The sequence below is a fragment of the Tympanuchus pallidicinctus genome, unplaced genomic scaffold (genome assembly GCF_026119805.1).
Source record: "Tympanuchus pallidicinctus isolate F22 unplaced genomic scaffold, pur_lepc_1.0 scaffold22, whole genome shotgun sequence".
NCBI classification, from domain to species: Eukaryota; Metazoa; Chordata; class Aves; order Galliformes; family Phasianidae; genus Tympanuchus; species Tympanuchus pallidicinctus.
The window spans coordinates 6734052-6806140 of NW_026294739.1; the positions used below are offsets into that span (position 1 = coordinate 6734052).

Sequence of the window (72089 nt, forward strand, 5' to 3'; positions counted from 1 at the left end):
TTTTTCAACTAAGAGGAAGACCCTCAACTCATATGCCTTGTGTACAAATTTATAGTAAAAGGTCTTTCTCATCTCAAACAGTTTAGTATCCAAATAAGCAACATGAGAAAGGGAAGGAAGTTGTCTCCAGCACACGTGGGACAGGCCAAAATACACAGATACAGTCTATCTACGTGTGAAATGATGACGGAGTGAACAACTTAGCCTAATCAAAGTTACAGGTCAGGGATTTATGAAAATGAACCCAAATTGTTTATTGTTTGTAAGACATTCAGTGTGCAATTTTCTTAACGTCTCCAAAGCAAAGATTAACCCCAACAAACTATAGATAACTAATGTGTCAATCTTTTTCCTAAGCAAAGGTGTGTAATGCCATATGAGATGTTTGGTTACCAAGGACATCTGCAAGATTGTGGCCGATTCAGTGCAGCACCTGCAGAAAATCTACAGACATTGGAATCTCAGCAGCAGGGCAGATGCAGTGGCCTGCAGCATCTCAGATTGCTTAGATGTCTACGATGATACCGTAAGTGAAAAACATGTATTGGTCATCTGCATTTTCTATGCTGTCTCTATAATCAGAATAATGAGATACTGATCTTCAGTAGGACAAACAGCTCTCTGGAGATGCCACTCTTTCTCCACTGACTTTGTAGAGAACCTTGGCCAACTGTGCCCCTGAAGAAGGTTCGGCATTTAGGCATTGTGTTATTTTTTTCCACATGGTTTTTGTTGTCTTTTAGAAAATGTATCCTATCTAGCCTTAGGCAAAAGGCTCAGTGTTTTTCATTGCTATTTTGTTTTGATTTTTTTTTTCTCCATAATCTTGTATTTATTCCTTAATTTAATTATTTAATTATTTATTTTAATGGTTTAAAAAAAAAAAGCTAGGTGTACATGAAAAACAAAACAACTGAATAAATAAACGGATGAACAAAAAACACCGCCAAAAAACCCTACAGCATTACTTGCATCTTCATCAGAGAGCAAACCACACTTAGGAAAAATGTTATTCTCAGCAACTAAGTACCAGATTTAGCTTTGAGTACCCAGGCTTCAAAACAGCAAACCACTTCCACAACTATTCAATCATTTGTGAAGCATGTCTGAAAGCATTTACAGCTGAAATAACTATAATAAAATTATTCTAATATGTGCTGAATAAAAGGTAGATATGTATTTCTTTTAGAGGACACAGGCAAAATAATTATTCCAATAAGAAAAATCCAGGACTTCTAAGCTTGTTTCTACTCCTGTAGACACATGTTATTCAAGGACATTTATACATCCAAGCTGTGAAGAAGACAGCTCCAGACTTGTCTAACCTATGCACCCATCTCTAACTGAAGAACTGAATATTACACACACTGACAGGTCCACACATGCATCTATTCTAGAACAGAAGAAAATTACAGGATTTTTTTTGTTTGTTTTTTTTAACCTTCACACAAATCTCTTCAAGATTTCTTGAAGTCTTTATCTTTCTTGCTCACTTACTGGCTATGTTTCATCAGTACACAAGAAAGACTAATTTGTAACATTTCTCTTGGATTGACTTTCTGTTGATTAATTGTGGTATGTATTCATTACAGAAATGTGGCATTATATGTTGCATATTTTGACTTCCATTGTGTTTTAGATTGCTGTCTGTTAGCATACATGTAACCATGCTAACTAACTGTTTGCATATTTATGAAAACACAGGGGAAATCTTAACAGAATAACATCAAGTCAGAGTGGAAAATTCTTATCTTACTCATCCTTCTTCCCTTTCCAGAACTCTTGGGTTTTTAAATTCAAGACAAAAATATCTAGCATGTATTTCTACATCTTCTAATGTATTGTAGGACTTCTAGCATATGCAACAACACAGCCCATAGAAGAACATTATCTAAAAAAATGAGTACAACATATAATAAAAAGAATGTATTTTACAAATATGCCTGTGCTATTGGTTTAGCATTTCTTCTGCAAGACATATTTTTCAAATAGTTCAAGTTTTCCTATCCAGACACTCATAGGCAGTGCTTTTACATTATATTCTTACATGATATATATGTATGTGTTAATAAGAATCTGGGAACAAAAAGCTGTATTTACTTGCATGAATATAACTTGTGACTGGATTCAGAAGGAATGTCACAGTCCAATAAAGTCTTTTCACTGTGCATTCTTCTTACCAAAGAGAGCTCTATTTTTGAACATGGGTGAGATGGCCAAAGACTGGGATTATTATCTGCTAATAACTTCTGTCTAAATTGACAATTACTACAGATGAGTTACTACAAACCTGGTTCATCTGAGATGAAATGCATATTCTTTGCAATGACATGGTCTAAAAGAAAAGGTTTAAAATCTTTGAATGTTTCAGTCCTATAAAAAGCATTTCTATCAGGCAATATTCACTTTAAGAAAATCTATGGCTTTTAATTCTTAAAAAAATACATTTTTTTCTCTAACAGAGTCACAGAATCGCAAGGTTGGAAATGACCTACAACGCATACATACAGCCCCTTTTCAGCTTTTTCGGAGTGATGCCATGTTAATCTAGTGAAGGTCAGTCTGAGAAAACTCAACTAACAAAGAAAGTGCTCTTAGGAATCACATCACGTCATGTCAGGCTCACAGATAAATGGGCATTAGCTATAGATAGAGATACTTACCAGTTCATCAAATTCCTTCATATGTCTGGTATTTTATCTTGGATTATGTACTATTGGGTTCAATTTATTATTTTGTAAGTTATTAGTTTGTAATTGCTTTCATATATTTGTACAATAAATACAGAAGGAGTGAGTGTAATCTGAAGCACAACTGAATTTTCTCTCCCTCTGCTACAATATAGATAATCATGATTTATTACGATAGGCAGTAATTTGCCTGCAATGAATCATATTTTATCAAGAAGTAAAATATGAATTTTTATCTCTGAAGAATTCTCTGTGCTTTTTTTTTCCTTCTTTGTGTTTCATTTGTAACTTTTCTTTATGGCTTGGGAGTGTCATGACTCAGAAACGCACTAGAGCACAGGTATGCTGACAGATTTGCTTTCTGTCATTTCATTTAAATGAAATCAATTTTCTATACCTTTAGATGATACATTCCCGAGATGTACCTTTCCATTTTTAAATATCTTCTGGTTTTCCTTCAGTTGTGAAGTAATTTGTTCCACCACACTACAAAAATATATACTATGTATCAAAACTTAAAAAAAAAGTAGAAGATTATTTTAGAAATTGTTACAATTTTTTTTTTTTTAATTCAAGAAAGTGTCATAAACTGCTTACTGTGCGTACACAGACAAAATAGATAACTCTATTCTAAATATATGAATGAATGAATAATTTTTTATGTATCTTATGCTACTAAGGATGAATTTGATCAACTAAATATTAGTTAAATTGATGATGTTTCCATATGAATTTCTAGACTAGATGAGGAATCAGTCTTACATCTTATATTCTGAAGCTAAATAACTTCTTTTTTTTTCCCCTATATATTTGACTACTCTAGCTCAAATTTTGGACTGTATGTTTTAAAGACAATGTGAGATTTAATAGCTAATGGAAGAGTGGACAGATTTACATATCCTTTCTTCTCTAACTCCTTCCAATCTTTAGGGAATGTTTGTCACACCACCATTCAGAGTATTTGGAAAGTAGCCTGACTCACATTTTGGCATGATTATGAGGAGACCTGCATCATATGGCTGTCTCCCATTTTGTTTCTTCAAAATACTTTTGTGTATTCATTTCATCTTGGCAGGTAGGACTGTTTTATGGTGCTGCAGACTGTTTTACTTGATAAGAAGCACTAAAATAGTAGAAGTTTCACAGAAATAGTGAAAAATATAAAAGCTGGGATAAAGAGATCCAATGATATTTGGAACGAGTTTTCACCTCAAACAGTAAGTGAATGTTCCTTGAGTTGTTTGAGGAAGAAACAAGGGATGTTATTTCTTTCTGGGCTGGTCTAAAAGAGGACAGCTATAATCGTTCACATACACACGTTCTTACCGGTTTGCTAAAGTGAAAAAGACAATATATAGCACCACAGAATCACCAAGGTTGGAAAAGACCTCCAAGATCATCTAGGGCAACCATTCACCTACCATGTACCTTATATGTTAGTTTATGTACTGGGAATTGAATGAAAAAATAGTGAACGCTTCAGTATACAACATGTAAGCTAGTCTGGGAAAAGCATTTCAGCTGGAAGGCTAAACAGTATTGAAATAAATAGCCTGAAAAGTTTGTGAGACCAACATCTCATTAAGAAAAGGGTAGGCAGACATGTCAGACATTTGTAGGACTGATCTTGACTTTAGTTTAGAGCTGAACTAGATAAACTCTCTGATTCTTTTCTAGACTTGTAGTCTAAGATTTGAAATTGAGCTCACAGGTAAAATATAACAGAAGGACTCTGAATTTCCTTCTTAAGTGCCACTATATGAAGGACCAGAAGTTCACAGGATTTCCTAAATTAGGTAAATTTATTCTAATATTCTAATTTCAGTGAAGTCCTGATCCTTACCGACAGAGAGAATGCTGGAATTCATTCTCCTTCAAAAACAAAGAAAGAACAACAAGGGAATGGGAAGGATTTTCATTCATGACTGACTGAGAGACTGGGAAAGGTAATCAGGATTTTTTCATTCATTCCTTTAAAAGATGGTGGTTTTTGTGATTATTCCTCAGTTCTGTGTGCACACATTACAGAAAAATCTCATAGGCTTTTGCAGATAGATATCTAAACATACTGCAAGATAAGTTCCTGTTTCAGCTGTCCAGTTCAAACTCTGGATCAGAGCCAGAATTACTGCATTAAATTCAACTTTCAGAATCATATTTAGCTGGAATGGATTTGACTTCAGAGAAGCTATACAGGAACAAGTGAGTATGCACAACTTATTAGCAGACAGAAATAGATAAACTCAGTTGATGTGGACTATTTATAGAAAATAATGTTACATTAGCAGCTTGTCTGAGAGCAGATATTTACTGTTTTCCATTTCATATTCACTTAAGTACACAAGGAAAGCAGTCCAAGCTCTCTTTGGTAATGGCAGGGAGTAGTAGAAAGTGTCTCACCTAATAGCAGAAAGTTTGATGGTCACATAACTAACCCTTACTTCTTGGCCTTTGGAAGGAAAATGTAACATACTGTAATAAGTTACTGTTTCTAAAAGGACAGGTGTGCATTGGGCACTGCAGAAACTGCAAATACAAATGAAAAAACAATAATAATCTGAATCTTTGAATCTTGAAGCCTTTACAGTTTAAGGAGACTGCAAAGATTTAAGTGTGTACCTCAATGGCACATGTATTGATCACTGTCACATTCCTCCCTTGACTGCAGCAGGTTTAGTACTACATGAACTTTTGAGACGGACAAATAAAAGATAAATAACAAGAGCGTAACATTTCAAACCAAACAAATCTAAATTAAATTCGCATTTTTTTTATATGAGTCCTGTACATTTCTGGCTGTTACTTCTGAGCAAATTCCAATACCTTTTTAGTGATGACAGAAGCTGTGAGCCTGCTACAGCAACCTGGGACACTCTGTATACTTGCTTCCATTTTTTTGCCTTGTTGCAATTGTTCAGAGAACACACCACAGACTGACATCTGAGGATATGTTTTTCTCATAGAATACACCAGGGCTGGCTAGCTGAGAAGAGAAAGCTTTAAAGGGAAGGCAGGTTGACTTCAATGGAAGTGCTCCATGACTAAGGTGAAGATTTGACCCAGAAAGGTCTGCATGTTTCTGAACAAACTGAATTATCTTTTGCGCTTCTCAAAGATGGATTGCTTAAAAAAAAGTGTAAAAGTTTATCTCCCAGATCACATTTTTGAAAGAAATTATTTTCTGCTATTCTCCATTTAAAAAAAAAAAAAAAAAAAAGCCCTCCTATTTTACTTCTGCACTGCATGGAAATTTTAAACTCTAAGCTTTTCTTGTAAAGCAGTGAATTACTTCTGACAGTTCTTTATTGTTTCGATTGTTATTAATTCCACATTTACCTCTTTTCATGCATCTCTTGATTCCCTTCTCTTGCACAGTCAAAACATGTACTTTCTAAGCAGCTGCTTAGCATATATGGCCTTATACTTGTGTTATGGGCATTTGTAAGGAAAATAAATACCACAATATAAATGAGGGTACAAACTGTGCTTGATCATGAATAGTCAAGTCCTGTTGCTTCTCTAAAAGCTAAATTGTCTCCATTCTGGCTCAGTAATACTTTTATCTATAAAAATAATATTTTCATCATTCTGAAATATTTTTTAATCTACTGAATTTATTGCACTTTGTTCAGGATTATTTGATCAATACAGTTTAATTAAGTTAGTACTTAAAATATTTTTCATATCTGCTGACATATTTTTAAGTATTTGGGCATATTTCAGAATACTTAATCTATTTCTGCTGATTTCAACTGTTCACCATATTTAAATGATTTTTGTTCCACATCCTACACGTCTTTTCTTTGAAAATTTTATAGAAGAACAAGTCCAAATTTCCATCTATCTAACGCTGATTTCTACTGCCTACAAACTGCTGATATTATAATATTATGTTTTAGCTTGTTTTAATGTATTGATTAAATTCAATATTGTAAAGTTAAATAGTTAACAGTATCCAAATAGAAGAATATTCTGTACAGATGTCATTTTTTCATGCTGCATTTATTTTTCAGTTCAGCATATTCCTCCTAATCCTGAAACACATCCTATAACTGCTTAAAGGTGACCAGTTAGAAAAAGAAACAGAGAGAGATGCATTATAAAAAGTGAGCTAATAACATTAAAATGTGGGAAATCATTTTCAAAAAGTCTGAATCTAGACTTGTGCTTTATAAATCACAACCTAGAAGAGGCTGGGGATTCAGCCAGATCTCATTAATTGCACAGGAATAGAACCATAAAGACTGAAATTTATGTAAAACCAGTTCAGCGGCCTACTCTTTTATGGGAACTATTTGGAATCAATCTGTATCTGCAACTCTTCTGTGGGAAATGAGTAGAAGAGCTACAGCAGGTGCTCTAAAGTAATAAGGGATTTCCTATGAAACTCAGTGGACTGATGACTCACCAGTTTAATTATGGCCTACTCTTCTGTTATAAAAGCAGAACAATTATTTTTAAAAGGCTCTTGTTGAGTAAATGAGTTTGAACAGAAAATCTTTCATAGGGAAAAAAAAGGTACCCATATTTTATTTTAAGGAGTTGAAGATTTATAGAGAATGTCTGCAGACTGCCGTACTGATTAGTGTTGTCTGAGTGCTCCTGAGTAACTAGAGAGATTTAAAGTAGCTGTTTTTATGCAGTCTGCCTTTTCCTTTTTGAATTTCTGATATATTTTCTCTCTGTTCAGCTGTTTGCCTTATTCCTAAATTTCATATATCCCAGTGAGACAATGCCGTAGTTCAGTTGGACACTGATTCAGTTGCAGCATTCATTGCTATTGCTGTCACTAAAATTACTATTTCCTCCTCTTACAACACAGCTCACTTTCAGCAGGTTGCACGTCCGGAAAGTAAGGCAGGCTTTACAAAATGGTGAACTACCTCCTGTTGCCATCAATGAGAATTTTATTGTTTACTAGGATGACCAAAATCTTTCGCCCAAGAAAATGCAAAATAAGATCTTACATAACTACATCTCTGCTATAAACAATACACACCTCAGATCTGATGAGAGGATAATTGATCTCCTTGGTTTTGAATTCCACTACGTTGGGCTGCAAGAAATAGCAGCTATTCCTCAGAATCCACCCGGAGCAATGGAGTCTGCATCAGTCCTGCAAACGTATCTTCCTCCTATGACCCTGCTGCAATAAGCTCTGCAGAGAATAGAAAAGATGTCTGTTAAAATGTTTCTCTTTTCCTTTTTCCAGCTGCAATTATCTGCAGTGACTGCACTAGAAGGACACCTGAGAGTGAGTTCTTTTCCTGGAATTAGAAAGCAGGGGTGAATGTGACGAAGACTCAGGCCTTGATATTAAGGAAGTCATTTATATAAAATGCAGCATGCCATCCCAACAACTGATAAAAACTCAGAGAGTCATGACAGCTGAAACAGAAACATCTGCCTCTTTACAACACTCATTGCAAAGTAGTAGTTTCCAGTGAAAATTCCTGTGACAAAAGTGAAGGGGCTGTCTGCTATTCAGGGTATGGCAGATGGCAGTGGGTCATGTAGCGTAGCTCCCTGATGCTGTTCATTTTCTAAGCTGGTTGGTTTCATTTGACAGTTCTACTCAGAAATCATTAACCTGATTTGCCCGTGTCTGTCATGTCTCTAGCATAATGCATCTTCACGATATAAGGTAAACTGGGTACCTGGAGGGTAAAGGAAATAAAAAAGACTCATAGCCTATATAAATCAAAAGAAAAAGGAGAAAAGGAAGCCACTTAGAAGAGCAGGTGTCATTGATTGACTGTAATTTTAAAGGGTCTTTCTTATGATGGACAAATTTCTGAAGTGTTCATTAACTAATGGAATTATGGTGGCTGACTGCTGATGTCTCCACAGAACATCAGGTTAAAAAGCACAGATAAATAATGGGTTTTCCTTTATCACAGATCGGTGTCCTCACTGTCTGGAGCTTGTGTGAGATGCTGGAAAGGATCAAAGGGCTTTCATTACTGAAATTCATGTTTATGTTTGTCTGTTCCTCAATAATAGTATGCATATGCACAAAGGAATAGGAAGGGGAAAAGAAAGGAAGATGGAAATGTTGCCAGCAGAGAAGAAAATTCTTCAGAAATGCTTCATAATAAATGCATTTCCTACTGCAAAACACCAAATGAAACTGAACTCAGGGGGTTAAACAATAGAGGCATAGCACCTGGGCTTTCATATATTCAATTATCCAGAAAACAAAATCAATTTTGTTTTTGTTAATAGCACTGAAATATGCATTACACTATTTTAATTAAAGCAGTCTATTACGCTTGCCATTCAGTTCATTCCTGCATATTCCCCTAGGGCAGTAGTCATGTACTGTGATAAAACATAATGAAAATAATTTATAAAAGAAACAATACAATAAATCAATCTGATGCCTAATGAACCTTCATTACAAGCATGGATGCAATATTTTCTTATAATATGTAGTGCTTTCTCCTTAAATTATTGGAAGAATGCCTCAAAGCACTTAAAAAAATAGCACCTTTCTTCATCTCAGCATGCATTCAAAGCATCATATCTTAAAATTTCAGCAGATCTTGGCAAAACAAACAGCAATCCCTTTCATTTACACTACCTTTCTGTTTTTTTCTCTTATCTTTAGTTAGATTCATCTGCCTCATAGTGACACCTGTAGAGACCACAGGGATTTCACTCATTTGCATACTTTAGCAGTCAGCTCTTTATTGTCTGTATTCCAGTAGGCCTAAATTTTATAGGTGAGATAATTTTATGTCTGGGGACGTGAGCTATTCAAACATCAAATATAAAACAAGCTGTTCCCTGAAGATCTCACAGTGCCAGCAGGCAAACAGAAAGCTAAAAGGTGAGAGAGAGGGGCCATTAACATTTTCATACCAGACAAATGAAGAAGGGCAGTGAGCAGAGGTGATGTATTCTAAAGGATTCTGGATGCTACCTCTGAAAGACCAGAAATCTACTGGAAGAACAGATTTCATCAATGACTATGCAGAATGTCCATGGCCCAGCCCAGTCCTTCCATCCTCTATATGTTCACCATGTCATGAGAATCTTCTACATATGCTGCTGCAAGGTTAATTTCTACCTCATCTTGCTCTCTTGTACAGGGTAGCCATAATTCTGGCAGCTGTGAATAAATAGTTACTCAATGGGAATTCTCAGTGCCACAACTGAGCCTTTAATAGACCTGAAGTTCCTGTGTAGGAATTCAGAAATAAAAACTATTGCTCTGGTTATTTATTATTTTTTCAGGAAAAATTGGATGTAAAGAAAAATAATGGTTCAAGATAAATAGTATCAATTACTTAAACACTGTTGGAGAGCAGTGCCAGAGCTATTAGCTTCTATGCGCTTGTCTCCTCTTGCACCAAACCACAAAGCTGCTCTAGAGTACCGCAGGACAAGCTGCTGAAGCAGTTTGCAGAGACACTCCAACACATTCCAGGCAGGCACCCAGAGGAGCAGTGCTAGCCAGCTGCCGAAATGGCCTGGCAGGAGTTCATTCCAGAGGCGTCTGCTGGTTGGGAGCATACCCACTCACAGGAAGCTGCTTTGAACCCTAACACCCAGTTCATACTGGGGTACAAATTCAACAGGAACAAGAATCATTGTCAGCAACAGCTAACAGCCACTACTCCATACCATCTTGTGTATGTGAGGAATAGTGTCTCCTGGCTGGCCAAGGTACTGTTGCTAGTCCTGTAATTGCTGTTGGATTAGAGTGATGAGGTGCTGGAACAGGCTGTCCAGGGAAGTTGTGGATGCCCCATCCCTAAAGGGTTCAAGACCAGATTGGATGGGGCCCTGGGCAGCCCAGTCTAGTATTAAATGTGGAGGTTGGTGACCCTGCATATGGCAGGGGGGTTCATGATCCTTGATGTCCCTTCCAACCCCGGCCATTCTGTGATTCTGTGTTGCAGGTAGCTGTTACAGGCTTGTCCTCTAATCTGGGAGAGAGGGTATAAAGTCCTTGGAAGCATGCTAATATGTGCAGTATTAAACTTGTCTAAAGAAGCCACAGATCCCGAGGTTACTACCAGCAGCCTTAGGTTGACAAAAAAGACAAGCTGACTGTTCTGTGGTTCTATAAATACTTTATCACAAATTTTTATTCCTTTTGCCTATAAAACAAAAAACATTTTGCTGAAATAGGTAAGCAAACTTAAAATGGTCAGAAAAAGCTCACGCAGACAAGCAGGTAACATAAATTCTTTGCATTTTCTCTTGGTATTCATAGTTTCTGCCATATGTGACTTTTTTTCTAGCTGAAAAATCATTTTACTTGTCAGAAATGGTGTTCATGTATGAAAAACTACCCTAGATGGAAAAAAGTGATTTTGAGTGTTACTGTTGCCATTGTTTGCTCCTCTAGCCCACAGTTTTCTGACTGCTACACTGGTTTCAGTAGAAAAAGTAATGATTTTGCTCCATTTTGAATGGCATTAGCACAAAAGAAAAAGAAAGCCAATGATTCCATTCAGATTTTAGATTCCTTTGTTTCAATAGATCTTATCTTTCTAAGTAAAATAAGTGGAAAGCATTAGCTGTCACTTGTTTTCCCTTTTAATAATCAGTAGCTTATTTTAGGTAGATAGAACAGAAATGGATAAGGATATAAAATCTCAAGTATCACAGTAAAAGCTACTGTTATTTGCCCCCAGAACTGTCCTTCCTGAGGGACTTGTTACCACACAATTATTGACTGAAAGTTTTGCTCACCTTTCTTTCATCTTTCTTTCCATTCTTTGTCAACAAGAAACTAACAGATAGACTGTTGGATTCAAGTAGAATTACTATCTGTTGTATTCATATGCCTCACTGTATATTAATTACATGTAAAAATGTTGATGATTATTAACAGATATTTATTTTCTTGCAGAAAAGAACTTGCTACTCATTGCAACTATTCCATCCAGTTCCATCATTTCACATAGACAGAAGCCTGAGAAAAACTTAGGGAATAAGCTATACTGTAAAGTAAATTAATTAAAATATAATTAAAAGTGATAAAGTTACAGCATATGCCAACATCCATCAAATCTTGATTGGACATGAGTGAACTGGAATTTATTACGTGGTCAAATTTGAACAATTTTCAACAAAAAGAAAGAAGAAGCTTCTGCCTGACGAATACACATCAACTACTTTTGATCCAAATACTGAATCTTTCTTAGGAGTCTACAGTCCATATGTAGAGATTCTTTCCTAAAGTCTTTGCTTGGTTATGTGAAAATAAAATATCTTAGGGTTTTTTAACATGCAATGAAAATTAAAGAAGTGTGGCAGATAGATATACTACAAAGATGAATTTTCACTCTCTGAAGTACAGCAAATTAACAAATAACTGAAGTAGCTTTGGCTATTAACAAAACATTTAGGCAATCTCTAAATGTAGGCACTACCATATATGCTTATTTCTGTATACATCAAATTCTGTTCTCTGTTATAAATCACAGCCAATACCTGTCTACAAAATGAAAGAATTTTGGCCTAGTACCTCTTTGGGGTATCTCATTCTGTTAAATAACTTACTTCTGAGAAACTTAGCTAGATATTCACTGTTCAGTAACTCATGATTGCCTTTTTAATTAAAAGCTTGAACCTTACTTTATACTCATTAATCATATTAGATTGGAGTGTTGATATAGTGGGCATAGTTCACCTCTCAGTCACATTAATAGAAATTTTATTGAAATGCATAGTAAGTTGCTTGAGGATTTAGAAATTCTTCTTTTAGCTGCTCTATTTCCACATAGCCTAGCCTAATTCTGTACCTGATCACATTGCATGAGCAAAGCCAGGCTAACACAAAATGAAGCAGTGGGACATGAGACTCACTTGTACGCTCTGAGAATCTCTTTGCTTCATGACTGATGTCAAATGAGCTCCTTAGCTTCATCAGACAAGATTTGAACTCTGTCATGTACACAAAGCATACAAAGCTGAGGTGCAACTCAAGCCTTAATCCACACCTACTCATCCACCAATCTGAGTTATTTACACTGTGTTCTTCTACTTCATATGCCCAATAGCCTGACTATACAGATATGTGCTGTTTACTTTTAATAAGCATGGCTCCTTCAGTGAGTGTCCATTTTCCCACAAAAATCAGTATCAAAAGATGATTTCAGTGTTTCAGCTGAAACACTGGGTCTGACAAGTCTGGCTTTTATAAGAAATACAAGCCTGAGCCTCTGCTGGTATAAATCAACACAAGTCCCCACTGGAGCTAGGCTAATCTACACAAGAACAGGATCGAACTTTATGTATTATTTTCTTTCTCTTCTGTCTTGCTGGCAAGAACCCAACAGCAAAGCTTTTTGTGCATTTGTTTCACTTTGTGTAAGGTCAGCTAAGGTTTTATGTAAAACAGATGGGCAAACTTAAAAATGATTTTTCACATTGCATCGAAAACCAGTAAAAAAGCAAAAGGGGGAAAATTACTCTTTTTGTTCTTTCAAAGGTTGTTGCAATGACCTTTATTTTACCCAGTGTCTCAATTTTAAAAAAGGAAAACAAACCCCTGTTTTTATTACAGTGGAAATGTTTTCTCTGCTGTTCATGGAGGTCTTAAAGAGAATCAGCAAGAGGACGAAAATTCCCAGTGGTTCATTGGCAGTTTTAAAATGGGAGCATGATGCCCAAGTTACAAAATAAGGACTATATTCAAATATTCTTTAATTTAGGCTGCTGCATTTTTGTTCTCACAAGTCTGTAATTTTGTGGGAACTAATCCTGTGGAACTGAAACTGTATACATAAGTTAGAAGGCATTATTGCACAACAATTTTAACCAGCCTGTCCTCTTTAAAAAAAAAAAACAAAAAACACAAATTGGATTTCATGCTTTAGAACGTTTCATTCTAGGACACACAAACCAGAAGTTTACAAGGATTCTGTGGCTGTTTTGATTGCTGAAGCAGAGTGGATTTTCCAATGGATCAGGTTCTTCTCACTTATTAGGACTGGCATATTTAGAAATTTCCATTTATTCAAATGCCTGTAGGCTGCAGTATGCCATCCATACTGTCTGCTGTGGATACTGGGGATATCCTTAAGCCAAAAAGAAAAGCCAAGGAGAAGCTAGTTTGTGCTATCTGCAGCCACAGCCGTGTGCTCATCCCTTGAGCCTCAGCTCCAGAGGCTACATTCAACCAAGATGTGAACCAGGGGGAGACTATTTTAAAGAAGATCCAGAAAACAGGGAGGGTCAGTATACAAATTCCCTAAGGCGAGAACTGATCAGCAAATGATCTACAGACAAGCAGGAGATTGGCAATAAAGTAGAAAGAGATGACTAGAAATGGAAGAACAGTCTTCAAGTACGTAGAAAGATGCTGTAAAGAGGAAGTTTATAACTTGTTCTGTATATTAATGAATCAAAATAAAAATTAGGAGAATTCACATTAGGACAAAAAAAATGGAGTGATAAGGACTCACCAAGACAGGTGGGGCTAGTGATCTTCTCACACTGCCATCATCTCTTTAATGACAATTTTGACAAACATCTGGTAGAAGTGACACAGGCAGCGCTGATTCTGTCTTGAACATGCAGAATAGACAAAGCTGACCTCACAAGGTCTTTCCAGTTTTGTAACTATGGCTGCATGCATCCATGTGCATAACATCCAGATCATGAGTATGGTAGCAAAAATGTACATCTGTTTGAAGAGACGTTTATGACTTCATTGAAGTTTTGAGAGGACTAAAATGCTATGAGGAAGCCTGTCCAGGGCATTGACTTAATATGTATACATTGACCAAAATAAACTTTTGGTTATGCATATATATGCATTTCTATTAGTTAATTTCTAAAGCTTATAAAAACAGCTATAACAGTGTACAAGGGCTGCTCTGAAAGTAATGCCCTCCTATTTTATTATGTTGGCCTGCACTATCAGAGGTGAATGCTGGTGGGATGGCAGTAGAGGTCGAACCTTCCCACCAATATCCCATTACATCTTGTTGCCATGTGGCAGATGGCAGCAGAGGAGCAGTCTGACAAAATGGCATCTGACATGGAAGTGCGTATGGACCAAAGGAGTGGAATTTAATTCCTCCATGAGTTAAAAATGGCACCCACTGATATTCACTGATTCGCTTAAAGTTTCTGGAGACCAAACAGTAGATGTGAGCACAGTGAGGTGGGTGGTGTGTTTCAGCAATGACACCATCATGGCAGCTGTAGAGTAGTGGGTCACCTCCACTGGTGTGGAGATTTTTAGAAGCATGCAGGCTCTCATTCACTGCTGGTGAAAATGCATAGCTAATGGTGCTGACTCTATTGAGAAGTAGTGATTTGTCGCTGAGAATTTTCTCTATCACATAGTGTTATTGTCCTCTTTGTGCCTGTTGTAGTTTCCATGGAAATAAATAGGAGGCATTACTTTCTGAGCAACTCACCTTAAATTGTATTAATATTTAGTTACACAATATTTTAAATATTGGAAAGTAATGAATGCATTTTCAAAAAAAATGACTACATGACTGTTTGCAAGCCAGCAACTCATATTTCATCTAGTTTTGTGCTGGCTAAATATCATTTAACCAGTTTAGGCTTTCCTGTCTAAGAGTAGCTGTGTATTTATGTGTTCTCTTAGGCTAATGTATCAATTAACCATGTATTTATTTGCAGTCTAGTGCTGGGAAAAAAAAAAAAAGACAAGAAGAAAAAAAAAGCTAAGAGTGAAGTTGAGACAAATTGATGGCATTAGTAAGCGTTTAATTCATTGAACTCTACAGGAAGAGACAATTCTCAGAATGAAGGAGCTGAAGCTGACTATGTAACCTAAAACTGACTGAATTAAAGTTACTTGGGGGGAAAAAAGGGAAAATGACCTATCGTAGGTTCATGTACAATTGAGCTTTAGAGGCCTTTTCAGAACAGAAATGTGACAATCCTTTAAAACTGGAAAAAAATAATCAAGACAATTTTCAATTTTTGTTTACCTTCAAACATTTGAGAAGACAAAAAGTCTTAAAACAGTCGAAAATGCTTGGGGTATTTAAAAATTAAAATACTTTGATGTACACGGACAAATTGAATCCAGGATGCATCTGCAAGAGCAATAGAAGTAATAAAGCTGCTGACTGCTAGCAACTGCTATATGTTTAGTCTAGGAGCTTAAAAATGGTTGTGGAAACTAAAGCAAGAATGATTTTTATTGCAGATGGCTGTGATGGTTTAAGAGTGAAGTCGGCATTGTGACTTGCATTTAAAACTGAATATTTGGCAACTTCATTATATTACTGAAATAAAGATAGCAACCTTAACCACAAATAACTTGAACTGATGTATTAGTACCTCACAGTGGAATTAGAATGAGGGTTTTTTTAATTTTCTTTTCATTTTTTAAATGAAGCATTGCATCCTGAACTTACTGTCGCTCACTACATCCTACTCCTGCATTTATTTGAAGATAGCACCTACAGACTAGATTACAAATACCTGCTACTTAAGTAGTCCTTAGAACTTCAGGACTCAGGAGAATGCTCTTTTTTTCTGTGATCAGGAAGAATGCAGGAAGAGGATATTAATGAATAACCAGAATTGTTTCCCTAGGAACTTTAAGCAACTTTAATAAATTAATGGTAATTTAATTGCTAACTTTGACTTATTGCTTGCCAGCTTAGTATGTCATCGTCTAGAAAGTGTTTGATAATAGTGAAAAAGCTCAGCATTGCTTACAGTGCTTTAAATTTTACAAGAGCAAAACAATTACATCATTTTCTTAAGCAAATGGAAATAACTGATTTCTTATGCAGGAAGCTAAGAAAACAGACTAGCATGAAAGGACACACTCTTAATTTAAAATATATTTCCACATATATACACTGTAAGTCTCCAATTACAGCTGTGCAGAATTGATCGTCTGGCTGTTGAGAAATAAATGGTCTTACCCTTCTGAAAATTATGAATATACAATTTAAGGAACTTGTTTTTTAAATAACAGAGCTTGGGTTCTTTTTGTTTGCCTTTGGCTTTCAAGCTTTTAGAAGCACTTGAGTCATGTTTTCATGCTTTTCTGTTCAGCTAAAAGAAGAAGAAATTAATTTTTTAAACGATGCCCAAGAATCTTACATGATCACACCACTCCAGGCAATTGGACTTGAGAATAAATACCCAACACTGTGAAACTTTTGATAAAAGCATGGAAATATCTACAAAATATTAGTATGCTGTATGTGTTTTAAAACAGAAGTCTCTCTTTTAGGATGGCAGTAGATTACTAGACTACAAACATTATTTCACTCTGCCTTTACAAATGAACACATTCTATGTCTGAAAAGTCTTGGACACTCGTGATGCAGAACCTTTCCAACAAGGAATAACTAGGCTGTGCTCCAAATAAACAATTGTAGCGTTGTTGGTTTTGTTGTTGTTTGGATTTTTTTTTTTTTTTTTTCAAAAAACAAAATCCATGAAAAGATTCATGGTGAGGAATCACCTGTCTATCCAGTCTTTGCTGAGAAAGCAGACAGATGTTATTCCACCTGTCGACCTTTAAAAAAAAAAAGGGAAGCAACTGCAGGCATAAGAAAGGTTTGGAGCCAGGGGAAGAGCAAAAAAGAAAAACAAGTACAAAACAAAACATGACAAACTGCACACTATGGTTCCATAGTGCTTCTAGGCTGAGTGCATCTCACTGGAAAAAAAGGAGTACTGTGTGGTGAATTACATGGATTTGGGACTTCAATCTTTATTGTTTACACCAACTTGAATCATGCTTGTGGCTTTTTTCTGCTGAAGGAAATATGTAACCAAGTGAATAAGAATTCCTTAAGAGAAGAAAGCCTGCCATGTCATTCTGTGACTCCTCAGAATATTTAATTACTGAGTGCCTTTGGTCTGTGAAGTTCGCATACACTTCAATTCTATCTGTAGTGCTAAGGCTCATCCAGCTAGTTGTGATTTGCAGCAGCAGGTTTCTCCTGATTTGCTCTTCCAAAGATATCCTAATTCACATTACACACCACTTTAACCCTAGTACACAGGACAAATCATTATGACTTTGTTCTACTGGGTAGCAATTTCAACTAAAGCTCATAGTCAAAAACACTATAAACAAATGCAGTTACTCAGTACAATGAAGGGATTATGACCTTATGATCAAACTACGTACGAACAGAAGTATGCTGTCTCTGAATCTTTAGCTAGTGCCACTTCTTTGTATTGAGATAACTTTATGGTCACAGAAAAGTTGATCTTTATGCAATCCTTTCTCCACTGGTCCAGTGAACTGAACCTATCTTCTGGAGCCTGTAATTATGGGTCCCAGTGCTTTTCATTCTCAGGCATTCTCCAATGTCCTCAGAGACTATCAGGCTCTGGTTCTGCACCAGCGCTTCTCAAAACCTTTAGGAAACATTGAAATTATGGCCAAATCCAAAAGAAATGACTAATGTGGATCAGAAGTCAACAGTGCTAGGCTTACACAACTGAATTCTTACAGTTCTGTGGTTTGATGCCACTAGGAACAGACAAGCATCCTCAATGTAGAAAAACTGTGGAATTCAAGACATTTTTGAATTGCTCATGTAACACCCACATACATAAACAGCAAACATATTTCTGACATTTCAAGACCAAATTATTGAACTTTGGATGTTTTCTGGATATTGAAATTGACTCCTCCTTTGTCAAATCAGTTTCCAAAGGCATGTAAGACCATTTCTCTACACCTAAGTCTTGATGCAAACTGCCCAGCAGGTCACGTTGATTGCCACTGCTCAGATTTGATGTCTTTTTGATGTCTTTTTAACTACCACAGTTGGCCAATTCTAATTTCATTGACAGAAGTGCAAAGTGAGACTGCATTTAAGAGCTGCACTATATCTGTTCTGATTTACACAGGCGTGAGATTTAAGGAATGATCTTTCACATTGTTGAGCTACAGGACTCCTCATGTTAGCTCTCTAGATAAAAAAAAAAATCATGGTTTCACTGAATGAAAATACATCAGTCAATGAACATGTTCTTACACCTCGCCACTGCTCAACATAAGAAAACAAATCACATTTGTGCAATGTTTCTGATTCACCTCATACCAGTAATATCAACATGGAGCTACAAAGCACTGTATCTTGTAGAGGGGTATTAGAAAAAGCAAGAAGCCTTTGGATAACTTTTTAGTTAAGTACTTTGCTCTGTGACAGGTGCTTTTGCAATTACCCCTTCTCCTGACCTTATGGGCTACCACAGTACGTATCAGAGATCTCTGGGAAGTGAAACTATCACACCTAATGTGTTTGGACAAGTCTAGCATGTGTGCAAATTAATAAGAATGGCTTATTTTATTCTTCTTTTTGTTTTGCAAGGGTTGCTTTGCATTTGTACAACCTGCACATCTGCATACCTGCTTTAACTAATGATAATGGATCTAGCAGAATGCAAAGAACACGACATGGTCTCAAGTGCTTTTTTCTTTTTTTTCTTTTTTTCTTTTTTTTTTTCTTTTTTTAATGGAGGAATCTCTTTCCTTTACTGAAAGGTAGAAGCCTAAACCAGCTTCTTAAAATAGAGAATTGATTTCTTATGAATTTTTCTTCAGATACTGAAGGAAACCTGAATGCAACACAGGAAAGGAACTGGGAGTTGCAAAGAGCACTGCAAGTAATCCTTTGCAATATACATAGTTAAACTGTGAGAAGAAAATTTCTGATTTATGTGTACATTTGCCTCTAGTATTAAAAAATAAAATAAACAGCAAATATTAAACGCCTCATGGTAACAGTTGCCTGGTATACTTCATTATGATATTTACCTCTGTAAGAAGGGCACATCTTGACTTCATTTTGTCTTCTAACATTGCCTTTCTCTTCTAAAGTAGTCTTTAAACATTTTTTACCAAAACTATACAAAGCAAAAAAGGAAAAGCTGTAGTAATGCACTGCTGAATAAAAAACAAACAAAAAACATTCAAATACTTCTGCTATCCCGTTTCAATGAATAGAGGAATGCCTCTGTTAATAGAAGTTACCATAGAACATCTTTTTGTGAGTCACTGTGTATCAGTGACCAAATGTATAGGCCTGCCTCTGGCTGCCAACATATTGTGTATTCTTTCTCCATGAAGAACAAATTCCCTCTCTTTTCACCCTAGCACAAAACAACTGATACTCAGCAGCACAGCGGCATCAAATACAAATGCTGTGTGATAATGAACATAGATAAAGCAGAATCTCCACAGAAAAGCAATATTACAGGTGCAGCTGTGATGCTGCTCATCAGCTGTATGCTCAGAAGTATTGTAGAACTTCTACTGTGATCCTGGAAGCTGCCAAGATTTTTGCTGGGGGTTCAACACCACTCAGTTTTGACACTGAGAACAGAAACATTATTTTGATGTCTTTCCACATTTTTGGTAAGGATTCTCTACAAAGCCTGACACAGAGCTGTATGACATGCTCAACAAAGTAATAGAATTTTCCACATACTTGTGTGACTTCCTGTTAAATTTTACATATATGTTAAATCTTTACACATCTTGAGCAGTTACTCCTACAAACACCTTTTTCCTGCTCTCTATCCAGTACAGCAACATCTAATGTCTTAAAAATGAAAAAGAAAAAAGTCATAATTCATTTCCTTTGTTTTCCTTTGGGAAAAGAGATTGCTCATGTTCAGCTCTGTCTATGAGCTAATGCTAGACTTCAAACCACTCTCATACCAATTTTAGCATTTATTAACTTCACATATAAGGTTTATGATTTCTAGATTAGTAAATTATCTAGTAAGGCCTTGTAATAGATTTAATTGTGTTAATTTTAGTTAAATTATATGGTGTGTTAATCCTGTGAAGAACTCTGTTGTGCAAACCACAATGTAAAGATGCTATTAAGTTTTTAAGAGCCTATTCCAAACTTTGCTATGCTTATGAATCAGCAAGTATTCCTGCACAGCACTGAGTACCAAGATGTACATTGCATGAAGATGGTGAGCGTATGCACATCCTTGCAGACAGGAAAGTTCATTATTACTCTATTGGTGTATATTAATTTAATAAAAAGATCACTTTGAAATTCCCAAGATTCCAATTCTCAACTACATAGATCTCTTGCTGTAACTGGAATTACTGGAGGAACACTGCATTTTTTCCATCAGATGAAACAGTGAGTATTGACTTTTAATAAGCTGTTGAATATTTCAGCACTTCTGAAATATGAACTCGACAGCTTATAGGATCAGTGCTCCGGTTTGCAATTTGCTTTCAGATACAAAGGGATTGTTCTAATATGTTTGGTATTACTGTCAGCTAATCCTTTTCTGATTTCTATGAGTATGTCACAAGAAAGTGAAATAAAACTATGGGATGCTGTTTTATGAGCAATGCAATAATAAATTCCCAGATAAGGCTTTTCTTAAAACCAATTTAGCCTTCAAATAGCAGCTTGAGGAATGCTCTCTGAAATCTAACCTATAATGACTCAAGACCCAATTTTCCCAGGAAAAGGTTTGAATCAGCGTATCAGTATTAAACCTTTAGGCTAGGATTCAGAATGTACTTACTCTTTTTACGATGTATAGGATATTTTTAGCTTAGTGCATTAATAGGACAACATAATAAAGGAGGATTATGACCCTTATTCACGATTTTGCTCAAAATTTATAGGATGTTTGCAAAAGAGCATTTTGATTTCTTAATTCCTACAAATAAAGGAAAAACATGAGGTCCACTTTGGATTTTATTTAGCTTAATAATTATAATAAGGATAATATCCAAAATAATGGCTTAAATTTAAGAGCCCAAAATGTTGTTCAAGTCTCAAAATAAACTTTGCATTTTGTGAAACATCTGCACATCCAATAAAAAAAGTCAATGGTGTGACAAAAACTTAAAACTGAAATTTTATTTTAAAAGTGAGAAAGAACTGTTCTTAGTTTACTTTGTTAACATTGCTGGTTGACGTCCAGCAGCACTCCAGAGGACAAGACCAGCAGTGCTTTGGTAGGGGCACCCAGATTAGTGTGCAATTCATGCTGCTGCTGTCTCATACATCTATTAGACTGAGGGTACTGGAAATTTCAGAGTCATGGTTTTTGAATTGTACCCTCTAACTGAAAGAAATAAATTCAGAAAATAAGGGAGATGTCTTCCAAAATCAAATTCCCAGGACCAAAATAAGTGCATTCTGAACAAGTCAAACTCTTTAATTTTAGGTTAGATTGCTCATGCTTCACCTGACTGTAGGAAATTTGAAAACACCGAAACATGTAATGAAATAGAAAAATATTTCGCCAAAACAGACCTTGCTCAGAGGTCACATCTTACTGTGCTTCAGTAAATCTTGGACAAATGACAGGTTTTCTGATGAAAACAATTTAAGCTGGAAAATTTCCACCTAGGTCCAGTGAGCTGCTGCTTCTTTCCACCTTTGTTTGGCAGAATGAGCACCAGATAATACCTATAATTTGGTCTTCTAGACATTCATGTGCCACACAGCATTTATTATGTTTTGTTGCTTATAATAGCCAAAGTATAACTCTTTTGGATTTGGATAAATCATTTGGCCTTTCTTTCTCAGAGTTATGAAACTTCTCCCTGGATTGATAACTTCAGGACTTGAGGAAATGGACAGACATGAGTGGCAACAGCAGCAATTGGTGCTCAGTATTAGTGGAAAAATAAGGCCCAGGGAAGCCATAAAACACAAATAAATATCTGGCATAAAGAGACAACACAATATAGAAGATGAAAGTGATTTCTTAGTGAAATGGATCTTGAAGCATGAGCCTGGTACTAAGGCACAGTATTTGGTAAGGAGAGGAAATTAAATTTTACTTTTAAATTTCAGTCCATGCATCTTAAAAAAAAAAAAAATAATCTGCAGATAAAACAGGCATCAGCCGTTGCAAAACATGGAACTAGATGGGCTTTTAAACAACAGGCTTTCACAGACCCGTATTTTAATGTGGCATGTCCTGGGATAATACAGCATATCAGTGGTTCTCAGATTCTTTCACACACAGATCACCTTTTAGGCAAAACTGCCTAAACTGGCTTGGACCCCTCACCCTTGCAGTGACATTCATAACCAAAGCTGCACACACCCTACCAGCAATCAAGCTACGAGCGCACATGCACATACACACATAAAACACTGGTCAGCAATAAAAGAAATTTACTCTTTTACCTTGTGAGTACAGGAATTTCCTTGGGACTCCTGCTTTAGGTTTCCAAAGCTTTTGCCAGCAAAAACAGCAGTATCATCCCCATGGTGCAGATGCCATCTGTGGGAGAAGTAAGTGTCTCAGGACACAGGTGGTGTCCTGTAATGACTGAAGGGCGCCTGCAGCTCCTGGATGGAGCAGAGCAGCAGTTAGGACAGTGCTCCTGAACCTCACACCTGAGCCACAGCTCAGCAACAGGCTGAGAACCGCTGGAACTCTGCGACTCCTTGACCAGAAGGAGCCTCATTTCTGACAGTAAAAGTATATTCTGTTCTTCCTGGGTTTTAAACATGTAATTCAATGTAGCAATTAATTAATTCTTTAAGTAATTAATTACCAACTGCTAAGGATTTATTGTAATGCTGTATGTGGATGTAATAAAATTACTTAAGGGTTTCAGAAAATTCTTCAAGAAAGCAATTATTAGTAGTTATAGTCAAAATTATTTGTTATATTAATTACCTGTAATCTCTGCCTAGACATAATTAGACAAAGTAATCTTACAGTGGTGCAACATAATTATGTCACTAATGAGAAAAATAACACATTATTTTACATAAATTTGTCATATGTTTAAGAGCTTGCTAATTAAAGAACAAAGCAAGGAATTAAAGAGCAAGCACCCACAAAGTTTGGGGATAAGTTCACACAGCAGTAGCGTATTAAGGCAGGTCTTAAAACCTATTACTCCTTGTTAACTACTTAGAAATATGAACTGAACTTCTGCTCTCAGTAAAATTTGGTTTCAAATCTCAGTTTGTAGCTTTTCAGTAGATCTAGACTTCTGTGCAAATTTCACTCAGTCAAATTCTTTGGGAATGTCTCTTTCAGGCATAGCCACTAAATCCACTAGGAATGATCCAATGGAAAAAAAAAAATCACTATTTTATATTTGCAATTGACGATTTTTTTATTTTTACACTAGCATTAATGTCAGTCAGACCCATTTCAGCACAATGTAGGCACAGGTTATTAATAATCCAACATTTGAGATATGCCACCAAAGCTTATTTGCACACAGTCCTTTTTACCTGTACCTTTTAGTAAGGTCCAAGCACATGCTTGACAACAAAGGAGTTTCTGAATTGGAGCACAAATTAATAAGGAAAAGGTAATAATCATAAAATATTAACTAGTTATACAGAATGTTTCTCTTTGAAACAACCAAAGAAGTAACTTCTTGCTTTTTTTTTTTTTTTAATAACAGAATGTGATCATAGATCATGGGAGAAAATGTTTTTTACTGAAAACTTTTAACAACTCTATTTTTGGGTGGGATGGTGAAGGGGAGAGAGAGTGAAACACATTTTCAAATTAGGTATTATTCCAGCAGTAAATGAAAATATTTCTAACAAGTGCTTTTAGATAGCTACATCTTTATTTATGTATCAAAACTATATACATATTTAAATAGTTGTATATGGCTTAGACAAAAGCTATGCTTTTGGTCTTCTTGTGTGCTTTTTCAATATATGGCGTGTCATGATTCCACAGCGTACCATAAGTAATCCAGATAATTTAATAAGCACGAACTAAACCACAGTAGAGAGATCAGTTAGATTTTTATTTACCACCTGTAGTGGTACTAGTTGGATGAGAAGTCACTGACAAGAATTATGAAATAGAAAACCAACATATTTCTAAGGAACTGGCTTTTATTTGTATCATGTATTACTGCAATTACTCGCCAGGGTGTTCAGACAGATGCTGTAGCTTTTCTGCTGAGGAATGCAACAATAACCCATGAATACTCAGAGTTTATGTCAGTAGCTCTCACTCGCTATTTCCACATTGAATGTTAAGGCAATCCCCAAGGCAAGCTGTACAGGAAGGAAAAAATGGTTCCTGTGCATCTGCAAGCATCTCGTCTAAATAAAGGCCAGCTCTTTCTGCAGTCGTTGGCTTGCAGTGGAAGGATGCAAACTAGCTTTTGTGCAGAGTGAGGTGCATCGCTTCACTGATGAAATTACTCTCATGGCTTTACTCTGTAAAATGTTTTAGTACGTTTTCAAAGGGCTGGTACATATAGAAGATTGCAATGTAATTTCCCTTTTCCCAAAACCTTTGTTTATGATAAATACTTTCTGTGACTACTAAACCAGCTGGTAGACCTATAAATAAGAAGTAATGTAGGTAATTAAATTTTAGGAGGATGCCACCTGCAAAGTTCTTCCTAAATAGCTGAATTTCTAGAATGCATTATATCTTCCTGCTCTGTTTGTTCAAAAAATCAGAACCCTGCACATACTTGGCTTGCCTCCTTCAAGCTACTCACAGCAGTAGCACTCATTAGAGACCTAACCTACTTTTTTTTTTACTAGAATCTGAGGCAGAATTCTCATTCATATAATCAGAAGTCTGAAAATAATATTCGCTTCTCTCTTAAAAAAAATGAACAACACTACAGTTGTTTCCAGTTTTTAAGTACCTTATAGCTCTCAAACCTCATTTTTGTAAGTGATTTCTATTGGAAACAAGTATTTAAAGCTACTTTTAAATGATAACTTACTGTTAAAATGCAATGCATCTATTGTGTGTTTGAGGTCTTGATTTTGACCCCACACATTTGGTGCTAATGACAAATCCCTTTTAAATGAAGTTTTAAAATAAAGCAAACCTCATTAGGCTTTTTTATCACCTTCTTTTTACACTGCATCAAAATCTTTACTGTCTTGGATAAGACTTGGTAAGTCTTACGCAAATTAAAAATGCCATATTAAAAATGTACTTTTAATCCCAAGGCATGCATTGCACCATAATTTATTGTAGTAACATTGTAGGAATGAATGGCACTGATGATGTAACACTGTATTTCAACATGTTTTACAGCACCACAATGTTATTCTAAAGATTGTACCATAGTTGGAGCAAATATTACCAAATTTGAGACAGATTTATTTTGTTTGTTGATCTGTTTGAGCCAGGAAACAGAGGATCTATGTGGGAAATCTTACTAGCATTACTGAGCACTAATTGCTTACCTCCACTGCGTACTAGAAGTCTGGCTGTCTTGTACATTAGCACCTTTTCAGGTTTGATTCGGGCCAAGACCATCCCTCTGTAAAAGGAGGAACCAAAGCAGGAAAGCACTTCAGTCCTTTACAAATTCTTCCCTCTGCATCTACAGCTCTTTAGAAATTGTCTGCTGACACTCATTTGGAAATGGAAACTTGGGCCAAATCTCGCACAGTATTTTAGGAGACATTGAGCTGTTCTGAATGACTAAGGGCAAACACTGCAGGGGAGGGCAGAGCAGCACCCAGCCTCTTGTCGCTCATTCCAGAGGCAGAGAGCAAGGAGGCTGCAAAAAGGACTAGGGAACTGAAGAACCTCATTTTGCCATGTTGTCATAAGATCACGGTTTATTTTCAGCAAAGATAATGTCAGGTTAGGGACAAAGAAGTTACTGTGACTAGTGAAATCTGTATGTCTGTTGGAAAAAAAAATGCAGACCAGACTCATTTGGTGAGATGTGGAGCTGCAGGAACAACTGGTCACCACTTCCCTTGTTTCTGACAGTCACAGACACTCTGTAATGTTGAGGAAAACCACTGATAATATTTTCAGCAGAATGCAAAACAGGAGAGAAGAACTCACACTTCCAAGAGTAGATTCTTACATCAGCAGCCCAGTTCTGGACTCTATGCTCTGGCTTGTGAGGTTTCCAAGAAGCATCTGAATTTCTAACCTGCCTGTCAGTATCTCTAATGAAGAAATCCTGTTTTCACTTATACTAGTGTATTCCCACTGAGTTCAGCAGACTTTCTCTGGAATAGCTGACTTTCACATAATATTACATTACACACAGAATGGCCGTATCTGGTCCTATGCACTCTTGCCATTCAGATTATAAAATAAAGGCTTAACTGCTTCCATTTCTAGTGTCTTGGTCATTTATAACTAAAATAACAGAAAATAATATATTTTAAACATAGCCCCCTGAAAACTTGATCTGTGATTAGATGGAGTATCTTTTACCTTGTGCACTGGCCAGAACCTCCAAACCAAGCAGCTGACGATGATGGTGAGCAGAAGCTGGGCAGTATTTCTTCACTGTGAGTTAAATGTTCCAGCGCTTCAGAGAACCCTGGGGCAACAAAAAAGGGAATAAGTAAGGGAAACTGTTTCAGTTTTTTCTATTTGGAACCTGCTTTGCTGTAATTTTGAGACAAAGACTAAAGCACAGGTAATTGATCATAATGAAAAAAATGCATTAATGAAAGTAATTGACAAAAGCCAGTCCACCTGTCAAAGAAGAGAAACCTTGAAAAGAAACGGCAGGCTTTTGAAGGTCAGGGCTCAGTGTGGTGTAATCCCTACCATCTGCGTTCAGGCTGGTGCTATTCTCAGACTGTCATATGCACTCTCTTCTTTGAAAATAATAGACAAGGGAAAAAAAACCGAACCCAACAGGGAGCCTAAATGTAGCTAGCTTTATAGAAAATGAAAAAGCACCACTGTATAAACTTTCAATGACCCTTAATTTTCCTTCCCCTTGACCTACACATATCCACAATCTGTTTCAGGACTGCCCTGGCACTGGGAATGAAAATAATTCAGTACCAACAAAATGTAACAGTGTAACAGCAAGTTGGAATAGTAGGCAACCGTACCCAATGCAATCAGCCAAGCATGGTATTGCCCTGCACACACACTGAAGTGATTAAGTGTTACCCTTTCCTCCAGCTTTTGAAAGATGGGCCTTGAACTTGCAAAAAGCTGTGGGCTCCTGTGCCCATGCCAGAATTCCAGCCCTCAAAAGACTTGCTCAAGATCCACCCAAAGCTGCAAGATGTGTTCAAGATGTCCTGGTCATTAAAGCTGTGTTTCTGGCTGTTTTCAGAGAGCACAGAGACGCCTGTACAGGCGCTTGCCTGTAAGGTCCTATGGGACTGAGTAACGTGTGCATTCATGTCCTAAACATGCACAGCTCTATTAGACCTCAGCTTGGAAATTGCCCACAAGCTCCCAGCCCGTACATACATGGCTGAGGCAGGCATCCCTGATACCCAGCACAATAATAGCTACAGCTTAGAGTGGGAAAAGCTGGGATCAGTTTTCTGACCACTGACCACCAAGTAACAGAGCAATTAGCCTTCTTAATACATGCTCTTTCATGTTGCTTGCACATCTTAGAAAGCATGAATGAAAATCTTCTTCACCTACGAAATACTGTAGCTTGCTGATCAGGTCACTCTGTGTGGTCTTGGAGTTCAAATCCCTCAGGCAGAAAAGGAAATTGAATTCAGGTTTCCCACACTTTGACAGGATAAATTAATCACTGAGTTATTACATTAAATAAGGGCATTAGCTCCTCCATGGCAGTTGTGCTTTGAAGGAAAAGTATCTGAAATCCAGCAAGAAAAGTTGTCACTTGAATGGGAATCCCAGGTGTAAGAAGGAGTCCTCCCAGCACGCAAACACTGAAGTCCTGGTGTGGGGCAACACTTAAGACACAGTCTTGCTTTTAGCATGTCATGTCAAAAGCAGAGGCAACTGCATACTTTTTGGTTCTCATTCCTCTGCTTTCAGACATCCACACGCATCCTCAGGGAGTCTGTTATGGAATTTGTTCCTTCCAGAAGGTGGCCAAGTATCTGAAATTTCTGTGTTCCAGCTTTGGTCTCAAAAAGCCCCTTTAGGTCCCTCTGATGCTTTGGCGATTTATTTCAAACAAGAAACTCAATCTGAAAGCTTTTCACAGCCATTACAAAATACAGTGGGGACATGGAGTCACTACCTATCTTGGAGATTGTTTTAGAGAGGAAAACTTTTTAATGAAGAAGGTTCGTCTATTAGAATAATGACAAAGAAACACACAGCTCTTTATTCCACAGTGCTAGACCAAGGGAACTGCGGAGCACAACCACACAGATCCCCAGAAGTCTTGTTACATACGCTATGCAGGAAATGGTATGTATAAAAGCTTACTTTTTCTATTATTCTGAAGTCATAAAAACATGGATAGTCTATCTAAACAGCAGGTATAACTAGTATATATACATTATATATATTACTTGCTCCTAAACAATTACATTAAAACTTCTGCCTCCATGCACAAACCAGAACACGCCACATAAAACATCTCTCTGTTAAGTGTAGATTCCTGGGAAAACAACCCCAATAAAAATAACACATAAAAAATAACAGTGACTCACAAATGTCTAATTAAAAAGGGTCTCCACCTCTTTGGAAGAAACACATTTTATTTACCCTAATTAAGGTGACCTAACCACTGTATTTCACCCTGCCCTGCCTGAATGTCATCAGTATCATCCATGAAAAGAAAATACAAGAGGAGAACAACCATTCTCTTTCTCTGAATTGTAAATGCCTATCTTTCAAGACACACAGCCACTTTCAAGCATATACTTCAATTAATAATTCCAAAGACAAACTGTTGACACTATACTATCTGAACAAGTTTAGGCGTAACTAGACTAAATGGAGAAATTCAGAATGGGACCTAAAGCTTAAGATGCTCCCAGGGAGGCTTCACTAATAACTTTTGCTCATTAGCCACACTGACTCAAAATAAACATTTATTTAGTTATTTTTTGAACCACAACCTGAAGGCATACCCTCTGCTAATAGAGTAAGATGCTAATGAAACCTCTTGCTCAGTGTAAAGCAGCACTTCTTTCTCTCATTTGCAGTAACTGCGTTTTTCTCTTTTGTACCATTTATCTTTTTCTCAGTTGCATGTCTCATTATGTGGTTTGCTTGTACTGACGCCACACACATGGGGTAAGACAAAATCAAGGAATCTGAAGCTGCGCAAACACATAGGAACACAACTGAAGCACAAATCACAGCTGCTTCTTTGGACAGCTGTGGAGGACCTCATCCTCATCCAAAGCAGTGCCAGCTAATGTCACTTCAGGTAAACTGAGAAGTTGGTCTGAAGGCAGACAAAAAATCTATCACTGTAAATTAAGATGAAATAATTAAAACTTCTAAAACATTACATATGTTCAGGCTGACTTCTAGTACTAAGAGGAAGGAAAATTAAAAGAAAAGACTATTACTCAAAAGTAAAATTGAAACCTAAAATTGAACAAAAGCAAATGCAATGAAGCCTGAGTATCCAGACAGTGTGATGTCCAACACACCTGTGGCAAAAAGAAAAAAAAAAAAAAAAAGAGATAGAAAGAAACGACGAAAGAAAATCAAAAACAAACAAACAAACAAAAACCCTTTATCAAAATACATAAAAAATATATTCTTCTATTATGGACAGCAAAAGTCCCTAATATCCATATGCCTAGAATTCGACATTTTATACACTGCTTATCTTGTGGAGAGCCTGAAAAAAATAAAGCATGAAAGAAGGAAAGACTTTCACATGGGAAATGTCCCTATGAAGAAAGAGCAGAAGAAGACAATCAGAAGAGAAGCTCCTAAGACCATAAGGATTTTCACTTGTGATGAACCTTGTCATCCTTTAGGAAGAAAACATGATGTTGGCCAGGAATGTCATTCTCAGCTCACAATTCTAAGCATAAGGTCAGCATAAACTTTCTCTTTTTATCCTCAGAATCATATTTTTTCTCGTACAAGAAACATCAAATCTAGGTAGCATGCAATAGGTGCAGCGTTTCTAAACTACAGCACTACTGATATGCTACTGGCGTGACCTCTTACATTTTAATTAAGTTTACAGGAAATAAAAAACTGCGTTTTTTCCTTTCTTCTTTTATTTTTTAAACTAAAACATCTGACAAAGGAGCCAGCATCTCAAGGGGCAGCAATCATCCTACACCATGTGTGCACGGAAAGGAGATGGTCTGAAGTATCACTTCTACATTTCAATTTATCACTTATGGTCTGGCTTTTTTGTTAAAGCCATGGAAGAGCAGACAGGAGTCACAAGACAAGGCACTTGCCGAGGAGCACTGCACAGCCCCATGCTTGGGCTGACAAGTTGGCAGTGGATATCTTTCATTCAGTACATCTCTATATACTGCACACAAAAAATGCCTGGGGAGCCTTGGTAATGAATACATCAACTTTTACCCTGCTCTGTAAAAACAGCTATAAGGAAATGATTTCTGTGCTACAGAGGGGGTACACAGACTAAAAAGAAAACACAACACTTGCCAGAAAAATAAATGCCCTGCTCCATCAGAGAGATGAAGGAGAAAGATAAAGTGCTCTGTTTAGGTCACACCATCTGAATTTAAGCAGACTATAAAACCTTCCCCTTCTGACCAGGGGTGCAAATATCATCAATACAGGTACAACAGTATCTAGTCTTCCATGCGATGCTGCTCACCATTCAAGTGGAAACTGATTGAGGAATTTGTTTCATTTAAATAGAAAAGCCAGGAGAAACAAAGAAAAAAAGAAGAGGCATGTGATATGCTTTTACTAGCCACACTAAAAAGTAATAGCTATATACTTGATTTATAAAATGCAGCATACAACAATAAAGAATATTATAGGAAATCTCAGATAGGAATGGCTCTTCTTTTATTTTCCTAATAACAGAAGCAAACAGAAAAGATCCAGTAAAGAAACAAGATGAAGAGAGGGGAGGGGAGGGGAGGGGAGGGGAGGGGAGGGGAGGGGAGGGGAGGGGAGGGGAGGGGAGGGGAGGGGAGGGGAATCAAAAGCTTTCCCAAGGCACTAAGGTGTGTCTATTTCTGGTATTTAGACTTCGCTGATATGGTCAATATACAGGCTGAGAAACATAAGATATATACAGTACTTTCTGACTTCTGCATACACATTAACCATTACTGATTTCATAGTGGCAAACCAAAGTTTGGCACTTTTCCTGGAAACACTGGCAAGCAGGCTCTGTAAGGAACCACTGCTGCTCCCAGAGAAATTCTGGTTTAGTTTGGTGTTTCCATCTGATGTCAAGGACAGCAGTGCCTGGGCAGCTGAGTTTTGATTGAAATATCTTTCTGAACTACTTTCATCAGCTAGAATCCTTGTACAATAGAAACAGTAGAAGTGTCTGAGACGTGGAATTACGCATCCCACTGGCTGGGCTGGATGAGCTGCGCCATTGTACATATTTATGGACATGAGTTGAACCCTCAGGGTAAAAGTGAACAAAGAATAGACTGTTGTTTTTTTTTTCCTAAAGCATCTGGGTGTAAGCCTTATTTTGCCAGCAACTATAGTGTTTATGGGCATGTTTTACTGGAAACCTGCTGCTTCTCACAACGTTTCCTGAGCGACTGTCTTAGTAAAACTGCATCTGGAAATGACAAGCACAGAGCTGTAAATCTGAAAAGCAGTGTGCAGCCCTAATAGCTAGCAGCCACGGCAGGGCTGTGAACACCGGAAAGATTTACAAAGACAAAAGCAGAGCAATGAATTTGTTTCTGAGTGCTCTGTGATCACATTACACCTCTTCCTCTTCAAAGATAACCTGTAGACATAGAAGTGGCTGTAACTGCTCTTTGACTTAATGCTGTTGTAGGTAGGTAACCTGTAATTGCTTACCTGCCTGAGGCAACCCAAATTTCTGCCCTGCACCCACTTGCTAAAGAAATGGCCAAATGGGCAATATATCCTTTTTTCCTTTTCACCTGAATTAGATCTATAACAAGGTCAAAGCCATGAAAACAAACCAACTTCAAATAATTGTTGTTGCTCTGATGCGTACCATTTTGTGTAAAGCAGAAGTACTCATAAAAAGGTTATCACCTCAAAAGAGTCGCACAAAGGGCTCAGGACATCTTAATCAAGGTATGTACTTTTCATTATCTTGTCCCTTAAGCTGTGAGGTCCTGAAGCTACTCTGGATTCCATGTAGATCGCTCCAAAAGTACATAAATCTCTAGATACTACAGAGTGCAGTTGCAAGGAGATGGTGACAGGAGGGGAGCAATGGTCACAGCCACATCACAGTAATACAGACTGGGATGGCAAAGGGAGATCACTCCATTAGGCCAGTCAGCATGCATCAGGGAGAACTGGGGATCAGAGCCAAGGTTTCGGAGTGTGAACAATACCATAAATTGCTTGGAGTGAGGAAGTTTCTGGATAACAAGCTATCCATGTAAAACAAACAAACAAACAAAAACCTTAAGTATCAAATAAAATAAAATATATTAATATTAGAAAGTAACTTTTTAAAAATCTCATAGAGCCAGGGGCTTTGAATCTTTAATTCAGAGTATTTTTTCTTTGAAACACCCTTCAGTTTTACTAAAACATAAAATACTGAAAGGTGTTAGATTCCTTAACCAAACCATCTCGCTTTACTCAGGCATTTTGTCTGCTCCTCAAAAAGTTAACACTTAAACATATTAATATGTAGAGGCATGTACTGAAAACTAAAAGTCATTTGTTTAAAATTGGGTTATTTGCTTAAAACTCAGTCTTAATTTTATGCATAGAAGTATAAGCATATGTACACAAAAAGTGTGTGCACTCGGTTTTGGGATTTGCAATGAAAGAAATCAAACCTCAATTATTTTCTAACTAACTTTTCTCCTGAAGGCAAATGTCAGTGGCTGTTCGAGGGATTAAGATCTGTATGTGACTTGATCAGCTCCAGAAATGACCAACAGAAAAGGAACAGATCAAGAGTGTGAGCCTGTGACATTCTACATAGCACATATCCTAAATTTAAATTTCAGACTTACATGACTATTTGGGTGTGTCATTGACTGTCACTGGTTCCTCTGTAGCCAACAGGCAAGAGACAGCACGAAACAGGAGGAATATTCGTAAGCCTATGCAGTGTTGAGATTGTTAAATTTTGCATCTGACTATAAATTCATAGTCCTTGTGGGTCTCAGAGGAGACTGAACGCAGACTTTGGAAAGTTCATCAAACACCTCTGGCCATATCTCTCCGTTGCTTCATAAAGACCTGTCAACGGCTTCATTAAATCAAACAAGCCTCTGGTCAGACCTTTTCCTCTATTACTGTTTCTTTACAGATCAAACACTATCGTCCTTTGCCCCCAGTACTTCTCATACAAATCTCATGTCTGTTTCTAACATTTCTGCCATTTTACTGTACTCTGTATTGTTTCCCTGAGTCCTCTCAAGATGCCCCCCATCACAGCAGAAACAGTGTCACAAAGACAATCACAGCAGGATGGGAAGATGGGTTTGGCATGGGGTTCAGTGGGCTTCGGACAGAGTCATGGAGGCTCAGTGCTGCAAACTGTGTAGCAACGAGGACACTGTCCTCTGCTTCGTAATGCCCAGGCACTTGTTCTCTGGTAGAGCTTCACAGCCCAAAAACTTCCCCATGATGTGACCCTGAAGGGGTCACAGTGTCATCACAGGCCCCTCCAGGGGCTGCAGCACCCTTGGGCAGCATGGAGGCAGCAGTCTGCCAGGAGCACTGCCAGGTATCTGGCTAAATATGCTGAGCTTCCATTGCAATATAATGTAAGAGAATCAGGAGTAAAAGCCACCCTTGAGAATCACAGTACCAGGGAGAAGGACCTAAAACTTCTCCTTGCTGATTTAGCCACCTCCTACAACAGTGAGTGTGTTTCCAGGTTCACGGAAAGCACCCTCAGGTTGTTGTGTTTGCTGTTCTTTTTCACAGTTACAACCTTGACCCTACCTTGAGATTTTAAAATAACAGCTATTTGGAATTTGAGAAGAGCCAGCAGCCCCCCAAAGTGCCTATCAGGATTAAATCCATGAAAAACCTTTCCTATTAGTCAGGCACAAAGCAGCTGGGCAGAGACATACGTTTCTGTTTCTCTGCAGTGCCATTCCTTTGCTCTGGCCCTCAGTTAAACAGCCACGATAATGCTCCTCACTCAGCTTGTTTGAAGATTAAATTAGCTGCTATTAGTTCAGCTCTTTGAAGATGTACCCAAAGTGGTAAGTGCTAAGTATTATTAGATGAATGTTAGTCATTAGGCTCTGGAGAAATCTTGTTGCTCTGTATTACTGTGTGAGCTGTGCCAAGCTGTGGCTGCTGGTCCATGAGAGCAATCCCAGCACTCGGTCTCACTCTCACTGCTGAGTGCCAAACCCTGAGCTCCTGTCCATGAACAGAGCCACCTTCAGCATTTAAATCACCCCTCTGCAAACCAACTCTAAATAGTTTTTTTTTTCCTTCACAATTAAGACAAGCTTTTCATTTTCCAAGCCCTCTCTGAAAATTCCAGTCTCCCTTTTAACCGAACTTTAAAGAAACAAACCATCTACGTGATTTATTAAGCTGAACTTTGATTTTTTTCTTTAAAAGAAAAAAAAAGCTGTCAGTCTTTCAAACTTCAAGACAGATGGGCGACAAGATTTTCCATTAAATTACTCCAGATTGAAAAGGGTGTAACAGACATAAGGTTTAGTCCTTTTTAAAGCCCTCTAGTGGTAGTTCCAGTTAAACTATTTATTGTCATAGGAAATTACCTCATTACTAAACTGCTTTATCTGGGATCTTTAACAGGAAATTAGATGCATCTGTCTTTAGAAGCAGGGAGAGGAAAATGAGAAACTGTTAGCAGAAAGGTCTCTGTCTTTCTGTATAGAAATAAACATGAGGCAAGTATGCGGAGTAGTAGAAAATGTACATGAAAATCATGTAAACAGAAAAGGCAGCAAGTGCCACCCAACCAAATAACAAGATCGCTCCTCTAGGCGCCGATCCCTGGTATAGACTGAGAAAGCTTCTGCAAAATTACAGCAGGCCCAGTTCTCCTCTCTTGCTATGGAGAAGTTGCCAATGAGCGCGCTGTACCAGCCACACAGATAAACAACATCTTAAATTCCTTGAGGCCAAAAATCTGCTGCTTCTCACCAATCACTATATTGCCATTATAATATTTTCTCAGACTTCTTTCCTTCCTCTGCAAAGTTCCCTTTCAAAACAAATACACCATACAGTCCAAGGCAGCATGGGAAATCGCACACAAGTAGTTCAGTGATAATGTTGTTACAGCTCAACATTAGGAAAAAAAGGAAAAAGTACAATGAAATCAGCAAAGGTAGAACCATGGCTATTTTAAGACGTATTACATCGTGTCTGCCTTCTGCCAAAACAAACTGTGTAAAAGCTTAATCTTTCATTTAAGCTTAAACCAGTTTTTAGAAAGCAAAATAACTTTATAGTTAGTTTCTTAGAAGCAATTTCAGTATTTTAACAAAATATAGGATAAGATAGATAAGGAGGATCTGCTCAGACTGTTCTATAACCAGCCTGTCTCAGCCCCTAGGTATTAACCACACTGTCTGAATATCCTACACAGGGTTAGGGCTGAAGCTCTCTCATTTGTTAAATGGCTGAATAGCAGCTCAAGTGCCTGGCAGAGCATTCAGGGTTTCTCAAGAGTAACTCACAGAGAGTCACATGAGAGAGAAAAGCATTGCTCTGACAGCTCTCAGTGTTTCTTCAGCACCTCTCTTAACATCTACAGGATTTTCTGGAGTGCTTATCTGAATAGAGGAGCTTATTACAATTACTTGTTTTAATAAATGTCTTGAGAGTGAAACAAAAATTATAATAGACAGTCAAGAGATCCTTTGGGAAAATCAGACAGGTACTGGAAAAGACAGAACATCCTTGTCAAATGGATGTTAAAAAAAGGTTTTTGTGGGGGATGTCAAAATCAAGCATGGCCAGAGACTGTTTCCAGAAGGGGAGGGTCCTCAACCTGGGCAATATTCTCATCGTCCAGAAGAGCATGGAAACCTCTGAGTCATCTCTGGACTACCCCAATAAAGTGACACAGACGTTTATTTGTACTTAATGACATTTTGCTGAATTCCTTTTTGTAAAGCCAAAACAATAGTATGATTCTATGATTCTATGATTCTGTGATAGTGTTTCTAATTAGAATAATCACAGAACTTAGAGTAATGAACTTTATGTAGCTTTGTTTGCAGTTACTGTGTAAAATAAACAAGAGTTACAGTAAATGATAAGATATGCATCAGTTACTAGAATGAGGTCCTCTGAAAGTTGCCCTTTGAAAAAAGCATAACCACTTGGTAACGCATAAGCTAAGTCCAATAAAAATGTGCAGTGAGCACACTGTGTGGCTGAGTTTAATTTCCTGACTCTTGTGGGACTTAAATCTCAACTTTAATAAGACTTCACTGTTGTACAAAGTGCACGGTGGCGCAGTGGGATGCAGTGCCTGAGATGCAGGCTGAGTGACAGGAATCACCTTTTCTGGATCTATTGTTTGCTTCCGATGTGATTCTGTATGGGAGTTCTACAGCTCAATTTCCTCCTTGGTAAAAATGGGAATAACAATGGTTTCTCACCTTTGACATTCATGGATGAAAAGTGCTAAACATTATTAATTCATGAATTTATCAACCTCAAGCAGAGTTGTGACCTTGAAAAGGGAGAAGTTCCAAAGTCTGCCGAGTCTGCTGTGGAGATCATTAGCACTATTTATTTTAACAGGCAAGCATGTGGATGTTACAGTGATTCTTGCAGGGCTGGAGGAAGTAAGGCAGTATGATACAGTAGATAGTGTGATGTTTCCATGCCCAGAGAGAAAGCACAGCAGTAAGCAAAGCTTGGAACCAGATCATCTTGTCTAAGTGGAAGGCCTGCTCCCCTCCTGGGAGCTGCTCTAAGCAATGTTTTGAAATACTCTACATGCTTCAGTCCATATCTTACGGAACAGTTATAGCAATCAGTCACAGCTATTGATTACCTCGGCAGTACAAGGGAACTCACAGCAAAACCGTCTTCTCAGTAAAGACCATTTGAGAACATTTTTATTTTCTGAAGTATTAAAATGATCAAGAAAACAGGCTGTGAGCATTTTGTAAATCTTTTCTAACAAATGGCAAAACCAGGACAATTCATCATCTGGTTCCACGAATTTTCCCTAAGAATATTTTTCTTAGTCTTTAGAAATATTACATATTTCTACATGAAAACAGAGCGATAGTTTGACATACAAAAATATTCAGTGCTTTATTAACTTGCCTTTTCACCTTATTGCAAGGAGAACTGGAAAGCCTTGTGTGAGTTACAGCTATGAGTTCTGCAGCTTTTCACTCTGCCCTACAATTTCCTTTATGCTCTTTTAGCCTATGTTAATTGTGCACTGCTGCTGCCATTTGAGCATCTGTCCCCTGCTGCACTGAATCACCAGAAAGCAGCTTTTTCAGTCCATCTGTGACAGCTCCAAGCTCAGAGGAAACACCCTGTGTGGAAATGCTGATTCAATGTGGCAGGGGATAAGTGGGCTGGCAGAACTGGCTTTGTGCATTTTAATAACTGAGGAAAAAAGGGACAGGAATGACAGACATGAAGTGAGGCAGAGAATGTAAATTCCCTCTTCTTGACCAATCCAACATTCTTGTGCTCAATTCATATTTTAAGCGGCTAGAAATTTATTTTGGACAATAAAGTTACACACATCTCTAATAAAATAGGTTAATAATATACCTCAGTACATGTACAGTAACACAAATATTGTGTAGAATATATGTATTTTATCATGAGAAAACACATGGCATACTTAGAAATATTTGCTTACCTCTTATTAGAGAGTAGGGCTACATAGTAGTAGCTAAGATTGGAGAACTCAGAAGAAACAGTCAACCAATCAGAATCACTTGCCCTATGCCACCATCAGTATTTGTACAGATAAACAGAAGTACATATATAGGCTTTGGTACTGTATGTTTATTCTTAAATCTGACATCCATGTGTACTTCATCTAGCACAGAATGAGCTATTCTGTTATTTATCATAATCACTGCCATTCTGAATATCAAATCTAGTGATTAGAGACAGATCAGTGATCAATGACAGACATTCCTTCTAACAGTCTTGAAGTTGTTGAAGCAAAAGACAACATTTTGGATAGAGAGAAGAGATGATAATACTGAAAAATAACCTCTTTCTTTTCCTCATTTTGATTTCTGAGTTCTTCATACAGATTGGACTAAGATTAGCAATTTTCCTTCCTCAAGTATCACAAATACATCAGTATACTTAAGTGGAGCAAATATCAGTGGGGACTCTCAGTTAACAGCATTCTGCCTCACAGGGAAAATAATGACCTCATGGATGATCCAGATACAGTGAACCTACGTCTAACTGAATCCTAAAACACTTCTGTGCCCCGTCTTAAGTTGCTGTAAGTACTTATGTTCCGTGTTGAGCAACTAACCATCTCCATTTGGATTTAAGCAAGCATGCCAAGGAACTAAGGGGTAACCTTAGCTATTTATCTTCCATATAGTTTCCTTGCTGTGAAAGAGTTCAGGACTTCAAATAGAAAAAAAATTGCAAGAGTGAGATAGTTTCCTTTCATGAGCCAGTAAAAAAAGGGGCTGAAAAGAAATATAGTATTCTTTCCACATTTTCCAATTCATGCTTTTAGTAGCCTTTGAAAAAAAATTCCATCACCACACAAGGGGGAAAAAAAGAAAAAAAAGGAAAAGCATTTGTGATAATGGAAGCTTTCTTTTTTCAAATACAAACGGTAACATTTTACCAACTGTAAAGATACTGCACATTATAATCTTCAATCTTTTAGACTTAACCATTTAAAAGACTCACTTTAAAACATAAACAATTATGGAAGTTCCATGAAAACATAACTTAATATCTGATACAGCAATAAAACTGCTGCAAGAAGAAATTTATAGTACATTAATCTCTAGATTCTGTATTTGGACTGGAAATGATTACATGATAATGGAGTAAATGCTTTGCTAAGTGAATACAAACTTAATACTGTATATATCAAATGTAGACATGATGGAGAATAAATCTGTAGTACATTAATTTACAAAAAGAACTTTCTTAAATGAAACCTCCTGAAATAGTAAGTCCAGGGAAGTGAAGAGGCCATCATTAAAGTGCAAGGAAGTAAATTCAATGTGAATCTGTTAAAGACAGTGACATCTTTTTCTAGAAAACAGTGAAAAATTGTCTACAACCTTCCAATGTGTGAATCAGCTCTCTCTGCAACTTGGAGATGTTTCCAAACTGATTCATTAAAATGTTTAAAATTGAGGGGTTACCTTCAGGGGAAGATCGTAGACCCTTCAGGAATATTTACTCCACAAAGAGGGAACAGGGTAAAGAACAGCCCATGATAGAACTATTCAACTCCCACAATCACAACTCCAATTTAAAAGTCAAATGCTATGTAAGACTTAGGTTGGAATGCACCATTCATCTTTTTTATGAGAAAATATATGTAGCTGTACTAAGAACAAATGTGGCTCTCCATTCAAAGTTTTAGTTACCAGCTTTACACAAATGGAAGTCATCAAAGGTCAAGAGGAAACAAAATCCTTCCCACCCACTTAGCTGGAAAGCAGTGGGAGCATTTAATCATGGCCATTTCTGCCGCTTCAAGCCAGCTGTAACCCTCACCATCTTACAAGTCAGGATAATGGAGCCACTAACAAATTTCTTGAGTTCCTTTCTGTATTTCTACTCATAAAACAACATCTCATGTAAATTAACTGGACCAAAATAAGTGAATTTCCTCCTCTCCCCTTCCCCAAACTGAGCAATCTTTGGTTAAAATTAAACCAGATTAAACTACTGAAACAAAATTCTGCTCTGTAGAACTGAAATACAGGACAATAAGTCACTGTCAAATTAGAAATGATGATGGTTCATGAAAAGAAATTGAAAGATATGACAGATAATTCTGAGTACAGTCTACCACCTTTCTCTAAGGGACCTCAGAATAAAGAAAACTCTACCTACTCCATTAAGATGAATACATAGTTTTCCTCCTGGTTGAGATTTTGAGCACTCTTATTAATTGTCATGCTATGAAAGACCAAGACACACTGTATTTAAAATTAAGTTATATGGTACTCTTTCAGATACTAGAGTACCATGATGGAAGCAAAACTGAGATTAGGCTCTTGATTAAACAGCACCATGTGCAGTAACAGGGAATGAAAAAAAGTATAATTGAACCAATAAATACTACCAGACGATTTATCTCCCATATTTCACACTAGATTTGTTTTCCTTCTTTGAAGAAAGTTGTACTTTCCGGAATCAATGCCACTCTGTCATCTGCAAAGTCACTTAATCTATGTGCTGAGAGTGAAAACAGCAACATTTTGATTTTGAACTTTAGCAACCATATTGAAAAGTCGTGAGGAGAGAAGTTATGCTGGTTTACACAAATAGCCCTATCTAGGCCTCCCTACAACATGTCAGAGTGAGTTGTAAAATTTCAAGCATTTCAATGGATTAACCATTGCCTCATTCAGCATTGCACAAGTTCTCATCCTGAACATTGAACTGTGCCATTGACATCATTTCAGCTACGCAACAACAAGAACAGTAACCTATTTTTATGAAACTACATCTTTGTGACTAATGGTCATTTACCAAAGCAAAACACTCACTTCCACTGATAACTGAATTGCAGGAAAACATTTGGTATTATTATACTGGTTGGCAAACAGTATTTCCCAATTTGAGGAAACAGTTGGGGAAGAAGATTGCCAGACAGGTTTGAGAAGTACAGAACAGACAAGAGAAGCAAGAAAGGTGAGGACTCATCATGACCTCAATCCACCCAACCACATGCCACCTACATTCTCTGACAGTTGGAGATGTAATAGGTATTAGTGCATCCCAACCTTTCTGTTCTCTGGCCATGCCCTAGAGCAGTGAACTACAGCTGCAGCTCTTACACAAGTTCAGTAAATAGCTGACCAAACTCTGTGCATCTCTCCTGCACAAGCCTGAGGTGACCTGTGAGAGCACACCAGTCCAGCTGCAAGAAAGGGTCATAACTTTGCATAGGCAAACAGCAAAAAGGCCACCAAGAAAGAAAACCCCTAGAGCAACTGCCATGAAATATCTGAAAAATATTCTTTCTCTGAGAAAAAAGAGGAATGAGAAAGGTGCTAGTGAAATAAGAGGATGAAGAGGGAAAAAGATGAAGGACAAGCATGTGGAAATTTGGAAAACATATTCAAAGCAAAAGAAAATGCCCCTCTGCCCCTTCCATCTTTAGCTCTCCCCCTACTAGGGCTTTTGGCAGTTTAGCTTGGAAAAGATGAGTAAGAATACAAAATTTAAAATGATGAACCCAACAGAGATCTTGTAGTCTTCAGTTAGTTTTTTAAGAGAAGTGAAAACCAGGGATAGGGACTGACAATTGGCAACTCCATCCGCCTTTCCCCAACACATTTCTGCTGTTGTTCTAAGCGTACTAACACAATCCCTGAAGCAAGAAGCGTGCTCTTATCCCTTTGATAACACTCACATAAGTTTTTCTTGATTGGTTTTGTAATGCTACATCAGGAAATCTATTATCCTATGTAATCACAAAAGTAAGCTGAACATAGCAAAGAGATGATTCCCTGGGTCTCCAAATTTTTGGGAAAAAAGAAAAAAAAATTGCTATTATCAATATTGTTAATCAATCTACTTCTTCAAAGAAAAGAAAACCATATGTAAAAATCATGTATGGCACTGATCACTGGCATTTATTTTTTTCTCATAGCAGCCTAAAGCAATCTGTGGTTTAAAACAGCAATTTGTACTAACTTGCCATGAACTGTCTGTGAATTCCACCTGAACTGGAACCATTATTAGGCCAGCACAGTGCTGTTCAGTAGGCAAATTCATAGATGATTCACTTTACCTAAACCAACAGTACACAGGATAGAACACCTTACTTATTTACAATTCTAACTCCCAGTCACTGCTTGTTTTTTTTTCACCTTTCAGCCTATTTCTGAGGTGGGAGGAAATGATAGGGATATTAAGGGCTCTTCGAGGTTTCCAAATAACTTTAAAAAATCTAAGTGAACCACAAATAGTTGTCAAGGATTTAGCACCCAAGTCGTTCATATTACAGACTCTATGAAATGACCCTCCATCCTTTTCAAGTCACAAGGTCTCCATTGATTTAAGTTGGGCAGGATCAATCTTGTTAGGCTGAAGCATATGCCAAAAAATCTGCCAGAAACTAATAGGCAGGATATTTGACAGCAAAACTTAATTCCCTGACTGAATGTGGGAGTTTACCTGACATGAATGAGAGTTATGCCTTGAGCGAGGGTTTTTTGATATGCCATCCACTAAGCATCAGCTACAGTCTCGATTATTTTTATTTCTAAGTAACAAAACCAGCCAAATTTGCACCTTTGCTCGAGCTCAGTTGAGTAATGCCAGCATCTTGTTATTTACTATGCTGCCCAACTGCTTTTCACATACTAGGGTGGGGTTAAGTCAGCAAGCTGTCCATCAGAAAGGCTTTGCAGAGTAAGAACTAAGACTTCATAAGAGAAACTATAAAGCAATTTTTCAAATGTGCCTTTATAAAAATGTCTGAGAGCCAGAACAAATATTTTAATGAGAAGGACCATGTTTGTAAAAACAAACCATTTTTAATGGCACACAGTGGCCAACAGCAACAGTGGCTGAAGCTGGTGCTGGCACAGGGCTGCAGGGCAAAAACCACTTCTCGAATAATGATTGCAAGCCTAAGATGAACACAAATGTGAGTGAGGAATTTGAGATTATAACCATGGAGCATTATTAGCTTTCATCAGTCCCTCTCTGGCTTTTTCATGGAATCTGTACGGATTCCACAGGCATGGTTTCTTAGTGCTCATTAGGCTTCGCAAAATGAGCCTTCCTTACTTGGAAATACCTACTTGGCTGGAATTTTCTCTTCTCTCCCATCTTTCAGTGGGTGTTTTGTTGTAATATTCAGGATTCACATTTGGCCAGATCCTTCCTGAGGAGAAGGGCTGAACTACACTGACAGCTTGTCTTCAACAGTGAAGACTTGTGTCTTCAATTCTTAGAGCTGTATACACACGCAAACTAAAAACATCACTCATGAAATGCAGTTCATACTCAGACACCAAGGAAAAACTATCAGCTCCACCTTTGTCACTGTCTGCCCTCACTCTCTTTGATACACACACTGCATCAGTCTCAGCTGGCTTACAGAAATAGAGTCAGTGACCTGTGAAAACGTTCCTGATCCTTCAAACGTGAGCTCCTTTCCCCTAGCCCCTAATTAAACAGCTAGATCATTTAAGGAATGATCCACCTACAGAAGGTTTTTATTTAGAACATACAGATGTGTCTTGCTTTCTGTTCATAGCACGTCATATAAGCATGAATGCACACTCAAGTGGATGAGCTGGTAAAGAAGTATGTTTTAAGTCCAGTGCTCAGCACCCTTGAACTGGCCAGAAAGAAGCCTTCAGTTCGGAATTTAAGATGCTTGGTCTCCTGACTCAAAAGCTCAGCTAGAGCTTAGTCAGAGTTGACTTCTATGAGCAACACAGATCCAAAAGTTATTGTTTTGTCTGCTTGAAAAGTAGATACAATGAAGTCAGCAATGCTTTCTGTTTTGAAGAATGTACATCAGTGATGTGCCAGATGACCATTCCCTTTGGTCAGACACTGGTCCATTGCCTTCAAGCGTTCCAAGTAGTTACGACCCTTCAAATATTAAAGTAATTCCTAACTTTCCTGACTTCACATTTGGCTTAACAAATTTTTCAACATCAATGGGAGATTTGATGAATTTACTCACTAAAATTGCAGGGCGATTCTAACAGCAATACTTTTTATCCCATCTTTCACTTCTTTGGCATAATTTCGAATACCAGTTCAGCTATAATTTTTGTTTCTTCAGTTAGACTAATTAAAGAAGTATCTTTGGTCTTGCTGTGTTCATAACAGTACTTACTTTGCCTAAAGTAAATGTGAACAGAGAAAAAAAAATCAGATCAGTTAACTAACCATTAGTGACAGAAATTCTGATCTTTACAGCCTTGCACATGAGGTTTTCATGGTTTCTGTCATGGACTAGCCCTTTTATTCCTCTTGATTTTAAATGAATTGGTAACAAAAGGTTTGAGCTTCTGTTACATTAGGTCTATTACTACGTAGATAGACATACACAAACCAAAAATAAGTGATGCTAATGAGAGGTGCAGTTTGGCATTGACTATAAGTTTAAGGTTTAGAGTTCCACTCCACGGATGTCTTACAAAACAGGCAAAGCTTTCCAAATGCTTAACAAGAGATATACAAAATAAAGTAGCAGTATGTCATAATTCTGTAATACTTTGTTCCTCATAAAACTGGTAATAATGCAGCCAGCCAGCATCTTTAAGAAACATATAAATGGGATTGCTTTTCAGTAACATTCAGTTCAACTCTGTACAAATAAAAATGAATTAGATAAATTTGAGTTCAAAGACCATAAATATTACTACTAATTTGGGGATACTTCAATTTTCTGATGGCAAGAATTAAGAATTGGAAATTTTCTATGTCTCAGTGGAAAGTCTGATACTGAACAGCCATCATTAGCCAGTATCAAGAAAACCACTTGTTCTCAACATACTTTCCATTCATAAACCAGGGAGTCAGAATGCTGCCATACAAAAAAGGAAAGGAAATAAATGAATTTCATATAAACCACTAAATGCTTTTGGTCAGACCTCAATTATTTTCAAAATATTCACAGAGTGGTAGTGGTTCTGTTTCAAATTAGGGAGATGTCCAAGCTGCACATATTAGATTGTAATCTGGCTTCCTCGGAATACAGGGATGCTGAGATCCCTGGCTGATTCTACTTACTGTAGAAACAGGAGGCATACACACACATTTAACGTGAATAACTGAGGAATGCAGGTGTCTGTTTTGGTGTTTAATCAGGACTCTTCTGCTATGCAATACAAAGTTGCCTGATTCAAAGTCACTCACTGGGCAAAAGTTGGCTTGGGCCAGCTGTCATTTCTTTTTTCCTAAGAAACCTAGATTGTATACAACATATCTAGTTTACCAGATAGTTTCCAGTACTGAAACTTGATACTATTACTACAGGAAAAACAAACAAAAATATATTCCCTTATGCTGACCAGCTAGGTTACTGCTGAATTCATTAATCAATCCACCTAATAATAAGACCCAACCATGCTGCCAGTGAAATCCATGGTATAACTGTCAATGATGGCAATTGTCAGTTACTAAGGAACACACTGTACATATAGCAAAGATGCTCAGAATTATTAGGAGCTTCATATATGTACGTTTATATAATTCATAGTATTAATTCCTTAGCAGAAGTAGATGTGTAAGTATTGCTGCAACCAAAACCATATTGAATCAATAATAATGAATAAATGATTAACAGAATTAACTCAATGCTGATGGAACACTTGCAAGCATGTTGTGACTTATTCAAATACACATTAGTACATGGAAAACAAGAGTTTTGTAGGGACAAATATTCTGACTCTAGATTGTCTTAGGTTTTGACCAAATCAACCACACCGTTCTGTTTTGATTGCCAAATAGATCAGCATGCAAAAGTCTTTTTAAAAAGTCAGCTACTATATTGTACCATTATTATATATTATATATTGTACCATTTCCTCTTATCTAACTGCATGGTGAATGTCAGGAGAAAGATGGAGGTCCTCCAGAAATGTCGCTCTTAATAGCTCCCTTTCTATTCTCATCAGTTCTGGAATCTACAATAAAATCCCTATAAAGAACCTTTCTTAGGCAGTTCACAACTCTACTTCTGAAGTCTGTCTGATGGTACGGCTTAAATAGCTAATTAGAAGTGTTAACTTTTACAGCCTCCTAAGCCCTCTAGTAGTCTGATTCCTAATGGGCTTTTGTATCATAACACAGAATCAAAGAATGGCTTAAGTTGGAAAGGACCTTACAGATTATATAGCTATAAACCCCCTACCATGAGTAGGGTTGCCAACCTCTAGATCAGGCTGCCCAGAGTCCCATCCAACCTGGCTTGGAATGCCCTCAGGGATGGGGCATCCACAACCTCTTTGGGCAACCTTTTCCAGTGTGTTACCACTCTGAGTAAAAAATTTCCATCTAACATCTAGTCTAAATCTACCCTCTTTTAGTTTAAAGCCATTCTCCCTTGTCCTATCAGCTAATGTGAAAAGCCTGCCTCCTTCCTGCTTGTAATCACCCCTCACGTGCAGGAAGGTTGCAATGAGGTCTCCCCAGAGCCTCCTCCAGACTGAACAAACCCAGCTCCCTCAGCCTGTCTTCATAAGACAGGTGTTCCAAACCTCTCTTTTCCAATGTGAATTCTCTCCCACACGCATGATTCTAACTTAACTGACATTTTGTTAGGTTGGTCATCTTATTTACCTTACTTAGACCTTTCAGTTGGTCTTGACTCTTTTATCACATACTCAAAACACAGTCACCATGCTGGCAAGAACTGCAACCTTTCCATAGCATACTTTGTCCAAACAAAAACCAGCATACTTAGAATTAAAATCTTCCGAAACTATTTGAAAAATGAATACAGCTCCAAAACTAGACATTAGTGAATTTTCTTACTTTCCTATACCATTTTTTTAAGAAAATGGAACTTTCTAGCAGAACCATGCAAATGCAGAAAAGCAGCTGAAAATATAAGCAAAATTTTGTAGTCAGGTATAGTTTTTGCTCTTGATTGTTAACACAAAATAGATAAGCAACTCTTGTGTCTCAGTGTAAGAGCTTCCAGGATCTCATAAAACATGAGTTAAAAATCTAACAGTTACTCTGCATCATTTCTGCAGACAAATTAGATTAAGTTGCAATTGAAATTGAAACATTCACTGATATTTACTTGCTAGTCAAGGATAGACTTCTAAGACAACTGACTTCACTTATAAGGCTTACTGACAAAGGATGTTAAAAGGTCATTCTAAATGGTGCCCCTTTAGGCCATTTGGCCTTGAGTGGTCCTATCCACAAGTTATTTGCTGCGGTTCACTGCTTTTAGGTAGATATGAAAAGAGTTTTGTGCAAAGGAAGTATTAAGACATCTCTGAATGATCTTGCCTTGCTTCTTTTTCAGAGATTCTGGACAGATCTCTTCTTTGTGGCAAAGGTCAAATGGGAAACATCTTGAAAAGAGCTACTGAAGCAACAAGAGAATGTGGATCTTTCTGCTCTTCTGCTCTCAGTCATGAGGCTACTGTATCTTACAAGCAAATTCATGGTTCTTTGTTCCTCTGAGACTATTTATTAAAAAATAAGCCTTTGAAAGCCCTCTTTATCTTCAGTTTGAATCATGACACTAAGAGGTGGGGGGGAGGTGAAAGCACACTTCAAATGTTTTCACTGGAGTCACCTTTGTTAGCCTCATAAAGTTGAGGGGAATTATCTGTATTTATAAGAGATGAAATAGAGGTCTACGAAACATAATCACTGAGAATGTATTGGTATTTGAATATGACAGTTGAACTGAAAAATATCTTCTTGAATTACATTTTATTACAGGAATCTGACAGTTCAAGAGGCTTGATCATTTGTGAAGTTTATAACACTGTATTTCTATTCTCTTTTAGCATCCAAGACAAATAGAAAAAGAAGATAATTGTTCCCAGTCTACCCAGCATTACAAGTTTTATTAGAGTATTACATTATTATTCATAGTTTAAGATCGTACTGATTATTTTGATATGCCCTCATATCAACCCTGTTTCAGAACAGTTGTTTTTCTATTACAACAACTGATGTAATTTTGCCCTCAAGTTTAGAAGTCCCCTGAACCTCACCGAGATAAGCAAGTAATAGTATGTCACACTCAAAGCAATACCACAGGCTGTAAATGTATAAGAAACATGTTCTTATTAAAGATATCCAAAAATAGGTCAGTTATGAAAACAAGCAAATTGACAGCGTTTCCACCTCTAGCCTGTCTGAAATGATAAAGGTGAAAAATACTGTTGAGCACTTCTCTAAGCATGCTGACCACATGCACAAGGCTAAGGACTTTTTGTAGCACACTGTAGAGGGCTACACAGCTACATCAGGGCAGATGATGGCTGGTGAATGGACTTCTAGGTGAAAAACTCTATCCTCCTATGGCCAAGAACGGAGCTTAACTTGAAGATCTAAACTGAACTAACAACTGTGTTGTGCCAAATAATTAAAATATTTAGAAGCATCTGTATTAGAGCAAAAGATTTCTTTTGAAATCACATTCCTGTATCTTTTAAACAAAATCACAAACAGGTAGTCATTTGAAAAATAAGAGACAGACCTTTTTTATGTGCATAATGGTAAAATTCAATACACAGTGGTAGCCATTTTGTAATGCAAAAAGAACAACACTGACTGTAATGTCAAATTAGAGTACTTAAAAATTTAGCATTTCTAGTAGAATTTCAAGAAAATGTACTCATCTCAGGAATCATGTTGAAAAATTACCATCTTCTGAGTTTTAAGAATCTTTATGTGTCAATAATTCAAATTCCTTTTTTCGTGCAAAATCCATGCTTATTCAGCATAATATGACTACAGTTTATTTTTAAAAGTCCACAGAACACACAAAACATTTGTCTTACAGTCCCTAGGTGGACACATTATCGTTTACTTCTTGTCACTCACCACTGAGCATGGTAGATAACAACCTATGACAGAACTGAATATAATGACTACTCCAATCAATATTGAGAAGAAGATTGAGATTTTCCTAATGATCTGAGCAGCCAAATCCCCTGGGCAGTACAGAAGATCAGATCAGCCTTAGAACTCAGCCAAGCAAAAAATTACGTCAACATCATTTTAATATTGGAATGTAATCTTTGCCTTCACTGTCTTAAAATGAAAAGTCTCACACAGAAATATATCCTTAATGGAATGTTTCTGAGAGAAATGTCCATTCCTTAAGAAGTTTTGTAAAAGAAATATCTATCCCACTCACCCAACATACACAGATCTTCCGTCATCCCCTCCTTTTTCTATTTTGTAAATAAAAGAAGGGAAAGAAATAAGACAAAATAAACAACAAAAACAGAAATTATTTTGATTTTTTAGTCTGCCTCTTGAAGACCCAGCAAAAGCTTAAATGTGAAGAGGTCTGGAGACTTTCACAGAGGGCTTTTTAGAGGGGAGGCTTACTTGTTGTCTCACCACCAACTCCACCAGCATGCAGAAGTATTACATAACTCGTGTGTTTTTGTAAGGCAGAGGAAACCTTCACATTTGTCTCAGATGTTCTCACCAATGCCTATCTAACACAAGACAGGAAACCTAAAAAAATGTTCCCTCCAAAGGGCTCTTTTTGTGAGAAAGAGAACACAATTCTGATGCAATTTAGCGTTTCAGTCAGCTTGAAACTGCAGTCAGGTAGCAGTTCCAATAATGCAATTAGCTGCACAAAGATTGAAGACCTAAGTGCAAACAACAGGCACTCAGGAGTAACCAAGCACCCTCTTTGCCCCTTTGATCCAGTCCTTAAAAATAAGCAGGTGGTGATAGGATGGACTCACCTATTGTTGCCTTTCCTTACAAAACAGGTAGTCACGCTAACAGAATTCAATCTGATAAACCAAATTTTATCCTTATTTCTTCTTTTCAATTAACTTCTAGCAACTAAAACTGTCAAGGGAGCTTAAAACCAGTGAGGAGTGATCTTTCTTATATGCTAACTTCTCATTCTACGGAAATTAATTGTAATTATTGAAAATAGCTCCCCAGCATCCAAATACTCATGGAAGGCAAATACATATACAGAGATTTTTAAACTATCAGGAGCACAGAACAAGAAGCATGAATAATTTTATGTGAATTTAAATGCCACTCTGCACAACATAGCTCTCTTTGATTTACATGTAATAATATCTTACTTTTGCTATTTAAAATGCATAGAGTGGCAGCTATGACACTTGCAATTTTTAAATGATTCATACAAGTTATTGTGAAAGTTAACATTACACTCGAAATTTTTTACACGTTAATATTTCTTTTTCGTGTACAATACAGATACAGTAGTACTTAAGTTCTTTTATAGTGAATAAATGCAAAGTACATATGTATACTATAGATGTCTTTGTGTAGAGACATCCTTGAGTCTGTAAAAATACAAGCATCTACTGGGAGAAATGGTGTCTACAGTATAACTGGACAAGAAGTGCATACAATGGAAAAAAAGAAAGCCTTGCTATCATCACTTTATGATTTGGAACCGACCACTGAGAGAATTAAAGATGTTTCCCACAGTGCCACAAGGAGCCTCTGACAGAGCTAAGAATCAAACCTAAACTCCTAAACTGTAACCTCACTCCCAAAACACATGACCAAAAATGCCAGTAAAATATTAAAGCTTTAGAAGGAACCAGTGCTGTGACTTGACTTCAACAGTTGCTAATACAATTGAGTATATTTTGCATATCTGTCTTCTCAGCTGTTGAACACAGAAAAACTGTTTGTGGAGTGGTTGGCTATGCCAATAAAAAGAATAAGCAGGTGTCTTTCAGACGCATCTGTTGAAATTACAGGTTTTCTTCCTTTTTTTCACTGACCTTCCTGAAGGTAACATGGTGCTGATGTGCTATTGTTGACAAAGAGAGAGAGAGAAAGAGAGAGCAAAATAGATTTCTGACTGATGTAAAAACAGTTTGCTTGAAGACTATCACAGGAAAAAAAGATTGCTTCTTAGGAAGCTAAAAGAGCTTTGCCTCTGGAATAAAAGAAAAATAGAAATTAAAGAAGACTGATGTACACCATAACTAGCAGCTCTGCCATAATATGGGTTGGAATGTGAATGGACGCAATTGTGGCTAACCTACTGGCAAATTAAGTGCAGCTGCTGAAACACTGCATGGCTAAGATCTGGGTATGTTACTTTTGAACTACTTTACTGAAATGCTGTTCCAAAGTATGGCATGTCTTACGGATACTGTACAGATTAGTCCCTGCTAAAAGCATCACTGAAAAAGCGACAAGTTGCACTAAAAGATGAAGATAAGTAAATGGAACCACCCAACTCCCCCTCTTCCCTGTCACTTACACACACACACACACACACCCACACACACACACACACAAAGCAAAGCGAACAGAAAAATTATTCTCTTCAGTAATTGCAATATATATGAGGGGAAAAAAAAAAAAAAAGGAAGGGTTAGCTGTGCTTGAGGCACATAGTAACAGTACAGAAGTCTCTGCAAAGGACTTCCCCCAAGTAATATCCTCTTTCGGAGAGAAACAACTTAATAGACAACAGAGAGGACAGTATTTCGACCACTAAACTAAGCTGTCATTTTACCAACACTGCACTGTCCTACAATTGACCCTTGTCTATGTTCAATTTCCTGAAATGAAACAAAACCAACACTAGAGTAAATGCCAGGGCAGGAGACAGATGCCACATCACAGTGTGATCTGGTGCCTAACACAGGAGAAAGGAGAAGTGTCTGATCTTGAGTCAAAGAGAGGTCACTCCAGACTCTGAGTGAGAGAATCAAGCTGCAGAAAGAAGCAGGATGCAAACAGGAATGGAAGAGCCAGTCAAACAAATGCATGAAATGCACAGTCCATTAATGCAGGGGAACCCCATGTGACTGTTAAACCATGTGTTCTCCATAGATGCAAACCACAGCCAAGTTCCATCTGAGGGAATGTCCCTTCCTAGCTTTTACCCAACAAATCAGCCAGCTTCTTCCTTTGGCCGTTCCCAGCTTCACCTGCATGCACCATGAATCTGCCTGCACAGACTTTAAACCAAAGCACAATTTCTTTACCATAAAATGGAAATAAGAATATTAGAGCATGCTTTATAAGGCTAATTTATTTTTAATTTTATTACTGTGCTGGAAAAAGATGATAGTGACTTGTTAACTTGCAAGTATGAAATAAAGTCTGCACAGTAGAAGCATAGGAGAAGGAGGAACAGAAACTAGATGCTGGAAAAATATAGGAGTATGATTTTTGTCACCCTACAATTATCCTCCATAGTCTCAGGTCTCACTTGACTCACTATGTCAGTGTGAGATGATTGTCACTTATGACCACAGCAGTCTTGTTTTTATACCTATCTCACTCTTCCAGGTTGTAGCTCCTTTCAGCCAATATACTTCTTTCACAACAGAGATCAACTCCTCCCGCATCCATCACTACCATCCCCAGTTATGTTCTGCTCACTTCAATTTACAGACTTGCTGGAACACGAAGTAGCATTTTTTAAAAGTGTTTGCAGCACGTGTGTCTGACACTATAAGAATACTGCAATCTTAAGGAACCATATTTGCAATCCCTTTTATGCAAGGGATGAGGAAGGTTCAGCTTCTCTCACCTCCTACATTCTCATGCAAGAATCACAGTCCTCTAAGTTGCCCCCAAATGGCTGCTTATTGAGAGCACAAAGTAACATATACTAACAATAAATTAATATAAGTATCTTTTATAGCTTGTATATAAATTGAGCAGATATCCCAGCAGTCATTCTTAAGCCTTAGCAAAACTTCCTGTTTTATAAATGAGGGGATAGGTTTAACTCTGTCCCTAGATTGTAACACTTAATTGGAAGCCTCGACAGTCCAAGATCTTTCTGAAACAGTTTTGGACAATTTAAAAAGAACTCATTACAGAACAAGATACGTTTCTGAAAAGCCCAAAGGTGGCATCCATAAATCATCGCAGCATGCAGTTCTTCGTAGGTGGCTGAAGAGACACTAAGGCATTACAACAAGCAGGAAAGAAACAAGCCTGTTTTTGTAATTCAGGCTTGGCAAATAGTTAAAAAAGCAGAATTAAGAAAAGTTGTATATATGATTGGAAAACTCAATTTTCTCAATTTTCTCTCCTTTTAAAAAATTGGCTTAAAATACATATAGATATTTTCCAAATCACAGATACAATATATTCACTATGTCCAATGCATTCTTATGCTTAACTAAAATTCCTAGAATACCAGCACGCGTGTTGGACAATGCACGCAGCATATTTTAGTCACAGCCTCATACAGGTTCTTGCTGATTACAGTCCTTAATTTTTCAACCATTTCTAAGACATTTAATAAAACCTCATGCAATTGCCTTCATCAAGAACCATCACTTAAGGGTAAAAACTGTAAAATTTGTCATAGAATTGCTTGACAGACTAAACAAATTAATTTTTTTGCATGTAAACTGACTCCAGTAGAAGAAAGAACATGATTTGATGCTGTTACAACTTCAGCCTGCTCCAAGCCTCTCCAAACCGTCTTTTCATTAAAGCAACAGGTTATGTCACTTTCCTGCATACTCCTCTTTTCCAGATAAGGTCTTTTCCTAGCACAAAATCTTACAACAGCTTGCTGTTAGTATTCTTCCAAAATGAAAGCCAACTGTTTATTCTTACTACTCTAATTTTTACCTCACACATTCTTTTGATAAATTACTATGCTTTGACTCTCTGACTTTTTCATTTTTTTTCTGGCCTCTTGTGATTAAACTTCTCTAAAGTCTTTTGAAATATAAACAACTTACACAGTTGGATTGCTTTCCTTATCCACTGGTGTATGGACTTATTCTAAATACTCTAATGAATAGTGCAACATGACTTCCTTTAGTAGAGTCTGTAATGATTAAACATCATCAGAATTAAGACTTTTAGACCATCAAATCTCACAGTTTAATTGTGTTGAATATTTTACAACAAATTTAAGGAAACATCTCTGATGAATATTTCTGTACACTGCAACTCATAAACACGTTGAGTTTAGACTTCGTAGGAGATGCACACAACTGGACTTAATTTTTAATGAAATTTCATGTGATATAAAACTCACTAAAGCATTGAAACTGAAAAAGAAATCTAAACAGATGTAATTTTTTGCTTACTCTCGCACATATGGAAACATGGGTATCTGCATGTGTATGTAGAACTATATCACATTTTGTTCAGCCACGATTCCTCTTAGAATAAAAGAATTTCTTAGAAGCAAATATACGCTCTCAGACAGGCCATGATTTTTAACCTATGTCAGAAACTACTGTTTCTTCTTCAATAGAAGAAAACTAATTTTGGTAGTTGTTTTTAATTCTTGTTAAATGGAAGCCTAGTGTCCTAAAATTCACAGGTTTTTGTTCCTCCTCCTCCGATTACAGGGTAAACTATGTTACATTCATGTTTGCAGCTTCTCCCCTAGGCTATATCAAATGTGTGCTGAAATACAACTCTGACAGAAATTCTAGACCTTCAAGACTGAATTGTTATTAGCCAGCTATTGTTACTTTCTGGAAGGAGAGGCATTTTGCTATTTGACATCTGGCAGTCATTTAAAGAACCAGCGACTCCTCATTCACAGCACTACACATATCTGATTTGCTTTCAGTATCTTCTTGGCCTAAATGCTACCCTAGTGCTTTCCTTGGCCATACACACACACAGAAACAACAACAACAACAAAAACACCTTATCAGGACAAGGGCACACCCAGATTTTCACTGTACTCTGTTCTAAACTAGATCCATAAGAACTATCTAATGTGTAAAATCTGTTGTTTATACAGATCTGCAGCAGGCTCTGTCCCAGTTGCTTGACAGTGATACTTAAACAAAAAATAATCTCTGTATAAACTGTGGGTTTGTTAAATGTGTAAATGCTCTGTGTTTGTTCAGTCTGGATCTTGCTGAAACTGAAGGTTATGCCTCAATGATAACCATCAGATGTCAGTTCAGATGGGAATCCAAATTCCTGCAAAGTTTAAATGTGCTCAAATCACAAGGACTCAGCACGGGGACACACTGAGTAGAATTTTAGAGTATACTATCAGCATATGCAAAAAGAAATCTGTCATAACAGGCACCTCCGTGAATTCTGAAGAAGCAAAGTCAAGTGAAGTAAACAACTTCTAAATACACACCTAATTATGAAATTGCAATCTTTGAATCATTAGAGCTGCAATCAGGAACAATACTTCTTTTCCGCTTACAGAGAGCACTGATCCTGCTATAATGATTAACTGCTGTTGAAGGGCACACAAGGGAAGGTTAACACATTTTTCCAAAAAACCTAGGCAATGAAATATACATGACTACTTGAAAGAAACAGCTTTTCACAGTGAGGGTCTTATCTTCAGTGAAAAAAGTAGGTAAACATTTCAGCTCTGGTACAAGCCAAATTCACCAATCATCTTTAAAATTGCTCAGTCATTGAATTTAGGGATTTGGTTTTTTATTCGTTTTTTTTTTTTCTTTTTTGGCTACTGTTAACAGAAAGATATTAATTACTAAAAGGTGGTAGAAAGCAGATTTTTACATGTTAAAGACAGCCATGGGCAACTTATCAAACTAGTACCAGAAAAAAAAGATATTTTGGTTTGTCTTCAACAACTCAAAACTGACCAAAAAGAGCAGGAGGTCATCTTTGGCAAACCAGCAATTTAGGCTTTTCAACAGTTTCAATCTGATATAGCCACAAATATCACACTCCTACTTCAGCTAAGTAGATTGCCACTTACTAGACCAAATTCTCTGCTGTTTGTGGAGTTCAGCAATCAGAAATAGCATAGATAGCCTGGTAATATGAATTCTACTCTGTGGATCATCTTCCACAATCTACAAACGCCAGAGATGAGGACCTCCTCATTTCTTAGTTACCATGGTACTGGTGCCTTCCGATCTAACTGCCTGAAACCACAAGTTGCCACAGAATATGTCCATTACAAGCAACAGAAATGCTGGGAGACGCTGGTCTAGAATGACTCACTAATTTATTCATAAAATAAGTGACAATTTTTGAAATTTATCACTGTTGGACTCTTCACAATTGCTTTATTTTTACCCGACTGACTATTCAAAGGAACAGAAAGAATAGCAATCCTAATTAAGACCTTCAGCTTAATTTGTGCCGATCTTCTCATTTAAATACCATTACTTCAAACCTCTCCGTGTCCCTTCTGTACTTAAACTCATTTATTGCAAAATATTCTTTCTATTTTATAAGTTCACTTGTAATACATGCAACCACAAGACACGTTGGGTCATTAGTATAAAGGTTCAGATGCAAGATAGGGTTACACATTCTGTATGTTATTGGATTGGAAGTAGGCTACGTATGTGCTCTCCCACAGCTACTGCAACTTAGCTAACATGCTGTTAAACCACTCCGACTTTCTTACTCTTACAGGCTTTTTAGTCACCACTTCTTCCCTGATTGCATAAGTCTCTGTTAAGTTCTACTGTAAGGCAGCACACTTGCATTTCTTTCTATAGCTAGAATAAATCTTACTGGTTGCATTTCAATTGAAACTAGATACCTAGACTATAGCTTTTAACTCTCTGGAAAACAAGGCAAGTATTTTGCAATGGCATCCTTCCACTAGCTGACCTTTGTCCATATTTACAAACTTATACCTGCTGGAGTGATTTAGTTTTTGAGGAAGCAGGAAGCCGAAGTCACACATTTTTTGTTTCTGTTTCCCTTTGGGTTCAGTGTTAAACTTGGGTTACAGCAACTCTGTACTTGGAACATCTTATAATTTAAACTTATTTTTTTCCTAAAGGCTACTCAGGTTTGCTTTTATAAAGTTTAGAATACTACAGCATTTCTCTGAGAATTCAAGCAGGATGACAAAGGGCCAAGGCAAACCACACATTTTTTCAAGACAAAAAAAAAAAAAAGGAGTGGGAAAAATATTTTTTTAGCTTGGAGAACCTTGGGGAGAGGTGGATTGTTTTGTTTTGCCAGAGAAGAAGCAAGTCTGAATAATCCCAGTTGGCTGTGGTTAATTCCACATTTTTACTTCTACTCCTCAGCCAGTAGTTGGCACAATTTGAACAACAGAAATATAGAACCATCAAATCAAAATTATAAAACTGATCGTGAAAAGCAAATACAATTAGTAAGAGAAAGAAAAGTTTCAGTAACCTGAACAGTTCAAGAGCAGCATCCCAGCAAGGCAGATACACCCTTGGGATTGCTGCTGCATCTGACAGCCATCCTTTTGTTAGCTCACATCTGCCTCCTGTCACCAACAACACGAGCCTGATCCCGCTCACTGCCCTCTATGATGTGGCCTGTCCCTTTTGAGAGAGGGCCAGGCCATCTGCAGCCGTTCTCCAGGCTGCATTTTCAGAAGTGCTCAGCCTTCACAATGGAGTCCTAATTTTCCACTGAGTCTGGCACCTATTCAGCCATTTAACTGCAGCTTTCTGAATTTTCAGAAGTGCTTGGCCATAAGCAGTTCCTGTCAAGATTAAGCATGCCTCTCCGTTTATTCACAGCTGCTGCCTCTTTCACAGGTCTTTTAAGCATATCCCTTGCCAGTGCATGTGTCAGCACAATGACCTATCACAATGTCAGGGACATCTTTAGGATGTGAGGTCACGCAATCCCAGCCAGCTGGTGGGCACCATACAGTCTTGCTGGGGTTCTGCTAGCAAACACATTGCCAACCCAGCTGCGGAGCAGGCCGACTAGCTCTCTCACAGTGACTTGTTGTTAGGGATGGGAAGTCTCAGGCATTTCTGCCCTCTGCTCTAAAATAAGTGAGAAAGATATCAGGGAGGGTAACATGTGAGTCTGCGCACAGGAGAGACAGAAGCAGTTACTGACTGTCCTGACCCAGATGCACCTTTGCTCATTACAGGAAGACCCTGTGACATTTTGAAAATGGGTGCTAACCTTGGGATGATGCTCAAAACAAGTTGCCAACATTTACTCCCTCCTTTGGAATGCCTCATCCCAATTCTCCTGCGGCTTCTACTATGGATGGAGCACAGAAGTCTCTACTCAGGTTTGTTACTCCAGAAATATTTTTAGATGAAAGCTGTAACTGCAGACATGGAGCAAAACATTCTTGTTTTGTAAACATTTTCCCCATATTTGTTAGAAGTGAAATTGCCACCGGCACAAAGAAGCAAAGACAAATTCCCTACTCTGCATAGGTAGAACAGGCAGAGGCCACACAACTAACTGTTTAGAGCCGTTGTTTTTCTTATCACAGATGTGATGTGTTTCATATAATCTTCGCATCAGCGAACAGAAGTTAATCCCTTCCAATTGCAATTAGCAGTGATTTGATGGCACAGATGAAAAAGTGTCCTGATTTCATCAGCACCTTTTTTCAATGCCTTTAGTTTGGAAAATGCCGGGCTACCACATATACACCAGAAAGAACCAGCCTGCTCTGAGAAGTGGCCTAAGGGGAGGGGATGTGCAGCAAAGACTGCTGCGATGTGCTTCTACAATAACTGAGTCAATAATTGAGTGGACAATAAAATGTGCTGAGGAACCAGAAGCACTGAGCCAAAAACAGACACACGATGAGAGGGTCATGTGAAAAAATTTGAAACAACTTTGTCTTCTACAAAACAGTTCCTTACCTTCATTTTTTGCATTTTTAAAACTTATCCTTTTTCAAAATGAGTACATAGAACTTTCTAAAAATGATTAATCTGACAGAGTTAGTGTAAGTTTCTCAGAACTCCATGCTGTTATGAGAAACATTGCAGAATTCAAAATAAAGGAATGTTTTTGTCGAAGTAATCCACACAGAAAGGGTATGGAGCTCAGCATGGAATAACTAATGCTGCGAGCTACAGCATTCTTTTCCTTTTTCCTTGAAGTTTTCAACCTATGATAACCAAGTATTTTCTATGCACACACAGCCCCATTGCCTGTCTTAGTCATTGTTTCTTGACTGAGTGCACTGCATACCTACACAGAGGTATTGTTTTTTAAGGGGTCCCCATTCAGCACCACCAAAAATATTGCTTTAGAAATGGCTTTGCTTGTAGCATTCACTTCCTGATGATCGCTCAAATGGGCAACTAATAAATGGTGCAGATTGAAAGGCAATTACAGAGGATGGCCCTTTCAGGATGAGGTGCTTGAAAATAATCAGTTTGAAGGGAACTTTGAAAGGTAGGTATCCTTCAGTGCAGATTATTACGGAGAGCAGGCAGGAGCCTGAGAAGCAGAGAATTATTCACGCAAGGAAATGCTGAAGGAGGCTATGCACTGTCCAGTGCCCATGCAGGTCCCTAAAATATGAGTTTGTCCCACTGAAATCAGCTCTAAAAACCCAATTTATTTTGTTGAGAACTGAATGTAATTCTGTCATGTAAGCCCTTAGAGATTGAAAACTATTCCCTGATTTTGTGTCCAAGCTTATTTTCAGATCACATAAATTCTAGGTCAAATACAATAACTTTGCACTCAGCTCTGGCACCACATTACCTGCCTGACAACATTCTCAGCTACATTTATGGCTGTGAAAAAAATAAGCAATGGCCATCTCTACTAACGTGCAACAAAAAATGTGCATTCTTTTTCGCACCACATCATTTACTTTTCACACGTGGAGTTCTGAAGCGTTTTCCAAAACCCCACTGAAATCAGGGCAAAGTTGCAGCTTAATAAAACCATGAAAGTACCCCTTCCCCTCTCCTTGCCATATTGATGTGAGCTCACTAAAACATTTTTCAAATGATTACTGTTTACAGGATCTGGAGCACTGCTATTACTAATGGTGGCTGGCATGTTATTTGCGTGGTGCAAGGAGGAGTGCTCCCAGCAGGCTTCTGGGGCAGACTGAGCACGTTCACTTAACTTGTGAACTTATGCAAACACTCACATGCTGTAATTACTTGATTCAGTAGTCAGTTGTGTCTATATCTGGTTAGATAACAATCATTGACTACATTGTAAGAGGAATCCTGGAAAATAAAATGCTTTATCGACCACTATTATTTCTGTGTAACATTTACTAATCTGCAGTAGCCATACGGCATCAAAAAGCTTTTACTACTATAACACATCAATTCTTTTTCATCCTAGGGATCTATTTCTACAATCACTAGCACCCATTTAGAAGAAGAAAACAGTCACAGCACTAAAATGTGTCAAATGAAGAGAATTAGTCCTATATTTTCAACTTTGCAATCATTGCGTCTTTTCACCACTAAGAGCAAAAGAATAAATTTTTCCAAATGCTAATGAAATAGAGAAGGGGACTTTAAAGTAAATGGGTTTGGTAACTGTTTATGAAATCATAAAGCATCGTTATTTTACTGTCAATTACATTTGCCTCTGTGCTTATTTTCATACCCAGATCCACAGAAACAGGAAAGGAAGTTACAGATTTCCTTTGAGATAAAGTAGTAGACAGAATTCAACAACAGAACGAATTTCTTCTCTGCTTAGTTTCTCCTCACTCCCCCACTGCCAAAGCAGCCATGCTTTTTATAAGAAAATCATTTCAAAAATGGTCAAAGAGATCACAAACTTCTGCACTATTATTTAAAAAAAAATCTGCTGCTTCCAAAAATGCAGGATCCATTTCCACAATCACTTTAAAGCACATATTAACATAACTGTTTTCTTGTTTTCCTCATATTCATGTACAGAGCTGCTAGCTGACAAATAAAATGATTCCTTTTAAAGAAAGCTGTACTGATCCATATGACACAGAGCTGTGCTCCACAAGCGTCTCACTCCAGATCTGCTGCTTTAGTGCACTACCAGAAAGCATTTCAGAAGTTTCTGTGTTTTAGAATCACAAGAAATCTAAATGTAGAATAAATCCCTCACATGTGGTTTTAAAAACCAGTGACATTTCAGAACAAATGATAAATATAAGTCTGACTTATGACTCCTAGGAATTTAACCTACCCAAGGAAAACAGGCAAGTCTGGGATGCAAGGATGTACGGTAGAGGTACAAAGGTTAAAACATCAGAAATGCTACGCTGCTGCAGAGCTAAAGAGGCTACATGGTTTTTCTACAGGCAACATGCAAAACCACGCAGTGACCATCAGCCAAAAACTCCTCCTGAGCACTGGCCTACAAGCATTTTAGTCACTCTTTTGTGATTTCGTCATACCCTCTCTTCTCTCCAGCACAGGGAACTAAATTAAATTTATTGCTGCACCAGCAAAACAGATTATGTTTATTTTCTTTTATATGTCATAAAGTCTTGGGGAGAAGGGGTAGATATTCAGCATACTGCAAGCAATCCAGAAGGAGAATGTCTCCTGAGGCTAATGCAATTACGGTTCAGTTTTTGTTGGTTGTGTGAGAAGGTATCATCTAACTGCAAGAAGAGTTAGGCAATGGTTACAGCCCTTAGTCTGTGTATCTTGGACTCTGATTTTGTTACAAGTGAATATATATATGAGATGTTAAAGAGGAGAGATAGTCCTGACACTGATGGATCTGTAGCACGGCAAAGGCTGGGAGTTCCAACACAGTCTTAGGCTCTGACAAAAAGAACAGCTGGGTGACAGTATAACTCTGTATTTCCATGGGGCTGCTTGCTGAATCAAGGCTACAACATAGTTTATTTCATGGATTATACATTCATTTAATTAAAATTCTAGATAAATATTTGCAGCAATAAGTTTTTGAAGTACTGTAAAGTTACACTGTATTAAACATTTATTGCAATCATATGAAATATTTCTTAAGTTAAATATTTACTGTTATTTTCAAGATATTGGTATTGAGCCTACTATAAACATGGCACAAATGCAAAGCCATCTTTCTCAGAAGCAATGTACTCCTCTGAGTTGCTTTTAGACTTACTTCCTGATGGATATTTGCCATTAATGCACTATGACTTCTGCCTTTATGAAAAAGTGCTCTAGCCCAAGCTAAGAGAAAGTTATAATTTAAGAGATACTTTCCACTGTGCTCAGCATTCTCACAGTAATAATAGTTTGTCCTTTTTTCTTGCTAGAGCTATTGTATTAAATATTTATATTGATGTTTATTTTGTAAATAAAGGAACTGAATTTAGCTAACAGACGAATCCTGTGATGTGTTTTAATATCTGCAATTGTTTCATGCTGTGGCCTTTTATACAATTGATTGGAACATGTTAAATAATAAATAACATTTTTAAAATTACATCAAAGTATTTATGTCTCTTCACTTGAGGAGATATTTTTTAAAAAAATGAAGAATACAGAGAACATCCGGCCCCTACCAATTTTATATGCAATTAAGGTATTGAAATCACCAGTAAATGTCTGGTAATGCTGAAGACAGCATGACTGTCAGTGTCCTTTGAAATTTGACCTCAGAAGCTCACTCTAGGACTAGGGAAAGCAAAAGGCTTTTGTGTGACATTTTGTATGACAATTTCTTCCTGATCAATAGCTGCATGCTTCCACCAATCCGAAGGTGCTATTTGTAACACAACACACATTTATTTAGTTCATTTTATTTACCATGCGTTCCTGGGATTTCTTGAAAGCTTGTTTCCTATATCTCGCTTTTGCTGCTCATGACAGGACAAAATAGAGTGTTTTGTGTGGGAAGCACGTAGGCTGTGTGCTGCTTCTTAGGTATCATTCTCTCCCTGAGGTTTCCCTATAAGGGTAGCTGCTTCTGCAGCTTTTGCAGCCCTCTGGCATCACTGCTCACAGAGTCTTCCCTGCACAAGGCCTTAAAAAATGTCCGCCCCTTCTTAATCCACACTTTGAACCAAGAACACTTAAAAGGTGTCCTCCTGCCAGTTGTCTGAACCAACCCTTCAGTGCCATTTAAAGATTGGATATTTTTTCTTGATCATCAGGGGAATGAGTTGCTAAAAAAGGCAAAGGAAAAAAAAAAATCAACCAAAAAAATAAGGACAAACTGAGGAACTGGAGCATTTATTATTCTTCAGATAAGGTCAGTAAAGATTATCTAGGCACAAACTGTTATCACAGAAAAGGTGCTTGCATTTTCCTGTCTAGTTAAAGCTGTCAGTGGTCATGACATAATGCACATTCCTCAAAGCTCAGTTATCAATGTAACTCAGATATACTTGTATATTTTTTTGTCTCTGCTTTAGCCTGGTAGTGGTCTTTTACTGTACATTCTTTAGATTTTATACGCATATACAGGAGGTGTCAAATGTTCATTCAGTGTTCTTAGACCAGTTTTCCTTCTCTTTTCAATCTGATACTCAGTGAGTTATGGAAGTGGCTGCAGTCATACATTGCTCCAAAGTTGGTTTTAAGGAGGAAAATTAAAGATATATCAAACTCAGGCTGAATTCACTGACTCTAGAATTAGTCTAAGGTCTCAAGTAAAGACAATCCTTGTAGACAATATATGTTGACAATACACGTATATCTAGAAGCACTAAAAAAAATCCAAAAAATTAAAAGCAAAAGGAGAATCTCAGCGAGTGTTCTAGTCATGAAATAGCTTCAGATCAACCCCCCCCCCCACCATCCCAAAAAAAATCTTCATTACTCACAGTTATGTGATGCCATATATGCCAAACATTTGGTTTGGTGGGAGAGGACTGGGCAAGAAATGCCCTTTGCACTGTAAGCAAAGATCAGGTTTGTGACCACCTGAGGAATCTGAACATCTACAAGTCTATGCGTCCTGATGAGGTGCATCCCAGAGTCCTAAGGGAATTGGCTGATGTAGTTGCCAGGCCACTCTCTCTGATATTTGAAAAGTTCTGCAATCAGGTGAAGTCCCTGGTGACTGGAAAAAAAAGGTAACATCATGCCCATTTTTAAAAAGGCTAAAAAAGATGACACCAGGAACTGCTGATCTACCAGTCTCACCTATTTGCCAGGGAAGATTATGGAACACACCTTCCTGGAAGCTATGCTAAGGCACATGGAAGACAGGGAGGTGATACAGGAGAATCAGGAAAGCTTTGTCAAGGGAAAATCCTGCTTGACCAACCTAGTGACCTTCTATGATGGTGTCTCTGCATCACTGGACAAAGGAAGAGCCACTGATGTCATCTATCCCAACTTCAGTAAGGCTTTTGTTACAATACCCCACAACATCCTTCTCTCCAAAATGGAAAGATATGGATTTGATGGGTGGACTGTTCAGTGGGTGAAGAACTAGCTGCAGGATCGAGTTCAGAGAGTGATGCTCAGTGGCACAATGTCTGGATGGAGACTGGTGGTGAGTGGTGTCCACCAGAGGTTAGTGCTGGGGGTGATACTCTTTAATGTCTTCATCAATGATACTGACAGTGGGGTCAAGTGCACCTTCAGCAAGTTTGCTAATGACATCTGTGTCATTTAGCCTGTGGACTACACAGTAGTCTCTGGCCCATAGCAATTTCTCAATAAAGAGATAGCAAATGAAATCAAAACGATGTCAGCGTTTTTCCCTCTCTAGCACAACCTAAGGTGGTAGCTAACAGTTTTGAATTTTTTGCACTAAGCTATTTAGGAAAGCAAAAATACTTTGTTCCTCTTAACCTACAGAACAGTTTAGAATCATGTTCTGAGTGTTCGCTCAGCCAAAGAGGTCTGCACTCTCTCCTTTGTCAGGACAATGTTTCCAGAATGTCACCAGTAAGCTTAGCCTTGAAATAAACAGATTCACTATTCAGACCTTCATGCATGCTTTCAAGTCTTCCAAACAAAGAAACACTTTTAAGAAGGACAGTCTTACTTTTTTTTCCAGAAAAAAGCTATTAACAGTTTTAAAGAATGCTTTCCAGGAAAGAACTGGTAACTACTTCATCTTCTTCCTTTTCTTGCTTATTTTAATAAAAAGAACAAAAACACAAACTGTCCTTATGTTAAGCCAGAAATCTGATCAATAGGACTATTCTGTAGAGAACATGAAGACAAAGGCTTTTCCTCATCTAAATCAAATGTGCACAAAAAATAAATATATAAAATCACAATTATTGTTATAGGCAAGCTACAGCACATCAGCAAGCTGCCTAATTTTTGTTTGTACAATGTTTTACAGATGAGGATAAAACGAGAACCATTTATTCCCTTTTACTATCAAACAAGATTAATTTTTTTTTAAGCTTGATGTTTCTGGAAATCTGCAATCTTGAGGCATTAGAGTCACTTCTTCTGAAGCAAAGCCATTTTTTATAATGGCAAAAAAATTTTGGAAGTGCCTCATTAGTGCTTGATTGCACCACTCAATAATATCATTTGGTTAAAAAGGGTATTCTTTCTGATCTCATGACCTTCATTCAACCAGGACTGGAAGGGGCAGCACGAACTCATTAATCACATTGGATTATTTAAGCGGATCTCAAGGTCTGATCAGGAGAAAGTGCTGTGAAAGTAAACTAATATTAACTAGGCTGCAAACAAGATCAGGCTCTAAATTTCAGATACTCCAGAAAAGTCAGAAAAAACCCTCAGGCTTCAATCCATCCCTGTTTGCCAATCAAATATGTCTGGAGTATGTAGTTGATGTTTTCAAGGTGCAAAACAACAGCCTCCTCACTGCCTAGCCTAGTATGTTAACAGCAATACTAGTCATCTACTTTAGCCATCTTTCATTCTCAGCATCGTCACATGAAACAAAACAACCCCAGAGCCCTCAAAGCTTACCAAACAGAAATGCTTCAATGTGCATACAGTGATTCTGCATGAATGTTGAATTACTTCTCATTATAAATTGAAATATTAATCAATGTAATTGTGATCTCAACCATTGTGCATTAATTCTACTGATTAACAGGCTAGGGTTTTGTTTATTCTAAGAATTTACAAACTCTGTAAAACCACAAAGTTCTCTCATGCCCTCATTATCTGCCTTTTGGAAAATCTACATATTACAAAAAAATGGATTTCATATTATTTGTTTCAATCAAAATACAATTAGTGAGCTAAAGGAGAAGCAACATGTTGGCATTCTTGTCCTACAGAGTACACTCTTAACTCCAGACCTTTGCCAATCCCAGCAATTTATGTTCAGCCTGACAGCCAAAGGAGCTGGGATCTATCTTAGATAAGGGAAAGACAACAAGACAATGAGGTGCTGCAAACTGAATTCATTTGGAGTGACTGTATCCTGGCAGGATTTGGCCTCAAAATACTGTGTAAGTACCACACATCAAGCTAAGTCATTTATGTGTCTAAATCCTAACACTTTTTATCACAGAATTTTGATACTGCAACTCTCTGCCTAATACTTAGTTCAAAAATGTCTTTTGAGCATCTTCCTTTGACGCTCAAAACAGCATGCAGACTCTTTAGTAGTACTGCTTTGGATGCACTGTGACAATTACTCATTAAAATCATGTAGAATTCTTCCGTTTCTTAGGTTTTGGACAAGGATCTTACTATCCTGGACAGTTGAAGAGAGGAGAAACAGCCCTAGCACAGTCAGCCCATTAACTAGGTGCAGGAGATAAAGCAGCAGGACCAGATAAAATGGAAATGTTGTAAAGTACCTTCAACTGATTCTTGAAACCATACTTACAGGGAAGGTCATACTTTGCTCTGCTGTATGCAAAGCAAATCACTGATAAATGGGACAGTACTTGTGTAGATAATTATTTTTTACATATGTTTGTTGTAAATTTTAGTTGTTTCATTCTCCTCCTGACACTTTCTCCGTGAATTGCAGAAAGAAAAGTCAACTGTAGTGATAAAATGCTTAAGATTTAATTAAACTATTCACTATAAAAATGTTAATAGAGAAATACCATGTATCATTTAGTTTTATAACTAAGGAAATAGCTCCTTCTGAACAATACTGTTATTCAGCATTAAAATGAACACAATTGGCAGCCAGACATTTCCAGAAGTGCAGACATGCACTTTTGGCCAGGTGATAGCCCCAAAATAACATCATTGGCACTTGCTGATAAACACATGGTTATGGAGCTAAAGATAATGCTGTATCTACTGTATCAAAATTTTTAACATTTGTCATTTGGGGGTACTGAATGTCCAGCCTGCTATAAGAGACCTAACAGGCAGAGGACTGCACAGGATCAATTTATTGCTTTCCAGATGGACCCGCATAACCACAACACGCGCCTACTGTCTTTCTTCTCAGTCACAGGTTCTGTCTCTTCCCCATAAAAGCACAAGGGATTAAAGATACTGCCTGGTAGCTTTGGCTTATCCAAACAATATTTTAAGAATAGATCTGGTTCTTCCTTTCTAGGTAATATATCCTGTCAGCAATCTTAGAATAGGCTGTGATATAAAAAACACACTCAGGTGAAATAGAGCAAACAGTGAAGTTATATTGGCTTGAGGAACAGGTTAGTTGATTCTCAGCTATATAATGTGACATGTTAGATTCATTCTAGACTGCACTTCAGGAAATGCCAGATGTGGCCTTTTCCAAGAGCTGTAAAAATTCACCTCGTGCATGTCATTTGTTCAGAACTGAAGTGCCAGTATTGGTATGGAAACAGCAGGGCTCCTTTCCTGAAAACAGGTGGAACAGTGCATACAATGGACGATTAAGCAAACTCTGGGAGTATGTTAATGCAGTTCAGCCATGCTGATATTGTCCTATGAAGCCCTTGATCTGATAGTGATTTAATACTAAGAATTGCCTTGATTTTTCAGGCCAGGCTGAGAATTTCAGAAATGAGATAAGGCTGTCTAGAGAGTTCTTTCTGAAAGTAGACTTGAAAAGACCATCTCAAAATAGTTATGAAGAAACCAACTGTTAGTAACACTTGCAGTTTTACTTCGTTGCTGAAAAAACTCAGAAATGTATGGCAGATTCATAAAAATAAAATCAGGAATCAAAATTAAGGCTGAAGAGCAGCCTAAAGGATTTCCTGCAACTTTCTGTCAAGTTGTTTTTCCTGAAATTCCCACTCAGTGGTTCTGTGCCTTGAAAAGTGGCTGTTTTCAGAACACTGAATTTAAAAAACAATTGAAATTAAAACTTGTTCCCTTAGTCGAATGAGATCTCTTGTGTTCTGCATCTGTCATGTCCTGAAATAACCAATAAACTAAAAAGAATCTTCTCTGCACTCTCTACTCCCTGTTACTTTTTGTTTGCACAGCTCAAAAGAGATAAATGTGCACTTGACTGAGCATTTAACATCAGGGAATTTTTTAAAGATCCCTTGCAGAGAAGGGATTGCTCAGAAAACTCAATCATTGTAAAGATGCGTAACTATATGAATTACTTGTCAGCAAGAAGAAAGAGGGAAATGTTGGGTGAAATTGAAAGAGATAAAGCCATGGAGGGAAAAGGACACAAATAGGAAAAGAGAAAGTACTGGAAGATAAATGAATGCTACAGAGGTCTTCTTACTGCGCACAGGGCTGCACAGCCAATACTAGCAATATGGCAGTAGCACATCTAAGCCATTTGTGAAAGGCAGCTCAAAGGAAGACTGCACTGTGCCTCTTTGCAGGCTTAAGCAGGCTATCAACCTTGATTCAAAATGTTTTAGCATTCAAACCACAGAGAAAAGATAATATTGGACATAAAAAAAGAAATATTACTTGATTCTCAACTAAATTCTGGGAACTCTGCAAAGAAACTGGAAAGAATTTTCTTGTCAGCATAGGCAAAAAAGGATTTCAGGGCTACTCCAGATGGTACTTGGGCTGATGCTGTGTGCAGACCATCCACACATTTCCAGAAAGCCCAGTTGTATGTAATGCCAGCCCAGGTGTAATCCAAGATTTCCAATGTAGAGAGAAAGCAAACCTAAGCAGGTGCTGGAAGATGCTCCACATCTTACCAATATTAAAAGCAGACAAGGAAGTTAGGGAGAAGATTGGGAAGGGAAAATCAGAGCTAGTTAAAGATTTCCTTTAAATGCAAAACAACCTTGAAGAAACATAATGCCAGTTAAATAACTGATGATCACACCAAATGCTGGATAAGTTGAGAGAATACAGTTGTAAATACAAAACAAGAGCAATAAAGTTCTGTCCAATTTAGATTGATTAAGAGCATGCACTGATAAATAACTGCAGATCCAAGATGAAAGAGACAATGTAATATGGCAATAAGAAAATCAACATACTTCTCTATTACAAAACACTGAACATCAAAAGATAATTACACATAATGTAAGTCTTCTTCTTATCTTCCGCACAGTGCTTGATGGCAGAAAAACTCTGCATTGTATGAACTGAATAAATGATACATAAAAAATTAACTCAGGAGAATAAGTTCAGTAGTAAAAAAACAAGTAAAAAATGAGTGAAGACTCACCCAAAGTGCAAAAAGAAATACCAGTCAACAGGGAGTATAAGAAATAACAAATAGTATCTCATTTGATAAAAGACAAAAACAGTAAAGCTTTTAAGAGGTGCAGTATGTATCTGTTAGAAGCAAGTACTGAAGTATGTAAATGCATAAGACAATGCATAAGAGAGTTGGGGAAAAAATCCATTTTCTCATGCATTTAAATGTTTCCATATAGGAATAAAGCAAAAATCTCAAGCAATATTCTTTATAATATCCAGATTATGGAAAATATATAGAATTTGATGGATAAAACTAAAAGATAAAATTCAAGATTTTGTGCAGTCCTCTGAAATTTAAGGGCATCTATGTGGAAATATTGCATCTGACATTTAATTTCTCACTAAAACACAAGGGTTACTCCAAAAGTAATGCCTTCCATTTTATTACGTCAGCTCACTATGTTGGTGGAATGGTAGTAGAGGTTGAATATACCAATATCCCATCACATTTTGTTGCTGTGTGACAGGTGGTAGACAAGGGGAAGCCTGACAAAATAGCGTCTGACATGGAAGCGCGTATGAAGCAAAGCTGTGGAACAGAATTCCTCTGGTGGAAAAAATGGCACTCACTGACATTAATGGATGCTTGCTGAATATTTATGGCGGCGACCAAGCAATGGGTGTGAGCACAGTTAGGCAGTGGGTGGTGCATTTCAGCAGTAGTAACAGCAGTACTGGGTCATCTCCACTGGTGCAGATTTTTACAAGCACATCATGCAGGCTCTTGTTCATTGCTGGCAAAAATGATAGTTAATGGTGGTGACTAGTTACAGAATAGTCTTATGTAGCTGAGAATTTGCTCTATCAAATAGTGTTATTGTGCTCTTTGAATCTGTTATGGTTTCCATGAAAATAAATAGAAGGCATTATTTTCGGAGTGACCTACATATTACAGAGGTTAACGTTTGGCTGTGATGCGTAAGTAAATCTACAGTGTCACTTCAAAGGATTGTTTTCTATTAGCTTTACCTTTTCATTGCCAATGACTAAAGATAGTAGAACACTGCAAGCTCGGTCACGTGTGGAATATACTAACCGTGCTATTACTTAAAGTATTTGTGAAGAATCAAGAACTAACATCCATAGAAAATGCTGAATAACCCTAAATTATCTCAACACCTTCAAAGCCCATCTCTTTCCAACACTACATTTAGTTAAGATTTATACTTGCAGTATAGTAATACCAAAAGCTTTTAATTTCATTATGTTGCATAAAATTACTAACAGTGCTTTTCATCATTTCACATTATGAATGATAGAATGTGATACGCACACTATTTAAAATGCTGACAGAATAAACTACATGAGAACCAAGAAATGCAGAAGGAAAAGAAAAGTAGGGCCAAGGTTGAGAGATTCTGACCTTACTCAGCCATTATTTTGGAGAATGTATAAAAAGACACAATAGACGCAGGATAAAAAAATAGAAGTTCTAATTCCATACCAGGTGTCTGACAGATTGGTCAAATCCTTACACATGAGCTGAGGGATTTTTTGGAATGAGATTATAAATATATTTAACGTCCTAAATCTGTATACACTATAAGAATAAACTTTAGCATTTAAAGGATTATTTGAAACATCTGGACTTCCCTTCAGGCCAGAGAGCTCACAGTTGCCTTCCCGCTGTTGATCACAAACACCTGAAGTAGACATGTGGGCTTAAAACCCCACTGCGCAGTCAGTGCTGCCTAACTTGGGCTGGCTGGGGGGGACAGAGCTGAGACTATGGAGAAAAGAACCTCTTCTTACCAAACACGGCTTGCTCCATGAAAGACAGTGAAAGCTGGTGTTGTAAAGAAAAATGCACCAAAATTCCAATTTCAGTAAAATATACTCAGTTCCCACAGATTCAGGATTGCTATATTTCACTTTTTTTTCCATGTAGAATTGTAACTGTTATACTTTTACAGGCTCTTCCAATTTGTGAGTAGCACTACTGCATAATCGAGTGTATCATACCACTGAAATCAAGTCATTCGGATGTTCTACGTTAAAAGTTTCATAAAGCATTAAAAAAAAAAAAATCAGGCAGATGCTGCTGCTTGCTGTTTGATGAATCTTATCTTTTCAAGTATTCTCCATGCGTGTGGCAATAAAACATTATCAGACTTGAGAATCACACATGATTTCCAAGTCTCAGACTACAGAATATATGCATACATAAATGAAAGATATGTATACTCACATTCCCATCCTAAGCGAGAAAAGGAAAAACTAGTTTCTGAATCAGAAATTCTTAGTTTTAGCCTTAGTACTCATGCAGTTCTTAGGGTGATGTGCACTCTGCATCTCAGACACTGAGAAAAAGCTGGTGAATTCATAGTTAAGTAATAACAACCTTAGAAATAACAGCCTTTATAGCAATCCTTCAAAAATTAATGTAATAATAAAACCGTAAAAAAGCCAGCAACCCTACTTGTTTCCTCATCCTATCTTCCAGAAAGGCTGCCATTGTCTGTATCCAGATTACAAGTATAGAATCTGTTTGCTACAGCACACAAGATCATGTCTAAATAACTGTTTTCAATAAATCTCCTTTTGCAGCAAGTAATTTACAACTTGTATACATTGACCAAGTTCCATGGGTCATTCAGAATGACAATTCTTTTTCTTGGAAAATGCCTTGTGTACCTTCATGCACAAG

At 37.4% G+C, this 72089-nt stretch overlaps 1 long non-coding RNA gene across 1 annotated transcript; it reads left to right on the forward strand.

Moving 5' to 3' along the window:
• The first annotated feature begins 2324 nt into the window (after positions 1–2324).
• LOC128082670 (uncharacterized) lies at positions 2325–7953 on the forward strand. The gene is made up of 3 exons (XR_008207772.1): positions 2325–2556; positions 4516–4636; positions 7903–7953. It is a non-coding gene; the product is annotated as an uncharacterized LOC128082670 (long non-coding RNA).
• Positions 7954–72089: the final 64136 nt, after the last annotated feature.